The 65,630-nt window shown below is 33.4% G+C and overlaps 6 protein-coding genes and 1 pseudogene across 9 annotated transcripts; 6 read left to right on the top strand and 1 right to left on the bottom strand.

The window, feature by feature from the left end:
- Positions 1 to 4,213: 4,213 nt before the first annotated feature.
- LOC121787589 (protein SOSEKI 2-like) lies at positions 4,214 to 6,595 on the top strand. Of its 2 annotated transcripts, XM_042186364.1 has the most exons (6): positions 4,214 to 4,577; positions 4,667 to 4,736; positions 4,816 to 4,928; positions 5,243 to 5,957; positions 6,108 to 6,259; positions 6,445 to 6,595. In XM_042186364.1, exons 1-5 carry the CDS (start codon positions 4,388 to 4,390, stop codon positions 6,235 to 6,237), a joined length of 1,218 nt encoding a protein of 405 aa, XP_042042298.1. In that variant the 5' UTR covers positions 4,214 to 4,387; the 3' UTR covers positions 6,238 to 6,259; positions 6,445 to 6,595. The 2 variants fall into 2 exon arrangements, with proteins under 2 accessions (XP_042042298.1, XP_042042297.1); XM_042186363.1 differs by lacking the exon at positions 6,445 to 6,595 and having other exon boundaries at positions 4,215 to 4,577; positions 6,108 to 6,399.
- A 1,177-nt stretch (positions 6,596 to 7,772) lies between these two features.
- Positions 7,773 to 9,155, top strand: LOC121787590 (major pollen allergen Lol p 11-like). Its single transcript, XM_042186365.1, has 2 exons — positions 7,773 to 8,034; positions 8,629 to 9,155. The coding sequence occupies exons 1-2, from the start codon at positions 7,884 to 7,886 to the stop codon at positions 8,952 to 8,954; spliced, it is 477 nt and encodes a 158-aa protein (XP_042042299.1). The 5' UTR covers positions 7,773 to 7,883; the 3' UTR covers positions 8,955 to 9,155.
- Positions 9,156 to 25,242: 16,087 nt separating this feature from the next.
- On the top strand, positions 25,243 to 26,922 carry LOC121787569 (ethylene-responsive transcription factor RAP2-4-like). The gene has a single exon (XM_042186346.1). The coding sequence runs from the start codon at positions 25,675 to 25,677 to the stop codon at positions 26,644 to 26,646; it is 972 nt and encodes a 323-aa protein (XP_042042280.1). The 5' UTR covers positions 25,243 to 25,674; the 3' UTR covers positions 26,647 to 26,922.
- A 19,997-nt stretch (positions 26,923 to 46,919) lies between these two features.
- LOC121787685 (probable trehalose-phosphate phosphatase J) lies at positions 46,920 to 49,748 on the top strand. The gene is made up of 11 exons (XM_042186498.1): positions 46,920 to 47,250; positions 47,375 to 47,515; positions 47,651 to 47,722; positions 47,808 to 47,900; positions 48,095 to 48,151; positions 48,232 to 48,333; positions 48,427 to 48,504; positions 48,761 to 48,830; positions 49,073 to 49,143; positions 49,225 to 49,317; positions 49,406 to 49,748. The coding sequence occupies exons 1-11, from the start codon at positions 47,008 to 47,010 to the stop codon at positions 49,511 to 49,513; spliced, it is 1,128 nt and encodes a 375-aa protein (XP_042042432.1). The 5' UTR covers positions 46,920 to 47,007; the 3' UTR covers positions 49,514 to 49,748.
- A 9,009-nt stretch (positions 49,749 to 58,757) lies between these two features.
- LOC121788065 (PLAT domain-containing protein 3-like) lies at positions 58,758 to 59,671 on the top strand. Its single transcript, XM_042186926.1, has 2 exons — positions 58,758 to 58,910; positions 58,999 to 59,671. The coding sequence occupies exons 1-2, from the start codon at positions 58,836 to 58,838 to the stop codon at positions 59,467 to 59,469; spliced, it is 546 nt and encodes a 181-aa protein (XP_042042860.1). The 5' UTR covers positions 58,758 to 58,835; the 3' UTR covers positions 59,470 to 59,671.
- Positions 59,672 to 59,801: 130 nt separating this feature from the next.
- LOC121788066 lies at positions 59,802 to 61,248 on the bottom strand. Of its 3 annotated transcripts, none has more exons than XM_042186928.1 (3): positions 60,686 to 61,248; positions 60,398 to 60,577; positions 59,802 to 59,869 (listed from the first exon to the last, which is right to left on the bottom strand). In XM_042186928.1, the coding sequence occupies exons 1-3, from the start codon at positions 60,922 to 60,924 to the stop codon at positions 59,833 to 59,835; spliced, it is 456 nt and encodes a 151-aa protein (XP_042042862.1). In that variant the 5' UTR covers positions 60,925 to 61,248; the 3' UTR covers positions 59,802 to 59,832. The 3 variants fall into 3 exon arrangements, with proteins under 3 accessions (XP_042042862.1, XP_042042864.1, XP_042042863.1); XM_042186930.1 differs by having other exon boundaries at positions 60,398 to 60,565; XM_042186929.1 differs by lacking the exon at positions 59,802 to 59,869 and adding an exon at positions 59,893 to 60,264.
- Positions 61,249 to 62,526: 1,278 nt separating this feature from the next.
- Positions 62,527 to 65,357, top strand: LOC121787742 (annotated as a pseudogene).
- Positions 65,358 to 65,630: the final 273 nt, after the last annotated feature.

The raw sequence follows: 65,630 nt of genomic DNA, 5'->3' as shown, positions 1-65,630 counted from the left end.
ATTTTTATTGATATAATAATTGATAAATAAATTAAAAACTTCAAATTCACAAAAAAAATATTTAAATTTCTAAAACATGCATTAAAATTCTACGAAATATCTCAAATATTAGTATTTGATCATGTTTATGATTGAGTTTAAGCATATATCTCAAATATATCATAATTAAATGTTTTACATTGTATGAATATTAGTAGTTTTAATCATTATTTATTGGATTGATCGCACGTTAATATTATCGGTAGCAACCCGATCAACCCGCTGGGCTAGCCCGAAACCCGAGCTTTTAGGGTTAGGGCTGAGCTTTTATAACCCGATAGAAATCACAACCCGATTAGCCCGCATCCGATTGCCCCGCAACCCGAGTAGGGTTGGCCCGAAACCCGACGGCCGGCCCGATTGACATCCCTAACTACAAGTTACCAATAACAAACATTCATCATCTCTCTCTACGATCTTACTGTTACATTTTTATTTCAGTAAATTTTTTTCTCCCTCTTATAAAATCTTTAATATAATCTTTAAAGCACTGAGCCTTTTATATTTTGCAGTTAGTTAAGATGAAATCTATCCAATCTACTTCTTTATTTTTGGTTTGTTGTTTTTTTTGCTATTGTGTTTATGACCCTAACAATTACATATGGTGCTGCACAAAAATAAAAAAAAAATGATGAATTATTCTTAATATATCTTCACTCTTCTTGCATATATCTGTAAAACCACACTGCACAAAGGAAAAAAAAGGAGGAAATAAGAATGGGAGATTGAGATGAGAAAATGAGATTAATAACAAGTATCTACTGACAACACCAAAAATAAAGGTTTGTGCAAAAGTGAGTTTTACTTTTTATATTGTTTTCATTGTGTAATTTTCACATATATATCCTTTATTTCAAAATACACCAAATGCCTTCTAGGCAAAATACACCAAATGCCTTCTCTATCCACAAATGAACGAAAAAACAAATAAAATAAATAATGATACAATCCGTAAATATATTATATTTAATATTTTAGCAATGTAATTCATAGTAGGTATTTTTTTAATGTTGAGCGGAGGAATTAGTCGAAATTAATTTGTGGAAATCAATAGGAATTTGTAGAAATTAGAATTGAAGGGAATTGTTTTATATCCCCAATGAGTAGGAATCAAATCGGTAAGAATTATTAGAAATTAAAAGTTTAAAACTGAAGGTAATTTAACCAAATTTATTACTCCGTAACTAACAATTTCCTCCAAATTGTTTTATCTCTTTCTTGCATTAATAAATCAATTTTTTTGTTTATCAACCAATTTCATTATAAAATTATACGAAATAGAAAACCTTATGCAATATTTTTACATAAACTATTGTGCAGATATGTAAATGTAATGTAGATTTTGCTTACTTTTTTAAAATTTGAACGAATATAAAAATAAATTAATGATCCGTTCATCAATACGAGTGTACACTAGAAGGGTTATTATTCCCCTATGATAATTAAACTTAAAAAATGCTTTACATGTTTTATTAGAAAATTTTTAAGGGCAAATATTCCCCCTTAAAAACTTTGAGCCATATGCTGATACTGGGCATGTATCAAATTTATATAAGTTTATATATAATAATATGAAAAGAATGTGATTTGTTTGGAACAATATAAATTTTATTAACATTAATAAACTTCATCTTACTAATAATATCACAATTCTGGTAATTAGCTATACATACTCATTCAATTATTATAAATGTGGTCGGTCGCGCATCGTGCGCGAGGGTTGTACTAGTGTAGTTGAATAATAATGTATGATGAAGCCCATAAATAATAAAGTGAAATAAGAAAAGTAAAAAAAAAGTTTTTATAAATAGATATGGTTTATTTTTATAAAACGACAAAAAAGAAAACAATATACAGTACTCCCTCCGTCCCGCACTACTCCGTTACTCGCACTTATTTCCTTTTTGGGCGTCCCAAGTTACTTGCACTCTTTCCATTTTTAGTAAAAAATTTCACCTACAGCCGTCATTTTTTACTTTCTTATACACTCATTCCTTAATCTCCGTGCTGAAAAGGAAAGGGGCGAGTAGCCCGGGACGGAGGGAGTATTATATTAGAGGAAGGGAGTACTATATTATGACCCCTGTTTCAAGTTAAATAAAAAAGTAGTTTATTCTAAAAAGAAAACAGAAGATGACACAAGCTTCATGACAAGCAGAATCTAATTTAATATGCCTGAGTTAATTGGGCCTATAAGCCCAATGCTGCAATAGATTCAGTAATTTACACCTTGACAGAAATTGTACAGAGAATTCAATTGGTTTAAGCAGAAAGAGAGAGAATATTTGTAAAAGTAATTAATATTTTGACTAAAAAACATAAATCACAAATTTGTTAGTAGTAATTAATTTCTCCAATCACAAATCACGAGTGGGATTAGAGAAACGAGAGTCAATGAAGTTAATCATTACAAGTCGATTTAGTAAAAGTAAAAGCATACACAAATATGATTAGGCATTTGGTGCAAATATGGAATCCAAAGCCAAATAATGGATAATTGATAATGATTAAAGACTTAATTAGGTTCCCAAATTTACTCCCTTCATTTCAAAAAAAGAAAGGAAACAAGAAAAAGTAAATAAGTGGGGGACTACCTAATAATCATATGTCAGTAATTTCAGTAAACAAATTCAGACTTCGAATATAGAGATAAAATTTCAGAAGTGATCGTGTGATTTTGCATCGTTTAGGTGAACGTTGATATTTTTTATTTTGTTTTGTTTTGTTTTACTAAATTGATGTTAAGGACTGGGACTGAATTGTCACATATCAACTGCATTAACAATAAATATCAAAAAATTAGCACTACCTAATTTGATGGATTAATGTTTCAAGAAGAGTTGTTCTATTTGGTTAATACTTAATAACAATGATATCGGAGTTAGCTTATCACTTTGTTACACATATGTTGAATGGCTTCTTGTTTAATACTCTCTCCGTCCATAAAATATTGTCCAAGTTTGACTAAGCACGAGTTTTAAGAAATGAGAAAAAAAATGAGTTAAAAAAAATTTAATGGAATCGGAGTCTCACATTTATATATTGATTTTATAATAGAATGTTGGTGTAAAAAGTTAGTGGAAAGTTAAGATCATTTACCAAAAATAGAATAAAAGCAAAGTGAACAATTTTTCACGGACGGACCAAAATAATAAAACTGGACAATATTTCACGGACGGAGGTAGTATATAACCATTACTAAATTTTATTTAATTTGTGAAAATTAAATGGATAATTTTCATTGGTCGATTGTAATTAACTTATTTGTAATTTCGACGATTCGAGAAGAACCGAGGCATTTTAAAAATTAAGTTGAATTCGACTGATTTATAGAGTTTGTTTTTTTTTTTCATTCTGGCAAGATGTCCAAAACTAGCTATTTCCTCACAATAATTTATAGTACTATACTATTATCTCTAACCAACGAAATTGAACAGAGGAGCCACACATTGTCCCTACCTAAAAGCTTTTAACTGTTAAAATTAAAACTGAAATTCGAAGAGAAAAGGGTTAATAATATTTTTTTCCGTCGCAACTAAGTTGAGTCTTATTCCTTTTTGGATTGTTTCAATTAAATTGAGTTATTTTTTTCTTATAAAAAAATAACATATATTCAACTATCTTTATCCTTCCTACTTTATTAATCTCTTCTACTTTTCAATACAAATTCTTAATTTTCGTGTCAAAAAATTTGACTAAACTTAGTTTTAGGATAGAGGGAGTAAATCATTTATTCACCAATTTGTTTTACATTGATTGAATAATGAATAATTGCAGAAAAAAATATATTTCTCTTGAAAATACTTTTATACACAAGTAATACCAAATTAGAATTTATCCTCTATCATTTCTCATACAAAAATTCCTATAAATAAACAATATTCATTTAATATTTAATTTCTTGTTACATTTTAATATGTGCAATCAAATACCTATTTACATGTTTTAATATAAGACTATAGATCCAATTAATCACATCTAGTCATCTAAGACCATCCATTACGCGTCTAGCCGGAGTCTCGCGTCCAGTACTCCCATCAGTCTAAAAATGAATAAATAAATAAGATAGGAATTAAAGTCGCAACAGCAACTTATGGGTAGGTTAAAAAAGTGGGAGTTGACGACACTAAAAAAAAGTAAATTCTGAATCACTAATAAGTGTTGCGTGCAGCAGATCCCTTTTCATAGTTTCATGTCTGATTTGACCCTATAAAGCTGCCTCTTAAATTTCTTGCCACAAAAGCCTTTCTTTTAGCTTTCCCCACAACCACCAAAATCAGAAATCCATTCAAACAAAGCTGTCACCATTATTCATTGAGAGAGACATCAATTTATCAGTGTGTGAGCAATGGAAGTAGGGAGAAGAATCCGGAGAGAAATGAGCCCAGACAGGGCCAAAATGTGCAACCAAACAAGAGTGATGAAGCCCACATTCAAGAAAGTTGAAGTTGTTTACTATCTCTCCACAAATGGCCATCTTCACCACCCACACTACATTCAAGTCTCTCATCTTTCCCACCAACACCTTCGTTTGAAAGGTTTTTTTTTTTTTTTTTACTTTCCTCTCCTTCAATTTTACATGAATTTTGTATTTAATTAATCTATTTTTGCATTTTGTTTTTGGTAGATGTTTTGGATCGGCTCAAAGTGTTGAGAGGTAAAGGCATGCCTTCACTTTACTCCTGGTCCTGCAAAAGGTAATTATTAAATTTTTACCTTTTTTTTACCTTTGATTTGTAGAGATAAATTGTGATTTTAGTTGTGAATGGAATGTAGGAGCTTCAAGAATGGGTATGTGTGGAATGATTTGGCTCAAAATGATGTGATTTTACCGTCGGAAGGAGGTGAATATGTGCTCAAAGGCTGTGAACTACTTGTCGACTGCACTGGTAATTAACCTCATTTATTTATTTTCCCCTTAAAATCATGAATTTTGGTCTGTCCTATATTTTTTAAAATTTGATGGAAATATTGGATGTTTGGATTTGTTAAAATCATGAATTTTGGTCGAATTTCAATGTGACATAATTATTTTTAAAATTTGACTACAAATTTAAACTTTATGGTTTTTCCGCCTAATTTCCTAAGGTATGAAAATGGATCATAATTTGACCAAATTTCATTTAGGATATTTTTTAAGACCAATTTGCCCCTAGAAAGCTGACTTTGTTACTTTAACAATCCAATTGAAAATGAACTTCAGAGAAGCTGCACCACCTACAATTCGGCAATGTTCAGCAATTCCAACACCAGGAAACAAATCTGTACCCTGCAAAATGCCGAAATCCATCTCCGAAGCGGGAAATGGCGAACGTCGAAGAGGAGGAGGAAGAAGACGAAGAAGAATACGAAGAGAAAGGCGCGACGCACACCACCTGTTCAAGAGGCGTCTCCACCGAAGAAGGAGCCGAGGAGGAGGAGGAGGAAATCAAGCACAAGCAGTCGCAAAAGAGCGGCGTCAGCCCCCGCACCGAGCTCAACCTCGACACCAACTCCCTCTCCTCGCCGCCCTCCACCACCTCCTCCACCCCCTCCGACAACCCTGCCCCCAGCGAGGCTGACCCCATCGGGAGCGAGCCGATGCTGAGCAGGAACTCCATGCTGCTCAGCCTCATCGCGTGTGGGGGCACGGGCTCGTTCAGGAGGGCGGTGCTCCCGGCCTCTGTGAAGGAGGCGGTGCCCGGGAGGAAGAGCTGCAGCGGAGGGAGTAGTCTTCATAAGGGGGTGGTGTGCAAGGCCGCGAAGATGGCCACGGAGGAGGAGAGGGTGATGATCAGCTACATGTCGGAGAATCCGAGGTTCGGGAACTCGCAGGCCGAGGAGAAGGAGTATTTCAGCGGAAGCATTGTGGAATCTATGACAAATGATTGTGCGAACGAGCCCGTGCTCAAGAAGTCGTCTTCCTACAATCAAGAAAGGTGAACAAATAAAATAAACAGAATAGTGTTTCTAGTTTGTCATCTATTGTTAGTGATGGTAGATTTCAATATTGTATTTTAGTGCGCGAGTTTCGTTATCTGGATTTGCCACTAGTAATAATGTTTCGATTTGTTGTGGTGTTGATATAGGTGTGCTAAGGCAGGGTTAGGAGGGGAAGAAGAAGAAGCAGAGGAAGAAGTGAAGAAGGAGAAGGGGCTGATGAGAGGGAAATGCATTCCAAGGAAAAGGAAATCATCTTCCAAGCCACCCAAAAACTGATTCAATTATGCAAGTGGGGAAGGTTTAGTATTTATGAAGAGTGTAATGTAGAATTTAAACCTACTTATTGCTTTCCCAACTGATTTGTAACAAGTTGAATGACTGGGTTTTATCTATGGAGATAAATTTGTGATTGTAATTAAATGATGTTTCTCAGAGATTTATGATGGGGTTTATATTCATCCTAATCCTTCTCTAATGTTGTAGGATCAATACTCGTGTTAAAATTATCGAGAGAGATGTTTTGCCCGCGTCCATCATTTATATATATCAGGTATCAGATTTATAATGTCTACTTCCTCTGAATTTCCCACTTCACTTTTACCATAAATGGCAATAGGGTTACACTTTCCGCTAACTTATTTCACTCACACTACATTTAAAAGTAATATAGTATACAAGTGAGACTTTTATTCCACTAATTTTTTTCACCCATTTTTTCTTAATATTTTTTAAAACCCATGTCGCCAAGGAATTGGACCCCTAACGGCGGACGGAGGGAGTATTATTTAATTAATCACCGTTTGTTCATGTAATATGAAGAATCTAAAGAGAGAAAAAAATAAAAAGAGAAAGTGCAGGAAAAAAAATACTCTATGGGCTTGTCCAAATAGAAAAAAAAAATATTAACGCGTAATTGCGGGCTTGAACGTAGAAAGTATTGCATACTAATGAAAGCCCATTAGTTAGCTAAGGTAATGAAAATTAAATTACAATATGCTCTTTTCTCCTAAATAATTGCAACAAAATTTATTTTGCTGTTAATTCCGATTACCAACTCTGAAATAAAAGTTCACTTTTCCTTACACAACATGTAACACAAATGACATGTTTGTCTATTAGGAATGAATATTTCATTTATTTAATCTGGAATAAAATTTCACTTTTTCTTACTCAACATGTAACATATAATTTTATAAATATTATTCACATGACTATAGCTCATGATAGATTATACTATATATCATGTGTTTGAAATATCAAGAAAAAACATACATTTAGGTGCTTATACGTTATGCACACAGCTACAATCCCTTATATACACACCAATTTAATGTTGATAAATACTCTAGAATTCAACTAAATATAACAACAAAACAAAATATTTTTCCCACTCGTTATAAACACGCCTAATAATTTCTTAAAAATCATACTCCGTATCATCTAAATTGATCAAATATTTTGCAAGAGGATTGAAGCAATAAACTAGTAATATTATCTAATCACACGATAATCCATTCATGATCACCTATCTCAATAACAATAAAATCCATTCATGATCCAACACTACGTATTAATTTCACTCGTAGCTTAGCATTAAACCAATTTAAATAGCATTAGCCTTAATTAAACAAATGAATTCATTAATCCAACAATAACTAATAGCTTCACTCTCAACTATCCGCGTAACCAATTTAAATAGCATTAGCCTTAGTTGGGCATGCAAGTGGGTCCCACTCCCCACCGAAATCAATAGATAAGAGAGAGAGAAGAGAGAAACGCGCTTTTCCCTTTGCTATCCATGTGATTCTTTGCTGTGAGACAGCCCATTACACGCTTCTCTCATTATAATTCACTCTCCCCTTTTCTCCCTTTCCCTCACTCATTCCTTTTTCCCACACCAAAACCTCTCACCTCAAACAACAATGGCGAAAATCCTCCTCCTTCTCCTAGCTGCGTTTGTTGCATCCGCTTCAGCTGGTCATTTCGCTAGCGACTCATTCCTGCTGCAGGGTTCTGTTTACTGTGACACCTGCCGCTGCGGCTACGAGACTTCTGCCTCCAAATACCTTGCCAGTAATCATCTCTCTCTCTCTCTCTCTCTCTCTCAATTGTGTTTGTAGATCCGCATTTTTCTAGATCTTGGAATTGTGTGGTGTGTGGATGTACATAGGTTAACTGCATTTCCGATTTACTGTATGGTTTTTGCGAATTCATACGGATATGTGTTTGATTATGTGTTTAATAGCAGATCTACTATGCGATTTGTTAGAATTAAGTGTGAGAGTTATAGAATTTAAGATTTGCGTCGATCTTGGTGGATTGAAGAAATTTAGCTCAAATTTGAAGTGAAGGTGCCCTGGTTTTCGATTTTCTTTTTAGTGTTGGTTAGTTATTGTGTTGATTAATAGTGATTTTGCACATAATTTACGACATTGCTTCATTTTGTGGTTTGAGCAGCTGTTGGATTTTGCTACTCATAATTGTAACCCAACTGTTTGACAAAATGCTTGACTGGATTATGATCTGATAGAAAATCATAGATAGAATGTTATCGATTGCTCAACGCTTTGACTGTGTATCCTGATGGAGGATTGAACAATTTTGAGCTTGTTTTTGATGATTTAATCCTCTAATTATTCAATTGATCAATCTGGTTGTTGTTGGCAGATGCTGTGGTGAGACTGGAATGCAGGGCTAGGGCAAACTCTGAGCTCACATACACGAAGGAGGCAGTGACTGACTCAGCCGGGAAATACAAGATGCTGGTGGAGAGCGATCGTGCAGATGACTTCTGCGACACTGTGCTTGTGAGCAGCCCCGACCCTGAATGCAGCTCCCCTGATGCAGGCCGTGACCGCGCTCGTGTCATCCTCACCAACAACAACGGCATGAACTCGCGCACTCGCTACGCCAACGCTCTTGGATTCGTCAAGAGAACGCCCCTGGCTAGCTGTACTCAGATCCTCCAACAGTACCAAGAATCTGAGGAGTAAGAAACAACTTGGGTTTTTGTATTTCAGCTATATTATTATTATGTTAAAATCTAACAATGTGTATGGTATTGTTTTCTCATATTTAATTTAGTAGAGTATATGTTGTCACTGTATTTGTGGCCTCCACAGAACTACTATGGATTTGTTTATTAAAGTGGTCTTGCCACATTTGAATAGTTATAATCTTATCATATTCTTTCATCGTTTGGATCAATTGTTACATTTATGATATCATATCTTAACTTGCAGACATTTATGATATGGTATAAGAATCAATTGTTACATTGCAATTGTATAAGATTCTATGAGAAAAAATCATAAACTATAAAATTACCGCTTGACCAACTCAGACACACTAAATTTGTTTCACATTGTCATGTGTGTATTTTGAGCCTTTATAGCCAATCCTATATTGCTTGTTGATAGATATTCATGGGTTCATAGATATTCATGGGTTCCTAAAACCAATTGATAATAGGAGTGACCCATTAGAATTATATAGTGGTTTCAAGTCTATCTGAACACCGATGTAGGATAGTTGTAATATATTTTTTTAGTTTCAATTGCCAACACACGTCTTCACCTCATCACCAGATACAGTTTTGATATTTGTTCGCAATCCGTTGCTAGTGACGGTTGGTGCGTCTCCTCTGCCATCTAACGTCGGTGACGACATTCTTCAAAGCATCCAATCCCATGGGTTTCATTTTTTCTGAATTCGCTATTGAGAGCATGCATATGGGCCAAAATATGAAGGGCCAAAATATGCATATTTTTATATTGATTAGTTGCAAGACTTGGATCATAAATTTGAGCAAATCCGGGGGAATAAGTTGAAGTGTATGATCCATTTATATGTCCAAGGCAAAAGTAAATGTTTTTTTGTTGAGTGTCTTTTACAGTATGTTTTTTTTTTTTGCGATGCTAGATAGATATATGTTTTAATGTTTCAACAAACATGAATCCTCTTCTATAATCTAAAAAAACTTGAGGCCCAACTGAAATTCAACTGGCCCAACTAAGTCCGGATCCACTGCCAACGGACCCACTAAATCTTGGGCCTCAACTCTAAATAATTCAAATAATATAAATCAGCAGGATTCAAAACGAAAAGCCCATGTGTTAGTTATTTTGGAAAAAAATAAAACGATTTCTCATTTACTCTTATGTCTGTTGGTTAGAAAAATTGTGTTACCAATTAATTCGCATTTTCAGGCTCATAAGTCACTTTAATAACTTTACTATATAAAGAAACAAAAAGATAACTATGCAAATAAAGCTAATTAAGTGGAGATATGAGAAAGAGTCCATTTGTCACATCTGATGCACTTCTCACCAGCTTCATGTACTCAATTTGATTAAGCATTGAGTTTTAGGCTATGATTGAAAAAGTATTACTATTTTGAATAAAAATATAGTTGTGGTGCTTTCTTTTTTTTGTGAAGTGCTATCTTTACTAACTTATCCGTTTGAAATGGAAGTTGACTTCCATTACACAAGAACATAATGGAATAGGTCTGATCCACATAGGTTGACTTTTTACTACACAATTCGTTATATATTGTCCATTATCAGCATATAGAATAGTTTCCCTAGTCTGACTTTTTAATATCTATGGATTAATTATACTTATAGTGTACACATCCTTTTAAAAAATAAGTTTGATTTGTGATTCTTTATACTACAATGGCATGGTTTGAGCATTTTAGTTTTGAACTGAAAAGGGTCCACGATCTTTAATTAATAATCCTTGCAAAAATAAAATATGTGTTTCAGCACAAATAACGACCACGAATTAGATAATGCACATCCAATCTGATGGCTGTGGCCTCATATTCTTTAATAATGATATAAACATTGTTCATAATCTATAGAAAGACTCAAAGACATATTGGATTTGAATTTTAAATGAAAGGCTGTAAATGAAAGTTAAAAGAAATGCATACAGTAGGTCACATCAATATCATCATCATTAGAAGGAGATAATGGTTAGTTAATTTGATTATAATGGCGCACTTTCGATCATTTGATTACCAAATATTTGTTGTCAATACCGACTAATTTGCTCATTTAAATAGTTGGATGAATTATTGGCGAAGTCATGTTTTTTCATAATGATAATGTAGAAAGATTAATAGAGATAGAGAGGAAAATGGTTACATATAGATAAATGGGGAAGCAATTTTGGTGAACACAAATATGCCTCTTCTATACCTTGCTTGTTTTTGTTTGAGGTGTTTTTCTTCTTCTCCTCTTGTTGGACTAGTTTTTGTTCTGAACTTTGGTTCCTTTGCTCACCGATCCTCTCGGTGTGATCGGTTGGTCCAATTCGGGACCAAGATATTTGAGGCCTAATAGGATTTCGTGTTAGCCCAAAATGATCAAAAGCCCAATGGGCTCGGCTCGGGCTAGCGTTACCCCTATATTTTTACATGTAATGGATCATAAAACTAGGTTTCCGGGCATGGGCGGACCCATGTAGAAATAGGGTAGGGCTAAAGGCCTTAATAAAAATAATTTTTAAACTATTTTCTTTTATAAATTTTTAAAATTTATTCAAATTTAATGTAAATTATTATATAAAGGTCCTTATAAATGATCTAAAACACCAAAAATATAACTTTATAACAAAATTTAGAAATCACAGCCCCCAATCATATTTTTTTCTGCGTCCGCCCCTGTTTCCGGGTTAGGCCCGTGCTAGCATAGACGCAAAACATGCCCGACCCACGCGTGTAATATGGCTTTGGAATTTTAGGAATATATGCGAACCACATTATAACGTTATTTGATTTTATGAATATATATTCTTTGGAAGCTTATATGTAGTATTACAAGAATAGTGTTTGATAATAAAATAAGATTGGAGATTAAAATATAAGGTACTGTGTTGATACAATGGATGGTTTAGCATTGCGCACACTGGTTTGGTACATTTTTTCAAAAGTGTTGATAAACTAATTCGCATCTTATTGCTAATAGTGTTGGTTTGGCTCTTTTCGCTAATTTTTTTAGTTATATAGGACACTACAATATACTCCCTCGTCAATGGCAGATTCAGGAATTAAAAATAATTGAGATATTTTAATAAAATAAAAAATAAAAAATAAAGAGAGAATAAAATAAAAGAATTAAAGATGTTTTTTTAGCTAAGAATTGATTACTTATATTAAGACAACCGAAAGATCAGAGAGGATAAAGTGAAAGACGACGAGGCCTCCGTCGCGGCGGGGCAAGGTGGCGCAGCAAATGATGGGTGATTTCTAAGGTTTATTCGGGTGTCCTAGTTTTGAGAGAGAATACATTTTAGGAGAATAAATAATTAAATTGATATTGTATTTCTTGTTAATGACCTAATACAATTCACTTCATTCATAAAGTAATACTCCCTCGATCCCATAAAAATATGGACAGATGAGATGAGAAGGAAATTAAGATAAAATTGGTAAAGTAAGAGAGAAGAGGAAAATAGAATGGTAAAGTAGGAAAGATGATGAGAATGATAGTTAAAGTAGAGTTAATTAGATGGCGCAAGAATTATGCCCCCAACATAATTGTTTTAGAATAATTGTGCATTTTTAATAAAATTATTGAAACAGTTTGTCCACACGTAATTTGATTCAGTTAAAACTTAAAACTGTATAACAATGAGAAAATAATAATATTAATAATTATATTGATAAAAACATGTCCAGATCTTTCGTCGTTGTGCATGAAAAATACCAAAATGCACGTGATCAGATGTGACATATTTAAGGTAAATCACGTGCTAGCTTCACATGCCAACTTATCACCACCTAACAAATTGTTTTCTTGTTTGACATAATTAACTTAATTACTAAACTCAAATTTCAATGAAATAGGCACATGGATCCCCTCATTTTTCTATAATTTCATATGTACGTGGCCCATAATGTAAGTAATAGGAGAATACATTATAAAAAATTAACTTATTCATTTAATATATGTAATAAATAATACTCCAGGTGCATTTGACCTAAATTAGCTTAGACAGTTCATTTTTATCTTCGATTCTTACTTTTACCTTTTCACAAATGATCTAATTAAGTTGAGATGTTTATACACAAGGCCTGATTAAATTATTTTGTCGGTGCTTGAAAATTTGTTATGGGAGTATTAAGATAAAATATTACATCCATCCACGAGTATTTGAAAACCTGGTAGGGACAAGATAAAAAAAATTAAAAATGAAAATTAAGGAATCAGCTAAGAATTTGACATAATGCACTAATTGTATGAACTTCAATTAAACATGATAAAAAGTTTTCAAAATAAAGTGTGTTATAAATTCTGCAAGATATACTTACTTTTCAAGTACAAATTTATAAGTTGGCCTGAAATGCTTTTTTTTAAAGAGGGATAATATTTTTAAACTAAATGTAGGAAGTTTTGATTTAATCTCTTAGCATCAATGAAAATGATACACTTTGAGAGCACACCAATAAAAATTTATACATATATAGTCAAATTGTATTCCATGAACTTAATGATGTTTACTATACAACTCACTGCTTTTCAAGTTTGTAAACAAACTCTTCTAATATGAGATAGATCTCAATTTTTTCATTTAATAATCCTCCAATCACATTTTTTCTTATTTTTTTAACTTTAATAATTTTACATTAAAACTTGTGTCATCAACGATTATTTTTGATAGACAAAATATATTTCATTGTCAAGTTATTATACCCCTAATTTTTAAAAATATTTATAATACGTAATCCATTTTTGATAGAATGTATTCAACTAAATATACTTACTACTAATTAATTATACCACTTGAGATATGTGTGGTATACAAAATCTCTAAAATCAGTATCAATATTTGTTAGATTTTAATAATAATAATAATAATAATAATAGTAGTAGAAAGATGTTCAATATATGTTGTAAAAATAGCTCGAATTTTAATTAATATAAAAATGACACAGAATTTTTAGTAAAGTTATAGAGATGACTAAAATTTAAACTATATGTTTAATTAAAATTAAACACTCCCTATTCAGTAGTCCTATAATATTACTCCCTCCGTCTCCCAAATTTTGTCACAGTTTGACCGGCACGAGTTTTAAGAAATGTAATGAAAAGGTGAGTTTAAAAAGTTGGTAGGACGTAGGTCCTACTTTTAAAATATTGGTTTTATATTAAAATGTGAATGAGAATAAGTTAGTGGAATGTGAGATCCATTATAAAAAATAGTAAAAAGTGAAATGTGTCAAAATTTCTGGAACGGAGGAAAGGAGGTACATCATTTGAGTTTGAATTTGGAGTTTTAGAGTTCGATTTGAACTTGCTAGTCTAGAAAGTTTTAAAAAGAATCAAAATGCGTGGAAGAAAACAAAAGGAAAATCTATATTTTTGTTGAAATCTATACTACTTAAAAGTAGCGGTTGGATGAAGTTACTTTTATACCATTTTTAAGAGGAAAGTTATTCATTGGTTGAAATTAATTAATTGATCAATACATGTTTGAAAATAAAAAAGGAAAAGTCATAAAAAATGAGAAAAGCTGCAAAGCTTCCCAAACACTCTAATATAATGGAAATAAAACTACCGGTGGAAATAAAATCAAATGGATTGCAAGACTTCTCAAAGAAGCTTTAACATACTTATAAATAAATGTACAATTAATTGAGACTGTGTTTATGATCATTTGAACTAATGTACACTAATTTTATGATTGCAGTGCTTATCTCATGGAGGCGAATTTGCCCGAAATCCGGCTTGGCGGCTGGACGGCAACAACGGGTGAGGAAGGGAAGCGGGTAAGCGGATGAGGACGGTGGCTGGACGGCAACAACGAGAGAGATGCCGGAGACGAAGAGGAAGCGGCAGCGCGGCGGGTGAGGAAGGCACGACGGCGCGGCGGGTGAAGAAGGCACGGCGGCGCAGCGGGTGAGGAAGGCAAGACAGGTGGGACGAGCGGCGAGACTATGTGGAAGGAGCGCCAACGAGTGAGAAGGAATGATGCTCTGGCCGAGGAGATTGATTTCCGCCGATTAGGTGGGAAGAGAGAGGTGAGAGAGGGATGGAGGCGTGAGGCGTTGCATTGTAGGGTTTGGATATTAATTTGTGTATTATTTGGATTTTATTTTAGGCATTTAGTGGGCTTTTAGTGTATTGGATTTCTGAGTATACTTTTGGTTTTAAATAATAGTAGTATAAAATTATGTACTGTAATTGATATTTTTAATTAAATAGAGTTTTAATTTGGATATTGGATTTTATTATTATGTTTTAAGCTAAATTCTAATTTAGACTTCTAATTTATTGAAATTTGTAAAATATACTATTATTTTAAAATTAAATTTATTTTTTATGTAATTAAATTATATACAATTAGAATTGAGCTGACTTTGATTTACTCATATTTCTATGGTAGACTTCTCAAAAAACTGAAGATGTATATATATTATCATGTACTATGGTGGGTGGATTTTATTATTATGTTTTAAGCTAAATTTTACTCATATTTCTATGGTAGACTTCTCAAAAAACTGAAGATGTATATATATTATCATGTACTATTGTGGGTGGATTTTATTATTATGTTTTAAGCTAAATTTTAATTTACACTTCTAATTTATTGGAATTTATATAATATACTATACTTTTAAAATTAAATTCATTTTTATTAAGTGATTAAATTTATTGGTAGTTATAATTGAGTTAACTTTGATTTATCATAGTGTTTCCATGTTTTTAGACTTCTCAAAAAATTGAATATGTATATATATCCCTATTCACATCCCTCCTTTGCTATTTGTTTATTTGTTTTTGCTGAAATGGATATGAAATATATGTATATTCATATTTAAGTCTTTAATAAATATTTTGTTCACATTCTATTAGATTTTTCATATGATAAATAGAAATATGAAATATATGTATATATTATGTCTTTATATTTCACATGTGTTCATTAGATTTTGTCTTTATATTCCATATCCATTTTTAGATTTCTTGTTGAGTCATATATACTAATTTCACATTCTATTGTTTTTTATCCTTATTCACACATCCCTCCTTTGTCATTTGATTTATTTTGTTTTACTCCACTCATATCATAAACTAAAGTTGTATAAAATTGTTTGTCGAATGTGAATGTTTAATTTAGAGTGAGTTGGGAGGAGTATATTTCACTACTCCTATTATTTATAATGTTTTTAGGTCTTTATAATTTTGTGAATACTTACTGTAATTAACACATATTCGTAACTATATGCATCAATATATTCTTATTATCCTCTTTTTTTTAAAATCTACTTACTTTATAATTTATTTTCACAATTAAGTCATTAATTTGAATTTATTTGGGCTATGATTTTATGGCATCATTTTTGGACCATACAAATTAGTAATGTAAATTTCCTGTTTTTATTTGATCTATTTTTATACTCTATTGTTTAAGTTAATAATTTTGTTATTAATTATTATAATAAATTCTTTTCAATATTTCTTATTTTGAATATAAATTATTAACTTTAAATCAAGATGGTGGTATTTCTTTATTTATGTATTCACTTTACAATTTCTTTTGATTCCTTCTTTTATTTAAAAATATATTTCGTTGTCTTAGATCCTATTAGAATTAATTTATTTTTTGTGTAGCCGATGTTGGTGGTTCCGTTCAAAGTTCCGTAATTATAGGTGATGTTGTTCTTGATCAACGTAATTCATGTATTATGAAAAACAATAATTTCCACTCGTCAATTTTAAATCAAGATGGAGGTATTTTTTTATCCTTTAAAAAAATGTAAATATATTGATTACGAAAACTTTTATTTATGTATTCACTTTATAATTTCTTTTAATTCCTTCTTTTTAATTTCATTCAATTTGTTTTATATTTCCCTTATTTTTTTCTTTTGCAGAATATTGAGATATTGGCGATCCTTAGTTAACGTGTTCACATCGTGGTGCATTCTTTTGGGTTAAGAAATGCCTCGGCAAACCAAATAACGCGACTAATCCAAGATATTCACTTTGAAGTATGAATGAGAATATCCAATTTCCTAACATGACATCTCCTCCTGAAGTTCAATATTAGTTGATGTTCTTTAAATACTCGTAAAGTAGTCACTATTTGAAAATTATACGGTCATATAATTCAATGCTTGGATTTTTCCTCTTTGATCTTTAGTTGCACATTTTCCTTTATTTGTACTACTAATATCTTATTCTGACTAACTCATGCTATTTGATCCTTATTTACACATCTCTCCCATTTGTCATTTGTTTTATTTTATTTCTCTCCACTCATATTATAAATTAAAGTTGTATAAAATCGTTTGTTGAATGTTAAAGTTTCATTTAGAGTCGGTTGGGAGGACTGAGGAGTACATTTCTTTTTTTTGTTACTCATTTTGTTTATAATGTTTTTAGATGTTTATAATATTATAAATACTTATGGTAATTAACACATATTCTTAACCATATACTACATCATTATATTCTTATTATCCTTTTTTAATCTACTAACTTTATAATTTCTATAATGTGTTTAGGTGTTTATAATATTATAAATACTTATTGTAATTAACACATATTCTTAACCATATACATCATTATATTCTTATTATCTTTTTTTAATCTACTAACTTTATAATTTATAGTATAATGTTTTTGGGTGTTTATAATATTATAAATACTTATTGTAATTAACACATATTTTTAACCATATACATCATTATATTTTTATTATCCTCTTTTTTAATCTACTAACTTTATAATTTATTCATTGTTTGAAAATCTTATATCTCGTGCAAAGTAGTGGGTTAACACTAGTCCAAAAAAAAATCTTGCTAAGCATGCAAGTAGAATAACGGCGAAAGTGGGTCCCACATTCGGTTGTCGTATAAGTGAACTCCACGTCAGAGTGGGCCCTACTTTTACCGGCTTCGCTCTCACTCAACTTACGATCTGACGCATGCGCCACTCTTTTATTTTGCTAATCCCATTCCAACTTTTGACTTTAGCCACTCTTTTTTTCTCCTTTCATATTCAATTATTGAACCTTTAATTGTTTTTTTATACGAAAAACAATCATCGCCTAATATAATAATGATAGGGTAGAAACATATGTTAGCTCTTGAATACATTGGCAGGTCCCGGTCGAATCGAGGTGAACAACGAACTCTACGCTAACATATAAAGTCAGAAAATTCTATTAAATTCGATTTTTGGACAAGAAAATTTCTTTTGAAGTCGAGTTCGTCTTCTGCTATCCACCGTCGAGGATGATCTTTCTCATTGTTTGGATAAATGCGGAGGATTAGGTTGTTTGAGTAATATTTGTTGAATTGATTTTGAATTATTTTCTTAATTATATCAAATAAATGATTTTAAAATGAATTATGATAATATAATTCAAATGTTGAACTTTTAAATGGTTTATTATCTAGTTCTAAAACAAAATACAAATTTCTTTGTATTACTCTCTCTGTCCTGGAAAAAATAATTTAACCACTTTGGATGATTTTTTAAAATTAGACTAAGTCAAAAATGTAAAGTTTTTAACTAAATAGTACATCTCATTAATAATACAATTCACTCAAATTATAACATGTACAAATTTATCCATTTTGTGTTGACGTAATAAATAAAACTTATTTTACTCGAGAGAGTCGAAATTGGCCTTTCAAAATATCTAGGAGTATTATTCTACTTATAAAAAAAATAAAGGAAAAGTCTACTCCAAATAATTTAGTAAAACAATCAATGTGTTATAAAACTCACTTTCGCAGCCGCAATTGACGAGGGATTGTCTTCCACACCTCCATTATCATCTCTCAACTATATTTCATTATTATTCTACTTACTTCTCCCTCACAAATTTGACTTTTTTTGCAAGCGTTATGGCAAATTAATTCAAATCATTGAATGTATTTGCCAGCTAATTAATCACTGGAAGTAATATTTTGTAAAATTATTCAATTTTGGGTCACTTATATAATGATTCAATTATTGTATACTATAAATCCAGTTAATTGTTAGTATAATTATAAAGATTGAACAAATTCTGATTTGTTTGCGATCTTTTAAAATTTGAATGACAAATCTTGAAATTTCAAAAAAATTATTTGTTCCATTTGACAATTTTTTTTTAAAATTTATAGTCTTTGGGACTAAAAATGACTGTTGTAATTTAGTTGTATATGTTGTGAAATTAATATAGATATACATTAGTATTCATTGACATCATCAATATTGTACTAACTGCCAATTTGATATCGAATTTGCTAAGGTTATTATATACTAACTGAGAATTTGTGAAAATTCATAATTTTCATTAAAAATATTGGAAAATTCAAGACAAATCAACATTCAAGTATTCGGCTGTCCCAGCTCAAGTAATTAACCTTTTTATCGTTGTTTTGCGAAAATTATAATAAATAGTTAAAGTAGAGATAAAGTAAAGTAAAAAAAAGAATAGTGTAGATTTGACTCTCTTGTATATTATTCTCTGTTACTTTACTTTAACTATTTTTTTCTTCCTCTGTCTTAACTAAGTTGAGTCAAAACTTTTGAGCATGAAGGTTAAGAATTTGTGTTGAAAAGTATGAGAAACGAATAAAGTAGGAAATATAAAGAGATGGTAGCGTAGGTGATGAAATAAACTATGAATGAATGGATGTTTTGTTTTTTGTCAAAAAAAAAAAGAAATGAGTCAACTTAGTAGGAACATCTAAAAAAGGAATACGGCTCAACTTAGTTAGGATGAAGAGAATATCATTTTTCCTAAACACGTGACAAAAAACAGTCAATCACTTTACATTAACGAAGGGATTATAATTTTGTAGAGAATTAACCATTTAAAAATTCAGTGACATAGATAATGAATTTGAATCATACTATGGAGCTTTCTACTTACATTTGGATAGAACTGGACTCAGCGGCTCTGGTTAGCTTGTTGTCATCTGGACATCGTGGCGCCACAGATTTTAGACATCATATGGCCTTGATCCGGAGCATGACATCTCAGCGGCACGTTCGCTTCTCACACATCTACAGAGAAGGGAACCGGGCTGCCGACTTTCTGGCAGGTAGGGGGTCCAGACCCCTGCCCTTACATACTTTGATCCAATCTCTGCGCCTCGGTACCTGAAGGCGCTGGTTAGGATGGACCAGTTGAGATATCCTAACTTCCGCTTCCGACGTAGGGATGTGAATTGAGCGTGAGCTCATGATGGCTTACCTTTCTTTTAACTATCGCTTCGCTTTTGTTTATTTACCATTTCTTTTTTTCTTGATAGCATGAAGGATCCCGGCTTGTGGGACTTCTGGTTTACATTTTCATGTTCTCATTTTCGATCTTAGTCACTTTTGGGCTAAGATCATGTTGTCGAAACATTACATTTTGATCTTATTTATGAGTTGGGAGTATGCTAAACCCCGCATATAAAGAGCGTTTTTTATTAAAAAAATCATACTAGCATTACTTATCTTCATTGACCCGTATGAAGCTGAATATATCTTATTTATTTACTTCAAACTTCAAAGGCTAAAGAGATGAGACAATAATGACAGAATTAAATTTTTGCTTAAAGTGGCGGGGTCCACCTACTTTGTCTTCATTGTCAAATGTCTATCGTCAAGAATTAATTAACTATCTATCATTTTCTGTTATTAACTTTTTGTGGGTAAAAATGTTTATCCTATGTCCAAAATTATAAACCGATTAGAGTAGACAAATTGAAAATTAGGAGGTGATTTGGCGAGGATAATTAAAAAAATTTGGAACTTTAATCTTGTGTCGGCCGAATAGGGTAGTTCCATGGAGTAGCATTGATGACTGACGAGTGTTAGATAAAACTTCAAATTAAATATATTGCTATTTATCTGTAATATTAGATGTATATCCATATATCAAAAGTTATTAAAACTCATTTTTAATATAAAAACTAATATAACAAATAATTAGTTTATGTCATGAAGAAGCAAGTAACTATCAATACATTATAACAGTATCAAAAGCGCTAGACACAATGATATGATCAAATTAAGTAAAGTATACATGCTACGAGAACTTGATGTAATCATATTGACTGACCGACACATGTCATGATATTAGGGTAAATATTAGTCGTACTGAAGGGTACATGTCATGATATTAGGGTACGTGTCAAGAGAGCTAGATCCAATGGAATAATCACATTAACTAAAGTATACGTGTTACGAGAACTTGATGCAATCACATTGATTGAATGACACATGTTATGATATCATGGCACATTTATATTAGTCATGTTAGTCATGTTAGTTAAAAGGGACTAATTAGAATATACTTTGTTACGCGAGCTAGTTACACAATCACATTAATCGAAAATATTGTTACGAGCGCTCAACTAATAACTCCAGCCACATAAGCTGAAATATATGAAGTGCATATTATAACAAATAATAATCTAAAGATGGTATCAACAAACCATAGTAACATTTCAATCTCAAAATTATTTGATGATGGTTCATTAATTATTTAAATTATTTGATGATATAGAAACCTTGTTGAAAACTTTATATATTGACCACATAACATCATACACTATACGATTTCCGCGTTAAAATGAGATTTTCATGTGCCATTGAATTTCAAACATTTTCGAAATAAATGAAGTGGGGCCTACATAACCAAGAAAATGTGGGTTGATAGCACATCCACTGGTCCAGATTTCTCTACGGTAGATATGGAAACCCATCCCACTATCCACGTTTTGGACCCTATTTCCATGAAATATTAAATGAAATTAAAGTCCAAAATTTAAAAAGTACAATAAAATTAATTTTTTAGGTAACTTGTCACTAATTCATTTATAACTCAGCAAGGAAATTAGTTCCTATAGATTGTTGCTCCAGTCTTAACAAAATATACATACATGAAAGTAATGACAAATTAAATATTTCATCATAAACAAAGATGATGTCTAGATTTGGTGGTAAGTGTCAAGCTATATTTAAATTTGCAATTTTTTAAATTATCATCTAATCATAGTTACTAAATTTATATCTACTTACTAAATATTGGCATTTAGTTTTAGACATAACAATTTATTAGTACTACTACCTTTTTAGGAAGACTCCAACAAATTCTAGCCAACATGTTAATTAAATTATAGTCCTTCCTTTACCAAGAATAAAATTGATAATTTTAAAAATTTACAAATTAATTGGGAGGTAAAGAAAAAATAATTTAAATATAATTAAAAAAAATATTACAATGACAAACAAGAAAAATAAACTACTCCCATTAGTTAGTATGAAAAGAATATTTACCTCGAGTTTCAGGCCATCGTTAACGCATTGGGTAGGCCACAAAACGCGAGTTCCTGCCCGTCCTAAGCGTTGGAGGGGCGGAAGTTCCGGCCCAGGCCGGTCCCGGGGCCGCATATTTGCGGCCCGATGACGCTCCCGGGGTCCGGCCTGGCCGGTGTTAATCAGGGACGGGCCGCAACACGCGAGTCCCGGCCCGACGTTGCACGCTGAGCCGCAAGTCCCCAAAATTTTATTTTATTTTTTTCGATTTCGTCTCAATAAATACAGAACTATGGTGCACCATTCTTACGTACATTATCCATTTCAATCCTCTTTTATTCTCTTTCTTTCGGCGTCAATGGATTGGTTTAACAACGATGAACGTTAGATAGACGAGTTCGTCAACGCGAATAATTGGTACATGCCGGCATCACCACCATCACAGCCGACGCCTAGTCCGAGAGTCGGTAGCAACATCGACGTAACATCGTCGGTCAACACCGATGAGTTCGAGATCAGTGAGATGGAGCCCGCTCAAAGGCGGGGCAAGGGCAAGGTCGGCGAGGATGACGGGCCGAAGAAGTACAGTTCGCAAGAGACAATGTGGCTTGCCAGGAACTACGTCGACGTCTCCGAGGATCCAATCATCGGCAACCAACTGTCCGGCAAGGTGTTCTGGGAGCGGATTGCTGAGAAGCATAACGCTGGGCGTCCTAAAGGGTCGTACGAACCTAGCTACGTGAAGCTGCGCAAGCATTGGGGTCGGGTCCAGGCGAATATGAGCAAATGGAATGGAAAGTAGGCCAACGTAGTCCGGATGTGGCCGAGCGGGCACATCGAGGCGGACCTCTTCGAGAAGGCGAAGGAGGCGTTCTTCGCTGACGGGAAGAAGCACTTCAAGTACTTCGACGTTTGGAAGCTCGTCGAGAAGAGCCCGAAGTACACCAGTGGTGCCGAACCGACAGCAACCGGGGTTGCGAAGAGAACCAAAGTTTCCGCCTCTGGAAACTACTCTTCGAGCGAAGGAGGTCCGGCGATCGACCTCAACGTGACGGACGACGACGTCTTCATCTCATCTCCTAGCGTTCACAGTCGCCCGATGGGAACAAAGGCGGCAAAGAGGAAAGCAAATGGGAAGGCAATTACGAGCAACTCCGCTAGAGCGCCACCGCCGATCAATCAGTCTCTGGATAAGATGTCCGACTCTTTGTCGGAGATGAGTATTAACTGGCGGATGAGCCAGCTGACGGAGTTGACATCGAGGGACACCTCGACCATGTCGGAGTTCGATCTCGAGTTGCACCGTGAGATGATCGTCTACCTTCGTGCCCAAATGAAGAAGTAGTTTTTCTAGGATTTGTAAATTTTTTTTCTAGGATTTTTTAAATTTTTTTCTAGGATTTGTATTTTTTTTCAAGGATTTGTAATTTCTTTTTTCGAATGAACAATTTATTTTTCCGGTTTGAATTGTTCAACGTATTGTATTTACGAGTAAAATATGTTGAAGTTGTGAATATTGTCATTTATTAGTTGCGGTCCGGGTTGAGGTCAGAAGGGTTAGAGCAGTTTGGGTTTGGGCTGCAACTATAGGGAATGATGACGTGGAGTGAACTTTGGGCCTGAAATGAGGATGGGTTAATGATGCGCTCAGAGCATCTCCAATGCTGGCGGACGTCAAATAGCCGTCAAATAGCCTTCACACTGCCACATCATCAGCACTACAATTCTCCTGCCACATCAGCTTGCCACATCAACTGGACATCAAATAGCCATCAAATAGCCTTCACACTACCTATCCACATCACTAATAACAATTATATAATTTAATTTACAATTGTATCAACATACATAATTTAATTTACGAGACAAATACGGAAAATTCGAATAATAATATTAAAATTTAAAAAGTACATTACTTTTAAAAAAAAGTACAACAATTTAAATGAGAGTTTCAGAAACGTCGTTAATATCAAAACCCAAGTCCGCTAAGGAGAAGGTCTCCGAATACTGTGCATCCGTTGGGGTCGATGTGTGCGAAGAACCGGTGGAAAAATCAAAAGTCGGCCGATAGGCGTTGTCCCCCCCGTGCGTCGCCTGCGACTGTGGAATCATATGTTGCGCCGGTGGCATCATCTGCTGCGCCGGTGGCTGCATGCCGGGTGCCCACCCCGGCATCATCTGCATAGGGGGCTGCATGCCGGGTGCCCACCCCGGAATCATCTGCTGCCACGGGTACACGTTGTAGTACCCGCTCATTGGAGGCCAACCACCTCCCCCAGGAGCCGGGGAAGTATGGGACCCTGCCCCGGGAGTCGGGGCCGTCTGAGACCCTACACCGGGAGGCGGGGGAGTCTGAGACCATCCCCCGGGATTAACTGGAGTACCTTCGTAGTTGTTCTCCATTGCTCGTTATTGATCTTGTACAGAAAGTAAGGTAGAGAGAGAGTACTCGTTAAAACAAGTGGTGCGAATGAAAATGAGGTTCAACGCGCGTATATATTGTGTTTTGCGAAAAAAAAAAAAAAAATATTTAAATCCGACGCCGGTTTGGCGCCGATCCGGGAGCCACAATGGCGCCCGTGAGGATCGGCGTGGGAACCGGCGTCAGCGCGGGAATCGGCATGGCGACGCCGATTTTGACGCCGATTTCGCCCACGCCGGTTCCAATGGTTCGGCGTCAAACCGGCGTGGGCGAAAAATCGGCGCTCCGGTGGTGACGCCGACCATTGGAGATGCTCTCATAGCATGATTCATTTCCCCAAATGCGACTGCCTACGGCAAGTCACCTGAACTTCCATCCATTGAAAGATCGCCACGTTTAGTAGTTCCACCTACAGCTGCCAATCGCTCAACACGTGTCGAATTCCAATTCGCCACCGGGAATATCGGATGAGGCATCATCTTCACGCTTCCGAAAATAACAAAAAAACATTAAAAAATCAGAGCTACAGAAAGAATGAGGGAAAGAGAGAGAGAGGAAGGCGCTGGCTTCTCCGCCTTTATAAGGCGGTCTCTACCTCCATTTCCAATAGAGAGAAAAAATTCAGTGAGGCAATCAGTAAAACAAGAGTGTTTTTTTACATTTTCGTTTAATTTCCCCCCCTTTCTACTGCTCCCCGCTTCTTGGATCCCTTTCTGTCATCCTCTGTCTTTCAAACTTCTTCATCTGATTTTTAAGGGTTTGCGTTTTTTCTTTTTAAAATCAAACCTTAATTTGGGCGAATTTCAGTTTTTGAAAGCCAGGTGATTTTCAGAATAGAGATCTTTTTAGTAAAGTTTGTTTTTTTTTTGGGTCTGATCTAATCAGTGAGGGTTTGTTTTTGTGTCCCCCACCTGTTTGATCATTTGCCTGTGTAGAAAAATCCCCTGTTTTTTCGGTTTTGGTTTAAAAACAGGTTGCTTTACTTTAGTTGTAGAAAATTTGTAGCTTTGTTTTTTCAGATTATCAATGGCGGCAGCTCTGGATTATTACGGTTGTAGCAGTTTCTCCTCAGATCCGTTGAGGGAAGAGCTTATGCAAGCACTTCAGCCTTTTATGAAGAGTGCTTCTTCTCCTCCTCCTCCTTCTTCTTCTTCTTCTTCTTCTTCTTCTTCCCCTTCTTCTTCGGATCTCTTTCTCTCCCCTTCTCCCTCCACCTCCGATTCAAATCTTTACTCTGGTTTCGGCTCAATTCCTTCAAGAGACGCAACAGTTGGTTTGAATCATATCACCCCATCTCAAATCTATCAAATCCAAGCTCAATTCCTCCTCCAACAGCAGCAGCAACAACAGCAGCACTTGCTCAATTACCGTTTCAACCAATTGCAACAGCAGCAGAGCAGCCAGTTCTCGAGCTTTCTCGGCCCGAAGCCCGTTCCGATGAAGCAAACCGGAGCTCCCTCGAAGGCAATCAAGCTCTACCGGGGGGTGAGGCAGCGCCACTGGGGCAAATGGGTGGCCGAGATCAGACTCCCCAAGAACCGCACCCGTCTCTGGCTCGGTACCTTCGACACGGCCGAGGACGCCGCCCTGGCCTACGACAAGGCCGCCTACAAGCTCCGTGGCGAGTTCGCGCGACTCAACTTCCCCCACCTCCGCCACCAGCTCGCCCGGGACTCCGATTTCAAGCCCCTCCAGTCCTCCGTCGACGCCAAGCTCCAGGCCATCTGCGAGAATCTCGCAGCCAATCCACCGAAACAGGGGAGCTCGAAGAAATCCGACCAGAAGCCTCGATCAACCCCAGAGGCCGAGGTTGTAAAGGCGGAGGCGGAGGCAGTGACGCCGTTGTCTTCGTCGTCTCCATCGCCCTCGGACGAGACGTCATCGTCTTCATCGCCCGAGTCGGATGTGACGTTCTTGGAGCCGTTGTTCGACGGGGGATTCGACGATTTCTTGCTGCAGAAGTACCCATCGGTGGAGATCGATTGGGCGTCTCTGTAATTTGGTTGCTGGTTGTTAGTTGAGGTTGTTTTGTTGGTTAAGAAAGTGGCATCTGCAGTGGATTTTTAGACATGTGCAGATGGCCTAGTAGTGTCGTGTTTAGTAGATAGGATGCTCTTCTCATCTCTTGATCAGCTGGTTGTTTTTTTATTCCATGCTTGGATCATGAGATGTCTTCTCTATTTCTAGTTTTCTACCTTGTACTTGCCTCTTTGTTTGTATGATAACTATCTTCCATCTTTAATAGTACAATCATGTGTTCTTCCTTGTATTAAACTTGATTGTTCATTTACACCATCCTTTAAACTACTATTTAAGAGTCACATTTTACTTTATTCCTCCATCCCTTAACTAAGGGACAGAACTTGCAACGCTCCGTCCCTTAATCGTCCCTTATTCCGTCCTTTAAATTGCTATTTTTTCAATTTCATTTTTTATTTTTTTTTCAACACAATTCAATTAAAACAAACACACTTCATTAAAATTAAAATAACATTACAGCATAAAATAAAAATACAACTTAAAATTTTAAAAAAAACATAATTAAAATCTTAAAAAAATAAAAATGACTTAATTTAAAATATAATTTTATATGGACATCCTTGAATGTTTTATGTTTAACTTTTGATGTGGGACAAAATCATTTTTGGATGTCTCTATAAAAGAGAAACAACCAAGAATGATTTTATCCCACATCGAAAATGAAACATAAAACATTGAAGGTTGTCTCTATAAAAGAGAAGCAACCAAGAATGACTTCGTCCCACATCGAAAGTGGAACATAAAACATTCAAGGTTGTCTCTATAAAAGAGAGGCAACCAAGAATAACTTTGTCCCACATCGAAAGTGGAACATAAAACATTCAAGGTTGTCTCTATAAAAGAGAAGCAAGCAAGAATGAGTTTCATAAATTCGCATGCCCATCAAATATATGTGGGCTATTACGAATTACTTGTATTTATTTATTTGTAAAAATTGTTTTTAAATATAAAAACAATTTTTATAAATAAAAAGTATTTTTTTTAAATTCGGGTCTAAAAATTTCAAACAGAAACTAGACCATAAGAATCGATATATTGGTTATGTTTCAATCCGTGAGAAGTCATTTTGGTTCTAAATCTGATTCAATTCGTGATGGACTATTTCGTTGAGTTTTACATTACTATTTTTAATTTTTCACTTATATTAATCAGTCGATATACAACAATTCAACAAGTGATGTTAGCTTTACAAGTGTTGACTTCAACTTCTTATAATGTATTCATCCGGTTTACATAGATGATTATGCTTCTTAATCTCAATATGTAAATAACTTCATTTGACTTGCACACATATGACTAAATACAAACAAGATTTCAAATTTTCAAAATTTAGTTTTGAAACTAGAAATCATTGATCAAAATCCAAGCACATACACACTAAAATTGAACATTAAAACCAAACCTAACAACCCAAACAAAAGAGTCAAGATTTCGTGTGTCATTGAAAATTGATGGTGGTTAGGCTGTCGTAAGAGTATATGTCAAAAATTAATAAATTAGATGGAAATTCAACTGTGAAATTTATTCAACATTAATGATCTAAGCTACATGTGGAGCTTCATCATTCACTACACTTATCTAACCGTGGAAATATGTTTATTAGTTTGACATTTTCAATGCCTTGTCGCAAAGGGAGTGGCTAATCGAATTTTGAAGAGGCGTTTTTCCTTTCCTTTTTGCATAATTAATGATTTTATAATTTTATATATAATAGTACAAAACTTAAATATACTCCTATATTTTGCTTCTAGAAAGTTTTACCGTCTGAAACAAGCAGTTTGCCAGTTACGTTGCCTCTAGGCAAGATTTTCTCAAGTTTTCTAAGTCAATATACTTCATGATATTTCATTTTTGTATAGGCTAATATTTACTCTAATAGTTATTAGATAGATAGAAATGTTAAGCTACATCCCTTAAGTGAGGACTGTCCGTAAACATCACTCTCGCTTCATGCACTTTTAGCATTATTTATTTTATACTATTAACATTAGTTTTGATTTCAATATACAAATTATATAAAATCAAAATTCGTTTTACAAATTTACTTGATGTTAAAGATAAAATTCAAAAATATAATTTTTAATTAATGATGTTAATAACTTTTTTAACAAATGCATAAACTAGTGATAATAATGGCATTTTAAGATGTGCTATTTTTATGGAAACGAGTGATTTTCATAGAGGAAGTCCTAGTTTTGTCATTTTATAATGGATGACAACTGGATTATTGCAATAATAAGCCACTGATAAGCAGAAGGTCTTAGTCTTAATTTGTAAATGTGAAACCTAATTGGCTAATGGCTCTCTTATCAATTTGACTAATTGATGCATTTACTTAAAGTTAAAGGCTCCAAACACGATCCATTACTCAAGGAGCTTTATAAGAAGAAACAAACAAGTAATAGTATTACGCAATAATAAGTTCCTTGGTCATCCTCTCATTTTTTGAAAATTGAGAAAAAATATTCTGAAAAGCGAATTAATTTAATATCCAAATCCCTTACCTTATAAATCGAGAAATAAAGGGTAAAAAAAATTAATGATTCACACATATTATTAAGTAGTGTAAATTCAATTACAATTACAATTACAATTACAATTATAAAAATATATTTTCTCTTTATTTATGTATGCAATTATGATCGGTTAAATATACCACATATCAACATACAAACAAATATTTGCTCGTAAAAAAGGGACCAAATCCATTTCCAAGTTCCAATTTCGATACCTTCTAAATTAATTTTAAAAAATAAATTAATTTATAACTATTTATTAAATTATTAATAATTAAACATAAATAATCGATAATGTTATCATCGCATTATGTCAACCTCTTAGGAGATTTCGTCGTATTGACAACGTAGTGTAGATTTAGATGACCAGTGCGTAGAAAATAATATTCTGTCTTTGATGCCAATAAACATCATTTGAATAAAACATGCTTAAACTATGGTATTCACTGTAATATAATACAAAATGATAAAGTTGAAAGCTATTAAAAATAGAGAATATTATTGACCTAGACGTAGAATCTTATCTCGTAACCGTAGAAATTGAAACATAAGGGAATATGTAATAACCAATTGCTCACCCCAAATGTCTCATCACTAAGTAATAATTTTCGTTCCTCTCACTATGGAAAGACAATCTATATTTCCAAAAATTGGGAGAGGGAAAACCACACTAAAATATAAAGAATCCTTCATATACGATCACTCCAAAACCCCTATATATATTTTGCCCTCTTTTCTAGCTTATTTGATGGACTAGAGTAGGCTTTTAATTTTTTAAAATAAAGGCATAGAATTTGTGGTAAAGTTGGTGTGAACAAGGGGTGAAAAATTGTACCAAAAGTTATTCTTTGAAGATGATGATGATGATGATGGTGGTGGTGGAAGAAGAAAAGAATATAATCAACTTGCAAGGTTCTACTTTACATGCTTGGTTGAGGTGGCTTAATCCTCGACTCAAGCACAATGAAAAATATTATAAGTCGGGTTGGCTTGACACTAATTTAATTTTATTATAATATATGGAGATCCAAAAGCATTTTTACATTTTTGCATAATAATAGGAGTCCAATTTTCCTATTTCAGTCAGTCTGTGAATAGCAGTCGCGGTTTATTTTTACAATAAATAGTAAGTAGCTCGACATTCCACTAACTCACATTTTCAAAAAAACAACTTTACCGACGGAAGTTTCAATACGTAATTCCTATTTTTCCGTCGATAAACAATGTTTCCGTCCGCGAATTGACGTCGGGTTGTGTTTTCCATGTATTTGTTTTTTTAAGTGTTAAATGGATTGGGTTTAGATAGGAAGTGGGTAATAATTGTATATGGTTAGCTACTACCCAAATCCATTTATACAAACAGGCTTTGATGGTGCCATATTTAACATTCATTCATCATCTATGTAAGTTAATCATAGTATAAATTGCAACCCTAGTGAAATTAGTACGATAGTATTTTTATGATTATTTAACCAATAAGATTAGTATATTACAAAAATTGATGAGTTGACAATGGACTAATTAATTAAATTTAACAATTAAAAGGGAGGATAGTCAAAGGATATTACAATAGGGATTTTTTAAGCAGGAGAAAGTGGACGAAGGAATTGAACCTTTGAGCATATTTTTCATACAAAAGAGTGTAAATTGTGCTAGAATTGGGGATGAATTTATTGGAAAATGTCAGAGAACTAATTATTCCTAAAACAATCACCCAATAAAATAGAAAGTTATTGCATGAAGGTAATCATCTAAATAATTTCAATTGTTTACTTCTATGAACTTTGATTTTAGACTCAAATATTCATTCAAAATTTACGACTTTTTTCTTTGAGAAAAAAACCCAGTACATAAAGCCTACTATACCTGAAGAATATGGCCCATGGGCTGATAAACAACTTTCTCAAGCCCAATATAAATTAGGCAAATTTGATTATTCTTAATACATTAGAAGCTAGCCCATTAGAGAGTGTTTTTATTGGAAAACTAGTGATATCTGTGGGCCGAGATGAAATCAAGTTGCTTAAATGGGCTTAGGCTACAATAATTTTCTCTATTGTTATAATTTTACAAAATCAAAAGGGAAGCAAACACTTTGGTTTTTATTTTGCAAATTCGTTTCTATTACAATGAAATTAAACTAAATATGTATAATATTTAACTAGAGTTTACATGTATAGTGTTTAACCGAAACGATACGAAATCTTTTTTATGTGTATAATATAAATTAGTGAAGAGAGACAGTCATGATGAAGGGAGATAAACAAAAGTTACTAATGAAATATCTTAAACAAGTAGTAATTAAAGATATAGTTTTAAAGCACTATATCGAAAAAGGTTATTTGCTTCTGGCGATACTGAAAGTTGCAGGTAGACGAAAGCGACAGACAAAAAAGAGAGAGGAAAAAACGATATTTAAAAAAAATCAAAACACGATTTAACCATCGACCGATCCAAGATCGAACCAATGATTTTTCTGTCAAAATTCTTCCGGTTTTCTTTGTCAAAATCGTACAAGTCGAGCCGACCGATCCGGGCCATTTTCAAAATTCTAGCCATAGGCATGGAATTTGAAGTGAATGTATAAATATTAGACTTCACCACTTTAATAAACTATTCCAACACCACAAGTGTATCCATCCATCAACATAACCCTACTTTGCATCATCTAATCATGTCCATCAATTTTATTTTTGTACCTCAATATGTGTTGTGTGTGAGACTACATGTCATTTCATCATTTGCTTAGATATTTTCTAACATGAAGCCTAGCCATACATCCCCACTTTAGTATTTAAGGTTTGTAAACCATATTGTGTTCCTTTTTAAGAAATACTTATACTTTCTATATATATTTGACATAATTAATTATGCTCAAGACTTATAGGTTGAAATCAAGCCTAACAAATTCTAATGTCATTTTTTATTTTGATAATTAATTTCGTAAGATTTTAAATTGCCAATTGCATGCCAACGTGACAACCTTGTACCTATTCTACTAAATGCGAGAGCTTTATTATACAAGATTATATTAACCCTAAAATAAAACCCATGTACACTATATTAATTTATTTAGAGCAATATGAGTTGTTGGGCACAATGCTCTATAATTGTTCGATTATTGGTAGGGGACCATTTTTCTTAGAAATCACTTAATATTTAGGATTGAATGTGAAATAAATGGTGAATTGACATATCAAGAATGAACACTTCTACATGAGTTGAATTTAGCAATTTGTCTGCCTGCTACATGCTTGTCATATCAGACCTGCACCTTATCACTCTGAAATAAATTCATGTTGCCAAATATAATTGAAGCTAAATGCATAACGAAATAATAAAAACGAAAAAAAAAAGTTATAGGAAAAGACAAATTTGGAGTGATAATTTGACTAAATTGAATTGGTTTGATCATCAGTTTGGCACAGACCAGCAAACGATATTTAGAAGAAGAAAAAATATGTATATATACGTTTTACAATTTAAGGCATTGTTTTGTTACTACATGGTATGTTTTCCCTTCTAAATCGACTTTTTTGCTCCTAAACATTTACAAAATTAACTTTACTTTGAAAAATGTGGTTTTAACTCGTTAAGCATTATTATTTGTGAATGACAAACGAAACCTGAAATAATGCCATAGGTAGTCAATTCTGCATTGGATAAAAGAAAAAATACATACCCTTTATTTTAGAATAAGTGGCTCTCATTCTTCTATCCTAGCTTTTTCCGAAGTCGCTGAATATTAATGACTCTAATCTTGACCCTATTGTCGCATCGAAATTCAATGTATGGGAAAATATTTATTTTTAATAAATTCAAATACATCTAGATTTGCTATCGAAGCATCCAAAAAAAAGGAGTTGTATTTGACTTATACTACCTCCGTCCCATATTAAGTGTCATATTTAGTGTGGGTGCAGGTTTTAAGAAATGTAAAGAAAAGAGGATTGAATAAATTTGTGGACTATGAGTCTCACTTGTATATATTAGTTTTATAATAAAATGTGAGTAACATTGGTTGGTGGAATGTGAGGTCTACTTACTATTTATGGTAAAAGTAAAATGTGACTCTTATTGTGAGACGAACTGAAATGACAAAATGTGACCCTTAATGTTGGACGAAGGTAGTACTTAGAGATGGAAGTCTTCCTTCATCTCGAAACGATAAAGTAAGATCAAGTTCATGAACTTATTATTTCACAAATTTTACTATCGAAAGCAATTAATTTCATATTTTTCATTCCTTATCTTAATCCCGAATATTTTTCTTGGTAAAAAATAATCATAATCATTAGTAATAGATGCGTACAATAGAAATATTAATTTGTAAATTATTTTCATGTTTTCGAATACCAAACTTACATGTGTCGATCTTGCTTTTCTTGTGTATCATGTTTCACTCTAATAACTGAAGGAGATATGTTTGGTTTAATTTTACACATAGCTAGTGATTCATAAATCTAAAATTTTTGGAAAGGATAAAAATCAATTCTTGATTCCAATTAATCCTCTCCATGAACCTTCCCCATATTTGTTAAAGGTACTTAGGTTTTTGCAATTTTAAGAATTAAATACTTTTCCAAAGTTGATGTTCCCTCGTGGAACACCATCATTCTGACCTGGACTCTTGTAGGAAGGGCCCATAGCTTCACATCGTTAAAAATTCAAAGACGACAAAAAAAACAACACTAACACTACTTTTATTTTAGATGTTAGATGTAACAATCTTTTTTCTTAATTCCATGATGATTATGGCGTCTTTTTCTTAATATTCTTTATAAAAAAAAGTCTAGCATACATGTCAATTCAAACACTCCATTAATACACTTATGTTCGGATCTTTATAAAAATAATTAGTACTAAATTATTTTTCGAACTATACCTTGAATTTTAAAAAAATTTATCCTTATAATTAACTTGCTATTGTATAAAACAATTATTAAGTAATGCATATATATAGAAAAATTATGGGGAAGTTGTATCAAGAAAGGAATTTTCTTAAAATGTTGTCAAGAACAAATTTCTACACGCATCTTGTGCATATTTTTATAATAATAATAATAAGATATGTAATCTAGTAGCCATATCAACCAATAATGCAATGCAAACACATATCATGATAAAAAGGGAAACTAAAGCATACATGCAATAGACATTGTAGAGTCTAATCAAGATGTGACATAGAACCCTAATTGCACATGCAACACATAATTCAAATTTGAAGAAGGATAAGATGATAGAGTTTATGATCCTATGACTCTTTTTCAACCCTAATCTACCAAAAAAAAGTACTGAGATTAAAAAGAAGAGATTTTGAGATAAGGAATACAATGCTATGTGTAAAAAGACATGTGCATTTTGCCATTATCATATCTTGATATCCATAGATTTTAATAATTTATAATGAAAAAATATTGATTTTGATATATGGTTGAGGTCAATCTTGATATGGCTATTGAATTAATTAGATAGGATGAAGATTTGATTACTTAAACTACGAATCACTTCTTAACTTATAGTTATACAACTTCTTTTTTTAGTAAAGTGAAAACGGTTAACTTTAATTTGATAGTATAGTTATAGTATTAGATTTGAAGTAAAAGACAAACTTTATAATACATGCTTCTAGGGCTTAGAATATATCCTTATAGTTGTAGATCTTATTTTTGTAGACGATAGCGTGTAACTCTCGTCACTCCACCAATAAATTCGAACCTCGTATCTTATACCTAATTTCCTTTCACTGGGTTTGAATAACTTATTGGCAAATTTTTATCAAACTCTCAACTCTATGAAAGGACAAAATATCAAAGTGTAAGTAGAGAGTGATTTTGAAAAATCACAATAAGAGTGCTATATTGCTTATGTAGATAGTGTGACATGGTTCTCCTTCCTCTACTTGTAAAATAATGAATTTTGACTATTAATCTAAGGAGATGTGAATTGGGCCTCCCCTAATAGATCTCTATCTTGATTAAATCAATTCCAATGTAATCAAGATCTATTAAGGTGCTATAATCAAGTCCGAATTTAACCAAAATTAGTTTCATGTTTTGTTGCTATTTAAGAGTGCTAGAGTTTTGATTTAGCCTTATTCAAAACATCTCTTTGAGATAATATCACTTTGTCACACCGAGAGACACGATTGTATAAAGTTACAATACTAATCGCCACCTATTCTATGCAGAATGAGTACCGTATATATGATCATTGCACTTATATATTTGGAATTAAATAATTACTAAGACCTCCTACTTAGATTAACCAACAAGAGAATACTGCAATCCATTTGAGTGTTATACCTAGGGCTGAGGAAAAATACCGAAATACCGAAATACCGGCCTTATCGTACCGAAAAAATATCGAAAATACCGAATTTTTGGTATACCGTGACTTTCGGTACGGTATGATACCTTACCGAAAAATTTCGGTAAGATAACGGTATGGATTTTCAAATACCGCGGTATACCGCTGCATACCGAAATTCGGTATATACCGTAAATTAAGGTATATACCGTAAACTAAGGTATATACCACAAAAATATAAACACAATTATATATAAAATATATTTTATATATTTTTAAATTATAAAATCTATTGTGAAATATAAATATAATTATGAATAAATTATATTTAATTTATTTTTAAAATTATAAAATATAAATAATATTCTAAAAAATCTAATTTTCTATTTTAATTGATGTTGAAAGTAAGGTATACCGAACTTCGGTATGGTATACCGAAAATGAGGTACGGTATCGGTATGGAAATTCGTCATACCGAAAATAAGGTATACCGAAGTTCGGTATACCGAAAACTTTGGTAAGGTAAAGGTATGATTTTTTCGCATACCGTATTTACGGTAAGGTATACGGTATGGTGGGTTCGGTAAGGTATACCGTATCTACCCACCCCTAGTTATACCATGCCAGTTTTACCACCCATCCAATATAGATTGTCGACATCTTTCTAGGTTGTGAATCTTAATTTTCTTCTACAAAGATCTGACTGAAAGATCTCTACAATTTAATTAACAATTATGATAAAAAAAATATATTTGTGTGATAAATTAATTTATTCTCCTATACTTGAGAAATAATATCAGTACAATATACAAAGCAGAACTGTAGATGCAATGGGGTAAACCCTCTCCTAGACTAGAACCGAACCAAACCAAACCGAATCACACTCATGGGCGGATCCAGCCCTTTAGAAGGTGGGGCATTTGCCCCTCCTCACCTCTTCCCCTCCATTCTATATTTGTTACAAATTTTCATGTATATATGTAAAATTATACCAAATGCCCCTTCTCAAAAATGAAAAACTTATCTATATAGTAGTATAATTTTTCCCCTCTTGTAGTAAATTCCTAGCTACCTTAATATTGAACGCTCATAAATCTTCAAACCATGTCGCATAATTAATACTATAATTCTATATGGTCAAACTTATTTTGAAAAAAGTGTATCATTTACGTAAAATAACTTGTGTATTACTGTATTAGGCATTGATGGGTTAAACAGACCGAACGCTATTTTCTAACAAAATTGTTCTCGTTCAATAATACTATACCTTATACCTCATATTAATATTATTCTCGTTCAATAATGTGACAGTCACCTTTATACCTCATCGTGTACAAACCTAATCTTTTGATACCTTATAAAGTTTCTTAAATAAAACTCATCCCCACAAACTATTTCGAGGGAGATATGCTGCCCATTTCATAAAGAAATAATCTGTCTGTCCACTATATCCACAATAGGACAAATACTATTTTCTATCATGATTGTTTGTGTTTTCGTATACATAAATGATGTGAAAATTATATATTTACACCCAAATTCTTAATTAATTGTTAAATCAATAATGTAATTTTGACTTTTACTTACTAGTACTATCCAATATACTCCATATCAAATTTATTTAGTAGTATCAAATTTTTATTGAGTGGAATTATTACACATGGAAATATCTTTTTATTTGGCGAAATGAAATTTGAATTAACATATATATTCCATCAAAAACAACATGAATAATGCCTTTTCTTTTTCACTTTATTCTGCCCCTGACTATTCCAACTTTTATTCTTACAAAAGTATAATCTCTTTTATTTGCATCTATTTACAGAATAAATAAAGGAGGGTGACTTTGCTGAATCACTGGAAAGGACAAAGGAGAATAATATATACACATCATATAAACTCCGACCTAATAGTATTATTTATGAAAAGAAAACTAGAATAACTCGATAATATCTTTATTTGTTTCTTGGATATATTCGTGCATATATATATCAATTATGTATGATTATTTATTATTTAAAAAATATACATATTCGCTTATTCAAGGAAAATACTTAAAATAAGGGATTGAGATTTATTCCTTAACACGGGTTAAATTTCCATGTAAAATATAATCTCAAAAAAATATTCAATAAATATATATTATCAGTAGTATTTACATGGAACAACATAAACTACCATTTAAATTATGAAATCTCATATACGAAAACATGCAGATATTTAATTTATTTATCATGAGATGAATTATTATTATTATTATTATTATTATAATATAAATAAACCAACATCAATTGTGTCACATTTATATCAACAACCGAAAGTTTGAATGTCTTATTACAAGGGCAGTTATGTTGGTTAGTTGTCACATTTGTGGCCTTCCAACTCTCTCTATCTCTCTCCTCAAACACACACACACACACACACACAAAGTCTTCATCAATTATTGTTCATCAAACCACCACTTAATTTTGTCCTTTTCATCAAAATGAAAAATATATCTATGATATGAAGTCTTGTCATGACATATTATGTGTATACTTTCCATGAAAAATAGAAACACAAATTCTTCTCTAACTAGTTTCCGAATGTGTCCAATATACTAAAATTGCACTAATTAATTGTGTCTACATCCAAACTTTAAAATTGAGATGGGTATAGTTTTATTAAGTCTTAAAAGTATTTGCCGAACTTAATATCTATGGTTGGACTAACCATCAATCAAAATGAAAATTATTCCAAAATAAATCTTCGAATTATGTCTGTCTAAAAATATCCTACTGTCGTGGCAGATAGTCATTACTTGACTAATTTAATGTAATTATTTTTTCAACCAACATCATGATATTTTATTTAGTGGAATTCCTATTCTAATGGGACTTGGTAGATTTGACAGTTAAATCGGTTATAAGTTAAGTGGGCCGAGTTTAGTTATGATTATAGCCATTATCTATGGGCCGTCTACGACTTTTGCTTTTCATCCTTTTTATCCTCCGAGTTAAAATTACATACAATTTCATAAAAGTTCACATATATAGATGAGTAATTAGTACTCCATTTAAATAACTAACCTTTCTCGAATTTTAGTTTTGCGTCCTAACTTTCAAGTTTATCTGTGGAATATTAAATTATTGACTTAGTTTAGATTTTACAATCAAATTATTAATTTATTTTAACTTTGCAACCAATCAAGAAGGACTGGCATATTTTGTTGACTTACTTATTTAGCACTATTAAACATTAATTAAAATATCTCCACATTTTAGGCAGTGAAATAACATCGTATTACACTAAATTAAATAATTTTATATGTTGAATTTCACATGCGGATTTTAAATCTGGTATGCAAAATTAAAATCTTGCGAAAATTTAGAAATTTATAGGCCTAAATAGTTTGTACATGTAAACTCGATAGTAAGCATGTGAGTCTAAATACAGTGGCCGATCAGATGGTGCTGGGATCTATCGATTCCATCTTTGGCCCGTGAAGGACTAAAATTCCACTAAAATCGGCTTTTAGAGTTGTTGGTTTCACATGATAATATCTATGTCGATTATCATACTAACCTTTGCCTTTCAACGTGGACAAATGGACAACATCTTTTTTTTTTACTGTATTTGACACTACATGTTTAGTTTTCGTAGATGTGTCGATACAATATCCAAAATTAATGGTCAGTGTGATTCATCATTCAAGGCGTGATATAGTAAAAGAACACAAATAATAATTATTTGTTAAATATAGGAAAGAAAAGGGGTTTTGCTTTTTGATGTTAATTTGACCTTTTCTTTTCCTTGGCAACCAAGTTCGACGCCTCAAACACCTCGCGAATTTCGATGACCTTTTTGGGTTTTTAGAATCTTTAAATATAAATTAATACTCTTTGGATTCTAGGTTTCAATAATTGTTGGTTTTGGTCACGTTGCGTTTTTGACTACCTTAGTTTTCTTAGTGAACACGATTTGATATGTAATGTATCATTGAACATGCAAACTGTCAACATGTCTTTTTTTATTAAGCCTAGATTCGATATTTCATATTGCTTATATATTTTTATATTCTAGACACAATCACTTATTAAAATGTTTAGCATTAAAAAAATAAATTAAAATCAGATTGTCGTATAAATTTGAGAGTAATCTGTGATATATTATGCAATTCCTATTGTTCCTTTGTTTTAATTACATAGAAAAAAAAAGTAAAATAAAAATATATTGTGTTCCTTCTGCGAATTCATACGAATAGAATATAATACCATTTTAACCGAATATATTTTTGGGGCGGTTGGAAAATTTTTAGCCAAAATATTCTTTTACTCACAGTCAAAGAATCATTAGGTGTTGAAATTAAAGATCAACTAAAAAGAATCTAAATTATTCATGCATTGGAATTCAACATGTTGCGGATATAGTGCTGATTGCCAACTAAAGCTTACATTTTAATTGAAAATTATAGCGATCGCATATATTTTCCATTTCTTACCATGCATTTATGACTTTAGCTAGGTAATTATTTAAGCTAATAATGCACGTAAATTATTCAGTTTCATTTGTTCAATTAAGGCATATCGATTGAATAACTAAAAATAAATTATTTTCATGCTCATTTCGGTTCAATTATAATCATAAATCGAAAACATACATACACAGTGTTACGGTGTAAGATTAATGGTAGCCACCGATGGCTAGTTTCTCCCATGGATGGACTTAGCTCTGACCAAGCCGCTGCTCCAGTGGGGGCCAAGCAGCGATGGTAGCCACCAATATCATTTAACAATATTGTTATTAATTTACTTTTTTTAAGCATCGGCTTACCTTAGTAATTTCATCCATCAAAGAACAAAATGAGCTTATTTATTTTATTAATTATTAGACTTTAAATGCAAACTCTTTTACCACTAAATATAGACACACTAATGAATTAATTCATTTAATTAGCACCTAAGTCAAATAAATGCTAATGGTGGAAATGTATATATCAATCGCAAGTTAGTAATAGTGACCATGGTTCTTTCAAAAGAAAAAAATCACTTAAAAATAAGAGTTAATTATAGTTTTTATTTCTAGAATATAATTCGAATTAATAAGCGATTGTTCTGGCTAATTTTTTTGAGCAACGATTAGGGAGCACATAAGAGCCGTGAAATGCAATTTAACTAGGACTTGTTCGTGTTTGGCAACCACTTTCGTACTTGCTGAACGTTTTCGTTTCATTAATGTCATAATTTTAGAGTTTGAATTGTTTTATACCAACTTTGAATGGATTTTAACTCAGGTTCTTCTAATATCATCCACAAACTCATTCTAATAACGATTAATAAGTTTAATACGTGTTTGTGTAAGTTGTCTAGTGGTAGTATGGTAATATCTGAGGCAACGGATTGCGGGTTCAGGTCTATTTCATAACACCTTATTTAAACTTATATTTATTTGTCTATAAAAATAAACAAAATACGTTTGAATTTAATGGTATGTCGTATTGAATTGAGCTCGAGCTAGTCTTATTCAATTAGTTATACTACAATTTATACAAGTCAAGTTCAAAGTCAAGTATAAACTTAATTATTGAATTGCGGTCGGGCTCGAGCTACAAAGTATTAAATATTAATAGTCAAATAATTTGAGCTGCAACTATAAATTAGTAGTAGTCTACAATATATATACACGGGATACGAAATGACTTTTGACTCTAACTATATTTTTAATATTTTCCAGAAAGATTTCATTCACAAAATGGGGATCATAAATAGAATTCAATTCTTTCGTAGGATTCTGTCGAGTTATTGAAGGATCTACTATTTTCTAATTTTGCATTTTTTACAAAAGAAATAAGTACATAGAAAACAAGAGGTTTTTTAATTTCAAATGTCACCTATATGGGGCCTTTTGTGACATAATATGAGTGATATCGAATAATAACAAATATACAAATGGCCATCAAAAAGAAAAATTGAACATTTTCTACCATATATTAAGATGCAATATTCTTCACATCTCTAAATTCGAGTAAGTTTCATTAAAGTTAGATGTAATCAACCAAGAATCAGGAATAAAATCACAAATAGAAGCATATTCTGTCCCATAAATAATAAAGTGTCACTCAAATAAAATAATGTTAGCTTCTCCAACCATGCTCTAAATCCCATAAAGAGCTTAGGACATCAACTCATAATCACACAATTCATGTGTTATTTTTAATTATTACATTTGTTTCTTTTTTTATATTTTAACTGATCAATAACTAATTGTTACCAAATTTTATTTTAAATGTATAGTTATTGTATTAAATTATTTAGATATTTTAATTCTCTAATAATGATCACATATTAACTATTTCTGAATACAAAAGTGAAACTATAATTAAATTATTATACGACTTAAAATAAAGTTTCAGCACCCGTATAGTATAACTCATGATAAAAATGGTTTTAGAAACAAGAACTTGTTTACATACATACATGGTGTATTGGTTAATTAAATCTAATTAGAATTAAATATTTTTTAATAAAAATTGATCAAATATAATTATAATCTAAGGATTAATGTACCGTGCATCAAAATACAGTAGCCGTTTGTGCTTTCTTATAAATATTACTAAGAAACGATCTTCAACTTTAACTTTTTTGGAAGCATTCTACTCAACTAGAATATGACTTGTCATTAATTACAATTAAAATAAAAAATAATTCGTTTATTGGACTTTAATAAAATATTTATTTCACTCACTCATATCTTCGGTCTATTCTTATGCTCCTAACTATTTTCCGATATTAAAGTTAAACCATCATTCTATTCTTAAGGTACATAAAAAGAGATAATAATATGAATATTTAAGCATTAATCAAATCATTATTGTTCTTTTTAAATTGGCGATGATTATGGCGTAGAAGACGGTGTCACTTTTTAATTAAAAATATGTTCCTTTATGATACTTTGATTCAGTTCATTGTTTTTTTCCTTAATTTCTAATTAAATAACTTTTGCAGTAGTTCTATTTTAAGGTTCTCTCCGACCAAAGCCAGTAGTTTCCAAGATTCTGTGTTCCTGAATTTGCCTCTGGTTTAGGCCAATATAAAGATATGTGGATCAAATATTTAGTGTTAATTAATTCTATTTTTTTAATGTGGATCTACTTCAATATAAATCTAAATTGGAATTTAATTGGACCTTTTTATTTCATTATAATTAGCTAAATAGTTTAGATGCGTGAAATTTATTTCTCTATAAGAATGACTGATCAGTATCCTATTTATTCATCTTTCAATTTAATAGTATATAATTTACTAAGATAACATACAACGAATTACGCATTAATTAAACGATTTGATTAATTTTCAGCTACACATATTTTTAATTGAAATTTTATGAATTGGGACGAAGAATAATACAAAAATTCTAATTACTTTATATATTTGGAATATGACATTAGACAAAGAATCATATACTTTAAATGGTGTGAGCCAATAAAAATTCTTTCAAAGGTTCTCTAATGAAATATATTCCCGATATCGTATTTACGATCTTCTTTCGGTGTTATGTGTTATTGTGTTTATTTTATTTAATAGGATGAGTTGATAAGAAAATAATTCAGGTTAATTATTTCCACAAGACTATTTCATTTATTTTAATTTACTGACACAAGGTTTAATTATTTCCATAACATTTAAAATCGGCATCGTTTGAGGTTATAGAATGGGATATAAACAACCAAAATCCATTTCTTACGGGTTTTGAGCCCTAACTTTTGCTCATCCTTCGTGGGTGAAATATATTTTTAATATCTAAAGTTTGACATAATACTATTATTTAAGGTTTTTAATTTTAAAAATATTGTTACATATTTTTGAATTTGGATATAATATTAAAAGACTTTTTCACTTTTTAGAATTTTTTGGTCAAAATACCATGGAGCCTTAAATGGATATTTTTATCAAGCTAGTTTCTTCATTTTTTTAATCTCTTCTTTCCCATCTTTATTTTTAAGATTAAATAATCTAAAACGAAATAATTATATTACAGCATTAGATTATTAATATGGTTGAATATATTACATCATTCTATTTTAATCTGAAATTTAAAGAAGAGATGAGAGAGATGAGATAAAAAAGTATAGAAAATTGATAAGAATAGCCATAAGTTTTGAAAGACATTTCGGTCCAAAATAACCAAATGTGTGAAATTCCTTTGAGAATATTTCATTCAAATTCAGATATGAGCAACAATATATTTAAATATATCTATCAATAATAAAATAAAGTCATCTACTTGTATTATACAAGAGTCATATGCACGTGGTTCACCTAATATTTTTGGTCAAGAGTCATCGCATGAGCCAAAAATCCCTCTAAAAGATGATGAATGAAAACTTAAATGCTGTTTTTTTAATCATTAATCAAATACTTTGAGAATATGAGACTATCTAAAAAAATAAGCCATCATTACGAACTCCATAATATATAGACATGTAACAAATTAGAAAAAGAGAAAAATAATTGGTGAAAATAGAACAAATATATGTGAAACATTATCACTGCCATTCTGACTCTGAGTCACTGCCACTCTTACTCTTTCTGTCTGTGTTTGATTTTTGACTAACAGACCAAAATGAAAATCAGTCCTTCTACAAAACAAAATATCAACCGAATTTTATGGTGTGTACTTTGATAATATGGTACTCCCTCCGTCCCGGACTACTTACACTTATTTTCTTTTTGGGCGTCCCAAGTTATTTGCACTCTTTCCATTTTTAGTAAAAAATTTCACCTACAGCCGTAATATTTGACTTTGCTATACACGCATTCCTTAATCTCCGTGCCGAAAAGGAAACGTGTGAGTAGTGCGGGACGGAGGGAGTACTTCTATAAATTTTATTTACAATATTTTTTCAGTGAATTGATAAAGATAGAATAATGTAAGAATTATATATAATATTCTTTTATGAGTTAATAAAGAGAGAATAGAGTAAGATAAATAAAATAGTAGAAATAATTTTATTTCTATTTTAAGAGTTAGTTTCATTGTTAATTGAAATTTTCAAAAAGAAAAACATTTTCTTTCTAATAGTACAAGTATATCTTAAAAACATTTTGAAAAAACAGGAAAATCGTTATTTAGAAATTGTTAATCCAAAACAAACAGACTTCAATTTTCGGCATTTTCTCTATGTTTAAAAAATAGTCACGTTTTAGTTAAAATATATTTCTATATATATTTAATAAGATCGACCACATTTTCTACTGGTAAAATTCTAATAGGGGCCATTTCAAAAAAAATATTAAAAAATGGGATTGGATTTATTGGTTACTCTGATAAACTTTGCTTCATGTCTTTTTAATAACTTGACCATTTTGCTTCTGTGCATTCCAAAAAATGAAACAAAATATTCGGGATATAGAAGATAATATCTTTTGAAGTATTTTGCACTCTTTTGGAATTTTATTACTCTTTTTTGCTTTATAGATTATTTTTGTCTATTTATCATTTATGTAGAATTTATCTTTTCATTTTGTATAAAAGATACTTTAATTGATACGAGTTTTAATACTTCCTCGTCCCACTATAAGCGAGGAATTTCTTTTCACCCGTTGTTTTACGAATATGATAATAAATAGTTAAAGTGGAGAGAAAATAAAGTAATATAGAATAATATAGAAGAGAATCGTCAATCGTATCTACATTATTCTTTTACTTGCTTTACTTTCGCTTCACTCTAACTATTTATTATCATTTCACAAAACAACGGCCGAATAGAAATGTCCCACTTATAGTGAGATGAAGGGAATGTAAAAATGAAAAAATATATAAAAAAAAAGAAGAAGGATAATATGGGTAAGATATAGAAAAAGAGAAAAGTGGGTAATCAGGAGAGAGAAAATGTGGATTTTAAAAAGGATAATGAATTAAAAGAAATTTTCCATTCTAGTAAGAGACTAATTTTAATGGGCGGATCGAAATGGAAGATATGACGGATGTAGTATTATACAATTAAAGTTTTGTGTGACTTATAAGTTATAACTTTGTACGAACTTTATTTCCATGAAAGAAAGGAGTTTTCTATAACAGGCCAACAAAATTTATGAATAAAATTGAATATTATAAAATCTACCATCTATTCTACGATAATACATATTGACTCAGCTTATTAATAGATATAATTAATTGATTGATGGAATGCAAATTTTATTAATAATGCATACATCCTAAAAATATTTCCTTAAATTCCTTTGGTGTACATGACACTAACTATTAAATAAGTAGTTGAAAAAAATAGATGACATGATGTAGAAGAAATGACTTTCGACTAAATGATTTTAGCCCAAATCTTCTTATCACGAGAACCGAAATTTCCCTTTTGACTAAATTTCTTTCCATGTAGAGATTTACATGAAGGCGAAGTAGTAAACAATATTGAAGGAATATTATCAGTATATGCATTTCTATTCCCATAAAAAGAACGAGCTTTCTCTCATTGGATAAATATAGTAGTATTAAATTTTACTCCCTCCGCTCAGAAAAGAATACGCCCATGGATGTACGACACAAATTTTAATGAGAAATTAATAAGTTAAAAAAAAAAGGAAAAAAATGAATAAAGTATGAAAGAGATGAGAAAAAATAAGTCAAATATGACATAATAATTTCTATTTTTTGTAACAAAACTATTTTTTCGTGGACACCCCAATATAAAAAAAATAAAAGTCATAGAAATAAAAGCAAGAGAGATTTGACCAAAATTCATCTCTTTTATAGCAATTTGTCCAATTCAATGAATGATGAGGAATGGGAACTGCAAAGGGGATGAAAAAACGAGAAAAAGATACTCCATTTCTTTTCGTGTCATAGAAATAGTCTATTTGGGGATGAGTAATTGATAAAATAAAAGAGAAAAGGGAACGGAAAAAAATAGTTGAAATAATTTAATAATGGTAGTTCTCCTAAAAGATAAAGTAGGAAAGAATGAAAAAATGTTTCCAAGATAAATACTCGTAAGAATTATTTTTATGGAAAGATGAAAAAGTAAATTAAGCATTTTTCACGTGAACAAAAATAATATCAAAACAAATTTATAAAAAAGGTGAAACCCTGGCGAAATACCGTAAAGAGAAACGAAATTAGCATTCGGCCAAACAGAACCTTATTAATAGTTAGTGGTTTTCCTACGACGCGGCGCGAGCCCACTCCGATGCCATGGGCCATCTTCCCCTCCGCACGTGTCGAGCTGGCGGTGGTGGTCTGGCCTTGACGGCGGCCACCCCCAATCCCCCTCAACGCGGGCCCCACAACTCGCCCATGGGCCGTTTGCCCCGAACTCCCCCGATTGTGGGCCCCCATCAGTTTTTGTCCCTTTGTGTCGAATTAGCACCTATAAATCATCCCCCAAAACAACCTCAAAATCCCCCCTCACAATCTCAATCCTCTCTCTCTCTCTCTCTATTAATTTTGCTCAATTTCTCTCTCTTTTTCTTCTTTAATTGAAAAAACGGAGGACTTGTTGGAGATGACAAACCAAAATGTGGTGGTGTCCGACGCAATAACGGCGGCGGTGGCGGGGCCGTCGATTTTCCCGGCGGCGGCGCAGAAGCCGCCGGCGGTGCCGGGGACCTACATCAGCATCTCGCAGAAGAAGCTGGTGCAGAATCTCGACATCAACAGCGCCGCCAGAATCAACTCGTGGGTGGATTCCATGAGAGCTTTATCTCCCACTCACATCAAATCCCACTCTCTCTCCGACCATCGCAATGTATGCCCATCTCCATCTCCATCCACATGCCATCCCCATACATACCATCACCATATATCATACATAACATAGCATAATAATTATAGTGATTTAATTTTTTTGGATTTTTGTTGAATCGGAGCAGATGCAGCTTCCGTCGGCTATGGACACGTTCGAGCAGATCATGAATGATGCAAAAGGGAAGCAGATTGTGATGTTTCTCGACTACGATGGCACGCTCTCTCCCATTGTTGAAGATGCGAATCAAGCCTTCATGTCCAACGCGGTTAGTACTAATTCTGTTAAATTCGGATTTTCAAGACCCCACGAGTTTCGTTTTCTGAATTCACTACTAATTTTATTAAGGGACTCCCATGTTCAGTAATTCTAACCCCACAAGTTTCGTTTTCTGAATTTGCAGATGAGGGAGACGGTGAGGAAAGTTGCTAGATACTTCCCCACTGCTATAGTGAGTGGGAGAGGCTTAGACCAGGTAAGAATTTATTTATTTTTTTTGAAAAAAAAGGAAAAAAAATAGAATTGGATTATAATTTTGGTTTTATTTTGTCTGAAAACAGGTTTATAGTTTTGTGAGACTGGCAGAGCTGTACTATGCAGGTAGCCATGGCATGGACATAAAAGGCCCATCAAAAAGTTCCAAACACGCTAAAGTAAGCTCTCTTTTCTCAAAAAAGACAAATTATGTAAAAAAAAAGTCATTGTATAATTTTTGTTCAAATTACATATGATTTCTTTCAATCAAATTTAAATTTTATAATATTTTTGGATTAGAATCTTAAATCTATGAAACTGAAAAGTGTTGGAAACATGTATTAATTGGTGGTGAAATTGATTGGTTAATCAGGGTGGTGAGGCTGTTCTTTACCAACCTGCAAGTCAATACCTTCCCATGATGGACGAGGTCAGTTATTTCAGTTTGTTTGTGTTCAATTAATTCATAATTAAAGAGTGGTGAAATTAAATTTGGAATCTAATTCTCAGGTTTACAAAGCACTATTGGAAGTGACAAAAGATACACCAGGTTCTACTGTGGATAATAACAAATTTTGTCTCTCTGTACATTTCCGACGTGTTGATGAGAAGGTAATCATTTTTTTAGTCATCTAATTAACTAATTTACTTTTCCTATTTACTATATTTAATTGGAACTGAATTTTACATGAAAAAAAAATACAGAAATGGGTTGAACTTGCTACAAAAGTTGGATCAGTGATGGAGGCCTACCCTGACCTTGTATTGACCCAAGGAAGAAAGGTGTGTGTTCTTTTAGTTAAACCGGAAACATTATGAAATTCGGTCAAATTTAGGTCTGTCTTGCAACTGTAAAAATCAGTCGGAAAAACCTTGAAATTTGTTGGAAATTTTCAGCGTGGAACAAAAGTAGAATTTATTTTTTTCCGATTGAGTTTTAAAATTATGAGACAGATCAGAATTTTTTAATTCTTTTTTGCAAGAATTATGTTCTACTTGAGGAATTAAAATTGATTAGTTGGTGTTTGATTAAATTTAGGTTTTCGAAATTCGTCCTCCTAGCAAATGGAACAAAGGGAAGGCTCTCGAGTTTCTGTTAGAGTCACTTGGTGAGTTGTTATTTTATTTCATTTTATTTATATTTATAAAATAGTTACCAATTAAATATGATACCACCTTTTCTTTTGGGCCTTAGGTGGTCCTAACCTGTGAAATGGACCCTTACAACATGATCTTAAGTTATTTAAACTCATTGGTGTAATATTAGTACTACTAATTAATTAAGCATTAGTATTAATTAGTGGAATCTCTAGCTAATTAACTTTAATTGTGGCTTCTCTTATTCCAATAGGATATGCTAATTGTGCTGATGTATACCCTATCTACATTGGAGATGATCGAACTGATGAAGATGCATTCAAGGTACTAATTTAAAACTTAAACATCATTGATCCCATGATTAATTTATTAATAGTACTAATTAATTTCCAATTTTGGAATCAGGTTCTAAGAGAAAGGGGCCAAGGATCTGGAATTCTTGTTTCCAAGATTCCAAAAGACACAAATGCATCTTATTCTTTGCAAGAACCATCTGAGGTAATCATTTTTCGATGTATTTAATATTTATTGGGAATATAATTAATGATACTAATATTGCATTTTATTTTATTTGATTACTTTGTAGGTCATGGCATTTCTACGACGTTTGGTTGACTGGAAAAGATTATCACTGAGAAAGCAATTCATGTTGAAAGCAAGACTGCAAGGGATGAAAATGCCTATGCCAGTTTGATAACTAATTTTTAATAGGTGTTAATTATGAGAAGCAATATATGTACGTATTTTAAAAAATGTACGTATTTAGTAGCTTTATATGCTTTTAAGTTTTAAGTAAAAATTAGATAAGAAAGTTAAAATGTGAGGGCAAGGAAACGAAATTAGCCCCCCATTTAGCTTAACTATGCCCTTGTACAACTTTTTCTTTGTAATTAAGTATGTGCAATGGCAAATTGCTAGTAGGAGTACTATTTCCTTCTTGTAATCTTGTTTATCTACAAAGTAAGTGCAATGGCAAATTTCTACATTTCTTCTTGATTATAAAAAATGTTTAAGAGAAAATATTTTATTTGGTACAAATATTTAAAAAAAGATATATTATACGATAGAAATATAAAAACAATTCAGAATATAAACAACAACACGACAAAAATGCCTGAAGCGTTTTGTACCACATCTAAAGCACAATTTGCATCGAAGCAATGTCTTCATATTTTTATAAACACAACTCAGAATATAAATAACAATACAAAAAAAAAAAGAAATGCCTGAAGCGATTTGTACAACAATATCAAAAACACATTTTGCATCGAACAGAAAGTGTTATTTTTGTATTATTAATCGGTAAAACGTAAAAATGACTCAATAAACACGGATTTGTTTAGGTCATTAATTTGAATTCTCTGATTAAATGACTTATTAATCAGAGGAAATATATTTTATCAATTTGCATTTTTTCACAATTAACAGAAAATCTATTATATCTGACATTGATGGTTATGAATATAAACTAGGAAGAACTGTAATTAAATATTTGATAGCTGCCGACCATTATTAGCCTTTTGATATTCTAATATTATTACAATATACACATCTATATTTAATATATACTTAGATAAATATATATTATTTGAAAGCGATAGTCATATTGGTCATTGGATGTGTTATTCCAATTAAATAAAGACAGTTATGCATGGAACATGCTCGAGTCGTGGTCTCATCTATTGGGATGTGACATTAAACAAAGATTAATAAAGTTATAATGCTGGTTTATTTAATGTTGTTTATTTTAATATTAATGGAGTCTTTTTAATTCCAATTGATGTGGACTACCTTATGCACTCCGTTTGATTATGGAGTATTACATTAAACTTCATAATATATGTATAAATTAAAACATTCGAATTAAATTAATTCTGTTTTGTCTTTTCATTTATTTTTGTTCTCATTTCTCCTTTATTTCCCTTCTTACAATTTTTTCATTATTTTGTTCATTTTCCAGCAGCTAAAGAAATGATAGTAAAAGAGAAATAAAAGCGGCAACAAATGCAAAATAATAAAGAAATCTAATTTCATTGGTAATGATCAGAAAGTTCAAATATACAAAACTTATGGGGTTGTTATATATGCAAAGAGGGAAAACTCTTTTCATTTTTTCCTATCCACTAATATGTAAGCCTTAATCAATTTATCACTTTTTTATGGGAAATTATTCTTCTCAGTTACAATGCTGCAGTTGGTTATTACTTTGAAGTTTGCATATTCCAAGTAAATATTTATATATGTTAATTACACCATCTTCCACTTCTACTTTTTTATATAGCGCATTGTGATTATCTTCTCTACATATCCATGAAAAGCCCACTTAGTTTATAGGATATATATAGACCAGACACAATCAAGCTAGCTAATTGTCAATTATTAAGATTTAGAAAATATTAATTATTTCACATTAACTATTATTGTTCTTTTGCTAGGCATAGATGATAATTATTTTTGCACTTTTGGGACAGATCATTATTGGCTATATATTTGAAAGTTGAAACTCCTATCTAGACTCTAGCAAAGTGACATGCTCCCACAGAAATATAACTGGCATTATGCAATTATTGTACACATATTAACCTAAACATAACTAACTAATAATACTACAAATATAAGAAAATGAATGATTTTCTACTAACTGTCATTTGATTTTTTTAATAAAGTACCCAATAGCTAGGAACCATAGGTAGACTATTTTAATCAATGCTACACCACTAGGCATGATAAATAAATTAATGGGGTTTTAAATTGATTGTTCCCAAATATGATTACAATTACCTTGATTTGGGAAATCCCACACACGACGAATCTTAATTAAACTTAGTCCCATTTTGTATATTTCTCTTTAACAAAGGTTCTTTAGAGGCAGCTCGAAGAGGAATTGCTACCTTTAAATTTTATTTTGGTTAAATTTTGAAAGGAAAAAAGTCACCCACATATCTATTTGTAAAGAATCTTGGACAAACAAATGGCCGAATAAGGAGTTGAAACCCACTCAACTTTGAGGTTGTCTCTTTCCATTTTCTTCTTTTGAAAAAATAAAGATCCAAGAAAAATAAGTCTCACCGAATTTGATTTATTGTGGAAGTGTGGGGGTGAAATTGGGAGTCAAAAATAAAGTTATACTAAAACACACGCACATGAACATTATAGAATCTGATTTTGACTTGAAATGGTGCAATATTTCATTATACTATATTCAAAATAAAGTTGGTAATGTATAAATGTAATGGTAGGAGATAGAGACACAAAAATACGACATATAATAAAAATGTATAAGGAGGGAAAAAGAATTAAAAGAAGACATACATATAGCATAGATTCTTGAAATGGACCATAACATGCCTCCAATATGCATATCTGACAAAACCTATGCCTTTTGAACGTGGAAAGATGGAGTCCACTTCTTCACTCTTATTTTAACTTTGTTACATCCTTGCTTCAATTATTGGCAAACATGGAAAAAAGACTTCTTCATTAATTACCTTCTAATATACACATCTACTCTTTTAAGGAAGACTAAATTTATAGCATGTATGCTTTTGTGATCCAATCTAACCAACTTCTATATTTAGTAATAAAAGTTGATGCATGGTGTCACAATTATATCCCTCTAGCTTCTTCCCACCAACACTACCCTCATGTGTGTGCCCCATCAATCATTCACATATGTAGTTTTTGTTGTTATGAAATAATTGCATAAGTAAACTTGAACGTAAACGAGATGATCACATGAATTGGTTACATAGTTTGATATTGCGTACATCTACGTCTAGAAGAATGTTAACACATGAATTTCATTATAATTTCCGGTTGCAAGTTATAATGAGAGGACAACTTTTTTTATAGGCAAGTGTTCTCCTGGAAAGGGGCACCGCCATTCTTAAGATTTGACGTGAAGATTTGGATGTCATGTTCGACGTCATTACATGGTCCATTTAGAATATTTAAAATAAGGTGGTCTTCCAAGGTTTGAATCCAAATTGAGATTTGAAAACATGAAGCTTTTCTGGCAGCTTGGCTTGTAGACTCGGGATTTTTTAAAAAAAATTCTTTGCATTTGACTCTATACTCCAACATTGGAATCTATTTTTAGGAAGGGGCCAATCTAACTAAGCATGATGCAATGACATGTAATGTTGATTTTGGATGGGTCATCTAGTCAGCTAGTGATGGATGAAGTATGTGGAATTTGGATGCAATGAATGGACTCCATCTCAAATATAAGAGCATCTGCAATGGTGGACGGACGCCGTCCGTCCGTGCCAGCGCCATGGAGGAGGTCGTCCGCTGCTGCTCTCGCGCCGCTGGCACAACGTTGCTCGATTCATTGAGCACGTCCGTGCCAGCGAGCAGGTGACGTGGCGGCACGCGATTGGGCAACGACATACCCGTTTTTCTGAAATTTTTTGATTTTTTCCCCCCCAAAATCATCTATAAATGCACACATTCATCATCCATTTATCACATCAAATCATCTCTCATTCATAATACTCATACATACTATCTACACCTTCATCTCTCACTCAAAACCTCAAATAGATTTTACCCATCTTATGGCGGAAGCGGAGCGCGAAGAACAAGAATACTACGAACAACATCGTGTCGCTTACGAAGCATATGTCGCGGCGAATACCCCAGCTCCTCCTCCTCAACGAACTAGATCAACTCGACGCTACATCCATCGTGACCGGGAGGGAGCCCACGAAAGGCTCGTTGCCGACTACTTTGTCGACCAGCCGCGGATTCCGGCAGATTACTTCCGGCGCCGTTTTCGCATGTCTAAGCGCTTGTTTATGCGAATTGTCAACACATTGTCCGTACGTGTTGAATTCTTCCAAACAGGTCCAGATGCAGCCGGCCGGCAAAGTATCACGCCGTTGCAGAAGTGTACGTGTGCCATCCGACAACTCACTACTGGGCAAACGGCCGACCTCTTCGACGAGTATTTGCATATCGGTGAGTCCACTGCAATCCTTTGTCTAAAAATTTTTTTTGAGTGCGTTCGTTTAGTATTCGGTGATGAATTCCTTCGGGTACCCACCACCGATGATTGCCAACGGTTGCTTCGTCTTCACAAATCAGTCCATGGCTTTCCCGGAATGCTTGGCAGCATTGACTGCATGCATTGGAGGTGGAAGAATTGCCCGACTGCTTGGAGGGGGCAACACCTAAGCGGTCACAAAGGCGGCGGCCCAACACTTATCCTTGAGGCAGTCGCCGACTACCGCCTATGGATTTTACATGCATATTTCGGCGTTGTCGGATCCAACAACGACTTGAACGTGCTCTATTATTCACCACTCTTCAATGATGTGATGAATGGTGTAGCACCGGCGATCGACTTCACCATCAACGGAAATACATACTACATGGGTTACTATCTCGCCGATGGTATCTACCCAAGGTGGTCGACTTTCGTGAAGACGCTCAGCAACCCGCACGACCCGAGACGGGTTCTTTTGCGCAGCGTCAAGAGTCCGTGCGGAAAGACGTCGAAAGAGCCTTCGGTGTCCTTCAAGCCCGATTCAACTTTGTGAAGGCCCCGGCTCAGCTCTGGTACACGAATAATATCGCCGACATCATGTACACGTGTATTATCTTTCACAACATGATCATAGCCGACGAAGGACCGAGGGCGGCTAGTTTCTACGACGAGGATGAAGCCGGAAGCTCAACCGCGAGGTCTCTCCACGCCGAGGTGTGCATACGACGGTGGGCCAGAGGATCGAGACAAGGCACACAATGCGCGATACCCGAGCCCACATTGAGCTACAAGAAGACCTAATCAAACACATGTGGACGAAATTCGGCATCGAGTATTGGTTTTTTAATTTTAGTATTTTAGTTATGTATTTTTTAATTTTTAGGATTTTAATTATATCATTTTTATTTTATTTGTCATTCGTAATATTATGTAGGTTTTTTTTAATGAATTTTAATATTATGGAAATGTTTTTGTTTAATTGAATTTTAAATTGAATTGTGCTCGTCCTTGCGGAAGAGCACAACTGTGGGTGTTGTGCTCTTGCCAGAGAGCAGATAGAAAAAGTGGGGCCGGGCCCACAACCATACTCGTTGGCAAGAGTATGGTTGTGGGTGCTCTAAGAAGCACCCAACGAGCCAATGGAGATGATGCATATGCCATATTGGGATGGATGTCAGAGAATGGAGTGATGAGTTGTTGATGATGATGATGGTCCTCATCATATATACGTGTCATCATGCAAGTGAGACATGCATAGTCACTTTAATTTACTTACATATGTTTCTCTCTTGGGAATTGGTCCCGGCCTTGAGGGTCGAGTCATAAAATACACATGTTGCATATATATATATATATATATATATAATATTATATTATAGAGAGTGTGTGCATGCATGTGTATTAGATTAATGGGTGTCACATGGATGAGGCAGATTGCCATTGTTATGGGGAACAGATTAATGGGTGTATATATGGTTGTGGTATAAGGGCATTGGTCGACATCCTCCAAATTTAAATCTTTGATGATTCGAGAAAATTATTATTGATTGTGCACATGCATTAATTGCAATTGCGATATGTAGCGTTTGCATATTATAATTTGCACATTTTCATCTTATTTTTGCTTAAAAAGCTAGATGGACTCAACATTTCGTGTTGATTGCGAAATTACGTTCATAATATTAATGATAAGATAAGTAATATTTGATTACTTATTATTGTTACGAACTATTTTAAGAAATATAAAAAAGATGGAAAAAAAATAGCAGACATAAGTTCTAGCTACTATTAATTTTGTATAAAAGGGGATTTGAAATGAGTTAGTGGATGATATATTGTTTGTTTATCGAAAATATTAGTACTAGTTTTGGTATTAAGAAAATGATATGTGTAAAGTAGGAAAGCTATCGCAAGCAATGACGATTCAAGATTATTATTTTCAATTAAAGTGTGTATATATTTAAACAAGAAGCGTCTCCAAGTGAAATTACTTCTCTCTGATGTTACATAAAATTTAGTTATGAGTTACATTAATTAAAATAAAATATACATCTGCTCCAGAAATTGATGGATCATGGTTTAAGAGAACATATTTCTGTCAAAATTTTCAAAATTGAATTTATTTCAAAGTGCATGATATGGCTCATTTGTAACAAATATCATCTATAAGAATATCAATATATACGTGGATTTATGAAGTTACAATAAAATTCAAGAAATTGAGATCCATTTATGAAGTTACAAGTTGAAAGGGCTATTCTCATTTCTTAACCCAAATCGGAGTATTTGAGAATGCGAAAATGAAATGGGCCTATATCATAGTAATTGGAAGCTTACATTTTTCTTTTGCAATTTATATCACCTTGATCATGAGCTAATCCAATTCCAATCATATAGTACGTAATATTAATTAGAACGAATAAATAATAAAAATACATCTGGAAATTTTCTTACAAACTTTGGTGAGTTGAACCCCCACTGTTTGATATTGCCATTTCCTTCATGTGTTCAAGCCCTACCAACACACTGATGATAACGTGTATCGAAAAGCTTCGTTCAAAAGCACGCCAAGAATTACTGAGATCTAACAAGAAAAAGTACGAAAACGTTGTCTAGCAACATAGATTTATGTGAAACAAATCGTAATTTTTAAATTTTGATTACATAAATTTATTTCATTTATTGTGTAATCTTTATATTAATATTTAAAATCGGAATCATTTTATTTGAAAAAGATAAATAATAGGACCATAAATAAGTAAGACATGATATATAAGTGTTTGCGATAAGATTGGAAAAGTAGACACACAATTATGGTATAATTGCACGAGTTAAATTTTTGGGTAGTGTTAATATGCCTATGCGCATCAATAGGCAAATAGAAGCTACACCTTTTTTCTCTGAGTAAGAAGAATTAATAATACAATACTCTCTCCATCCATGAATAAATGTCTCATATTTGACCGGCTCGAGTTTTAAAAAATTGTTTGACTTTGTAAAGAAAAATAGATATAAAAAGTTAATAGAATACGAGTCATATTTTTATATATTAGTTTTATAATAAAATAAGAGCGTAATGGGGGATCCACCTACCAATATAGTAAAAGTAAAATGCGGCATTTAGTGGCTAATGGACGAAAAAGGAAAAATGAGACATTTAATGGCGGACGGAGGGAGTAATATTATTGTAAATTAATTGGTTGACGAAACATGGCAATAACAAGTGTTGGAAATTAAATGAATGTAGGTGTATCCACCATTCTTCATAAAAAAATAAATAAATAATACTATGTCACATGATGCCACGTCATATTTGGAGGCCTCGCCCATCGCTTTTTTAATTATGTTATTTCCAATTAAATATTGATTAGTTAAACAAGTGGGTATGATTTTCTCTCTATTTAATATAGAAAATGTCCAAATATAATAGAGTTTGTCCTTTTATAATCGATATTATTCTCAGACACGCATATTCCAGTATCTTCTATTGTACTCTCACCATTCCTTATTAATAGAGACATTTTTTTGGCACGGAGCTTAAAAATAATATATTAAATAGATGGTGAAAAAGTAAGAGAGAAAGAAGTAAGAGAGATGAAGAGAGAATGAAGTAAATGAGAGAATTACTTTTTGCCAAAAATAAAAATAACTCAATTAACTTGAAACTTTTCAAAATAGAAAAATGAAGTAATAACTTAGTCAAGTATGGCATAAACAATGTACCATAAAGTAATAAAGGCTAGTTATCATTCAATTTACTAAATTAAGTAATTTTCTCAATCTGTTAATGGATTTAATTAATTTCGTTTTCTTTGATCCCACTAAATCTAGCATCTATTATGATTTATGAATCCATAGCTCAAACACTATATTTTCGTTTACAAAGGTGTAGTTGGTGGATTGTGTTACACACTCTCTTACCTAATCATACATAACTAGAAAAATATGGGTGGCGGTAAATTATATCACAATATATGTGGTATAAACTTCAAATATGGCATTCTTCATTATTAAAATTATAAATGCATATTAATTGGTTTCGCTATAGACTTTAATGCGTGTGGTCCATCTTTAAATAATCCAGGCAATCGAACTAGTATGATGGTTGCATCTATGTAGAAACAATACTAAAAAATGAGTCATTTTGGTTTCTCAAGTAATTTTGAATAACAAATTACCAAATACTATCAAAAAATTTGGAAAAAGTTCAGCTGAGTTCATAGACGAAAATTTCACACGAAGGTGGTAGTGGTCAGGCAAAAACATGAAGGGCATAATGTAGATTAAAGAGAAATGAACAAATAAAAAAAAGTCGAAATTAAAGAGAATTTTTGTTTCATTTTATTTTGAGTGACTACAAAAAAGGTATATATAGTGAATGGTATTTGCATATTTTTGGTACCTCATAAATTAATGTTCCCTTAATTCATTATTAGGAGTTCCGGTTTGCTTCATCCATGATTAGGAGTCTTGGTTCACATTCCACCCAAATTTTATTATAAAATGTATACACAAATGGTTTTCACATTTCACTATCTTTTTTCACTCATTTTCATTTATATTTCTTAAAACTCATGCCAAACTAGATTGGAACCCTTACGCCGCGCAGGGAATAGCACCAGAAGTATATGATGAAAAACTGTTACATTTGAGGTATTTTCGAGCTATTTTCTGACATTTTTACCCCTTTCGACATTTTTACAATAATGCACGCCTGCATCATTTTTCACTCACGTCACCAAAATATTACACACATGTGCCTAAAAAATCATCACCAGACAGATGCTCATGTTTTAAGCTTTGTTATTTTCCATTCAGATTTTGAAAAAAATGCGAGACGAATCATAATTTGAAAAAAAAACAGTGATTTTACCCGCAATTAACCCTACAATCATATAATTAATTACACATGTATTTATTTGAATTTATACATATTCATTTGATTTCTTATTTTATGAGAATATATATACCCATACTAGTGGCATTTCACTATAGTCCGAAATAGAATTATCCAAAGAAGGAAGCCATGGCAGTCAACCAATCCTTCTTCAATCTCATCTTCCTCTTCTCCATCTTCTCCATCTTCACCATCTCTAGATCTGTGAGCCTCTCCCCTCACTATCCCTTTCCCACACACAATTCTACTCATTTTTTTTAATTTTTACTAATTGATCAATCAAATTTTGCAGGACGATGCAGATTGCGTGTACACGCTCTACGTGAGAACGAGCACGATCATCAAAGGCGGCACGGACTCCAAGATCGGCGCCACCTTCTACGACGCCGCGGGCTACGGAATCCGCATCAACGACATCGAGGCCTGGGGCGGCCTCATGGGCCCGGGATACGACTACTTCGAGCGCGGCAACCTCGATATCTTCAGCGGCCGCGGCCCCTGCATCCCGGGCCCCATCTGCGCCATGAACCTCACCTCCGACGGCACCGGATCGGGCCACGGCTGGTACTGCAACTACGTCGAGGCCTCCTCCACCGGCGTCCACGAGGCCTGCTCCCAGAAGTATTTCGAGGTCGAGCAGTGGCTCGCCACCGACGCCTCGCCTCGTCAGCTCTACGCGTATCGAGACCTCTGTTCGGAGTCTTCCGGCCGGGCCGGGATTATGAAGCGTGGCGTGGATTTGCCGAGGGTGCAGGTTGTTTGAGTTGTCCCGGGCTTCTTTTGGCCCGGGATAAGCTTGCGTGGATTGTATATTAAAATTTAGTTGGAATAAAAGTGGGAGGATGGGACTTGACTCAAGTCCCGGGCCGGATTGTTATTGGGGACATAAAGTTGCAACATTTGTGAGTGTATATTGTTACGTTAAGTTGAATAATAGATTATAATAATTGGTTTTTGTTTTCTTATTTATTGTTGAACTCTGATTAATTTCTCCTAAAATTTGGATCCTTTTGTGGGAAAATAATTGGATTGATAACAATGGTTGAAGATTTTAACAATGTACAAGTGTATAATAGGTGTAGATATGATCCGTTGGATATCCATTTTATGTCGGCAGCCATCACTTTCAACAATCTCCTTTTTTCAATGGTGAGTACCTACTTCTGTGAAAGATATAAGTGTTTTTAGCTATTTATTAAATTTAATTTGGTAGTACTTCTTAGATAGTACTTATACATGATATCTAAAATTCCTTTGGAAATATATGCAAAATTTCAATTTAGTATCACTCTAAAACAAAGTACTAATATTGGAATTTTCCAATATTAGTAGTGTAAAGCATAAAAGATGAGGTAAAACACAAAAATTAGGAATATATTAAACCTTAAAAACATGAGGTAAACCAATTTGTTTGATCGGGGGCACCGCCTTAACTCTTAAGGGTCGACTAGAAACGTCATGATCATCTCCAATATGCAAGAAGAATTACCATCTACACTTTCATCTCCAATATGCAAGAAGAATTACCATCTACACTCTATATATATAGTCTCCCGATCTGGAATTTTTCCAACATTGCATCGGAGGAATTCCGAGCAACTAAGATTAATGTCAAGGCCAACGAAAAACACCATAGCTTGACCATTTAAAAAGACAAATACAGCAACATGGGTATATTAATAAGGTGCTACCTGATCTTTATCGTCGGACTCCTCGGCCGGCCTAGCAAACCGATGGCATTTGCCGGATTTAGGCTCTTGGGGCATGTAGCTGTGCAGTTGTTTATAGTCCTGCACCGATACAGCCGAACTTCCTTATCCGTCAGTGCTTGCAGCCGCTCGTCACCAAAATCATCCCGACTGCCAAATACACTAGAGGTGATCATGCACAATAACATCAACATGTCATATCTCATTTGCCAATTTAATCCATCTTAGTAGGAGTATAATTTTTATTTGAAGATATGTAGACAAGGTAACCTGTCGCTTATCCAGCGATACGCGTGAAGCAGTGCTGCAACCATACGGATAATTACTCTGACTCCTAAAGGATAAAACATGGTAGGGAACGGATATTGCAGGAAATTGTATGTCTTGAACTCCTCCTTATTTTTCACATTCTTTTGAATATTGTGTTGTGATTCAACTACTTCTTCAGCATGTTGCTCTGCAGCAGGGTGGCCTTGCAGAATGGGGAAACCTCCCTTTTTTTGCCTCATTTTTGGTGCTAAATTTAGACACTTGTTTCGATCCTCCCTTTAACCATGCTCTCCACATCTCTCTATCTCTATCTCTACTGCACTTCTCAGTTTGCTGGGTTTAGATTTGAGAAGCGGTTTGTTGTTTAGTAAAATTTGTTGGATATTTGACATACAAAATATAGGAGCACTCAATAAAGATGAAATATGGAGGATAAGTATTGATAGGCTTCTCACAAAAGGATTACAAAATACACAAACAAAAGTACTTCAGCACTACACAAATCTTTTCTCTCTTTCTAACTATGAGCTATGGCTATTTTCTCTCTACTCTCACTCACTTCCTTTTTTTTCTGTTGATGGATAACTTTACAATGAACACAACTAGGCTATTTATAGCGAAATATTTACTAGCTATGATATACATATACACTACTACTTCACCTATTTGCTTAATATAGAAGATAACAAATGTTATCCACTAAATCCACCTCCTAATGATCAATATGGTACGTGGCTTTCATGTAGCCACGAGGAAACAAAATTTTAGTAATTGATTCGATAAATAAAATAGGTTTGATTGGCATCTTTTTGATACATAAGGCATTAATAGGATAATTCAAATTGTAGTAATTGAATGTCCAACTCAAGCCTAATTGATAATCGAGTGGTCTTGATGTATTGTCATGTGGTGTGTCTAGTAAATTAGTATTACAATACAATTGTAATTGATGACGACACCATATGTCAATATATTCAAACCACTAAATTTTCACTCTTCCTGGCTATGTGATCGATCAATAGAAATACTCGACATCTGTCATATATTTTATACATCACACTGAATCGTAAAACATGATGCACTTTCATGTAGCGACACTGGACGATAATCATTGACAAAACTTTCTCGATCCGCGAATAAATATGTCCTTTTTCCATCTTTCTACTAATAATTGTACGCATTATTTACTACCCACCTTTTACTAATTTGGTAAATAGACATCACATTTTATAAATTCATTATACTCATATTTCATTACTACTATAAGACTAATACATAAAAATCGTTTACATTTAGACCTAAAATTTTGATATCAAACAATTAAATAATATATAAAAATCGTTTTGCATTTAGACCGAAAATTTTGATATCAAACAATTAAATTATGGTGTCTGCCTTTTCTATCTTATCAGGATACCAAATCTGATCACTCCTTTAATTCACACAATATATCTCGACATAATTTTACGCCTCTAATCACTCCTTATTTAAGGAAAATGTATCTTGGTATATTCCTATACAAAGATGCACTATAATAGGAATTAGGATAAGTGGATAAATTATACTCCCTCCGTCCAGCACTACTTGCACTTATTTCCTTTCTGGGCGTCCCAAGTTATTTGCACTCTTTCCATTTTTAGTAACAATTTATACCTATAGCCGTAATTGTTGACTTTGTCTATCACTCATTCCTTAATCTCCGTGCCCAAAAGGAAAGGTGCGAGTAGTGCGGGACGGAGGGAGTACTAAATAAGGATAAGTGAGAGTATGAAATTTGGGAGATTATATAGTTCAACAAAACCAAAACCGTATCTAGTACAATTCCCCCTTCAGACAAAATATCCTATAATAACCCGACACTTGTGAATCCACCATTGCTCCCTTGCTTACATTCGAAGCACAAAAAAGGAAACCACCACTGTTCCAACTCAACTCAAGGCAGCGAAGACAGTTGATGATTGAACTAGAAAGATGAGATCGGAGACGTTGACTCTGGTTCTGGTGAATCTGGCCGGAATAATGGAACGCGCCGACGAATCTCTCCTCCCCGGAGTCTACAAGGAAGTCGGCGCGGCCCTGCATGCGGACCCCACCCGCCTCGGCTCCCTCACCCTCTTCAGATCCATCGTCCAGTCCTCCTGCTACCCCCTCGCCGCCTACCTCGCCGTCCGCCACAACCGCACCTCCGTCATCGCCCTCGGCGCTTTCCTCTGGGCCGCCGCCACTTTCCTCGTCGCCATCTCCTCCTCCTTCGCTCAGGTTTACATTTTTGGCTTCAAAATCTCATCTTTTTCTGTCCCAGCTCTTCCAAATTGTGATTGGATTTGTTCTTATGGATGAATTTCAAAGTTCAAGATTTGATTTTTCTCCGATTTCAATGCTTCTCAGCTAGAAATTTAGAATTCAACTTATTCCCAAAAATGTGCAGAGCAGTTAAATTAGTTGGTTTTACTATTTTGCGTTAGGTTTATTGAGAAAATCTAGAATCGATCGAGTTCTTGATCCAAATTACAACAATGGTTTATTTACTTATTTTGCTTCCAAATCTGTAGACTCTTGCTAATTGTGACTCGATTGTCCAAGAATGGATCTATTATCGGATAATATTCATTCAAATCACGAAATTTGATCAAATTTTGGTCTTTCCCTAAAGTTTGGAGCAGAATATTAAATCAAATTTAGGTGAAATTGATCGTGATGTGGCAGCCGAACCAAGGGGGAGGTTGGGCACAGGTTTGGGGCAATTCCAACTGCCACATCACCATAGATTTTATCAAAAAATCCTTATGGAAATGACCAAAATTTGATCAAAATTGGTGATTTGAATGACAACTATCCCATTAATAAGTTCAAGATTCAATTTTTTTTGTCTTCCTCGTAATTTGGCATGATTGAAGTGTTTGTACCAGAATTTGTAATCTTCAATCTTTCTGCTTGCTTTCCTTATCTCGTTTTGGAGTTAAAACAGTTGGTTTTCAAGAATCTTGGTTAACATTTTGCGTTAGATTTCTTGAGTAAATGCAACTTTTGATTAAATACAGAAGAAATTGAAAGTGAGTTCATGAGAATCTAAATGTAGTGTTGCTTGTAGGTTTGTTGCTTTTGCATCATGAGGTGTTAAGATTGATCTTCTTCCATAGGTGGCAATCTCAAGAGGTCTGAATGGGATAGGCCTTGCCATAGTCACACCAGCAATCCAGTCTCTCGTAGCCGACTCAACCGATGACACGAATCGTGGCACCGCGTTTGGCTGGCTGCAGTTGACAGGAAACTTCGGCTCCATCATCGGTGGCCTCCTCTCCGTCCTCATAGCCTCCACCACCGTCATGGGAATCCCCGGCTGGAGGATCGCGTTCCACCTCGTTGCAATATTAAGTGTCGTGATCGGTGCATTAGTCCATCTCTTCGCCAACGATCCCCGGTTTACTGACAGCGATGGCAAGAGGAAGGAGCAGCCTCCACAGAAGCCGTTTAAGGAGGAGGTGAAGGAGCTCATTAAAGAAGCGAAAGCAGTCATGAAAGTGCCTTCGTTCCAGATATTGGTTGCTCAGGGCGTCTCTGGCTCGTTCCCGTGATCATCTCTGTCGTTTGCTCCTATGTGGCTGGAGCTCATGGGGTTCTCTCACAAGAAAACAGCAACCATCTTGACGCTGTTCAACGTTGCTGGATCGCTCGGGGGTTTGTTTGGCGGGAAGATGGGCGACACGCTTGCTAAACCGTTGCCAAATGCTGGTAGGATTATGCTCTCGCAGATAAGCTCTGGCTCGGCCATCCCCTTGGCTGCTATTTTGCTGCTCGGGTTGCCCGATGACCCTTCCTCCGCAGCTATGCACGGCTTCGTGTTCTTTGTCACCGGTTTCTTCATCTCTTGGAATGCTCCAGCTACTAACAAGTAAGGTTTTAATGGTAAATTGCCAATGCTGTTAATGGTAATCTGTCATGCTAACATTTGTGTTTTGAACAGTCCAATATTCGCGGAAATAGTGCCAGAGAGAGCTCGGACGAACATCTATGCTTTGGACAGATCGTTCGAGTCTATACTAGCTTCGTTCGCTCCACCTGTGGTAGGAATTCTAGCTCAGAATGTGTATGGATACAAGCCTGTCCCGGCAGGGGCAGTGGACTCGAAAGCAATAGAAACGGATCGAGAGAATGCTGCATCGCTTGGCAAGGCGCTTTACACTGCAATAAGCATCCCTATGGCGATTTGCTGCGCGTTCTACTCGTTTCTCTACTGCACGTATCCAAGGGACAGGGACCGGGCGAGAATGGAGGCCTTGATCGAGTCAGAAATGATGGACATCGAAGCAGAAAATGCCGGTCTAGTGGAGGAACGCCCTCAGCTTCGCGTTGTGGAAAACGACAGTGTGGAGGAGAGGAGCGTGATCGATGTGGATTATGAAGGAGGGTCGAGCGTTGAGTTTGATGAGAACGACGAGCAGAGACTGCTCTCCCGTGAGCTTGCGTTGTCCGATTCTTCAACGGTTGTCTTCAAGAGGTAGATTTTTAGACAACATCAGATATATAGGTAACTATAACTACGTTACTGGTAGCAACATATATACATCATTTATTCAGCAAGAGTCTTTCCACGGTGTTGAAAATCTTGTGTATCTCTTAAAAATAACAGCATTTTTGAATGATTTTGGAATATGATTTTGAGTTGTTTGAATCCCAGAATATGATATGAGTGTTTTTTACAAGTGATTTACAATTTTCCTTTCACCACAAACAGCATAGAAAAACTCACAATTACATAGCAAATAAAGAGCATGAAAAGCTTGATCTTGCACAATTATCTCATTTATATTTTTATAGATTAAATGTATTACGCTGAGTTAATTTGTTTTACTCAGGTTAAATAAAAGAATTAATAATAATAAAATATTTAAGAAACTTGAAAATAGTAACAATTAAACGCATAATTTTGTTCAGTCCAATTTTT

Source organism: Salvia splendens, chromosome 22 (assembly GCF_004379255.2).
Source record: "Salvia splendens isolate huo1 chromosome 22, SspV2, whole genome shotgun sequence".
In the NCBI taxonomy this organism is placed as follows: Eukaryota; Viridiplantae; Streptophyta; class Magnoliopsida; order Lamiales; family Lamiaceae; genus Salvia; species Salvia splendens.
This window is presented reverse-complemented; position numbering and strand designations above follow the sequence as displayed.

Coding starts and splice junctions, on each gene's coding strand:
- LOC121787589 (XM_042186364.1), top strand. CDS start 4,388: ATGGAAGTAGGGAGAAGAATCCGGAGAGAAATGAGCCCAGACAGGGCC. Junction 4,578..4,666: donor CCAACACCTTCGTTTGAAAG/GTTTTTTTTTTT, acceptor TGTTTTTGGTAG/ATGTTTTGGATCGGCTCAAA. Junction 5,958..6,107: donor TCTTCCTACAATCAAGAAAG/GTGAACAAATAA, acceptor GTGTTGATATAG/GTGTGCTAAGGCAGGGTTAG.
- LOC121787590 (XM_042186365.1), top strand. CDS start 7,884: ATGGCGAAAATCCTCCTCCTTCTCCTAGCTGCGTTTGTTGCATCCGCT. Junction 8,035..8,628: donor TGCCTCCAAATACCTTGCCA/GTAATCATCTCT, acceptor TGTTGTTGGCAG/ATGCTGTGGTGAGACTGGAA.
- LOC121787569 (XM_042186346.1), top strand. CDS start 25,675: ATGGCGGCAGCTCTGGATTATTACGGTTGTAGCAGTTTCTCCTCAGAT.
- LOC121787685 (XM_042186498.1), top strand. CDS start 47,008: ATGACAAACCAAAATGTGGTGGTGTCCGACGCAATAACGGCGGCGGTG. Junction 47,516..47,650: donor AAGCCTTCATGTCCAACGCG/GTTAGTACTAAT, acceptor CTGAATTTGCAG/ATGAGGGAGACGGTGAGGAA. Junction 48,505..48,760: donor TATTGACCCAAGGAAGAAAG/GTGTGTGTTCTT, acceptor GATTAAATTTAG/GTTTTCGAAATTCGTCCTCC.
- LOC121788065 (XM_042186926.1), top strand. CDS start 58,836: ATGGCAGTCAACCAATCCTTCTTCAATCTCATCTTCCTCTTCTCCATC. Junction 58,911..58,998: donor TCTTCACCATCTCTAGATCT/GTGAGCCTCTCC, acceptor CAAATTTTGCAG/GACGATGCAGATTGCGTGTA.
- LOC121788066 (XM_042186928.1), bottom strand. CDS start 60,924: ATGAGGCAAAAAAAGGGAGGTTTCCCCATTCTGCAAGGCCACCCTGCT. Junction 60,578..60,685: donor TATCGCTGGATAAGCGACAG/GTTACCTTGTCT, acceptor GATCACCTCTAG/TGTATTTGGCAGTCGGGATG. Junction 59,870..60,397: donor AGTCCGACGATAAAGATCAG/GTAGCACCTTAT, acceptor TATCTTTCACAG/AAGTAGGTACTCACCATTGA.